Source organism: Prinia subflava, chromosome 20, assembly GCF_021018805.1.
Source record: "Prinia subflava isolate CZ2003 ecotype Zambia chromosome 20, Cam_Psub_1.2, whole genome shotgun sequence".
Taxonomy (NCBI): Eukaryota; Metazoa; Chordata; class Aves; order Passeriformes; family Cisticolidae; genus Prinia; species Prinia subflava.
Genome location: NC_086266.1, coordinates 6,634,658 through 6,699,651, shown reverse-complemented (window position 1 = coordinate 6,699,651; position 64,994 = coordinate 6,634,658). Strand labels below are relative to the sequence as shown.

At 46.2% G+C, this 64,994-nt stretch overlaps 2 protein-coding genes across 2 annotated transcripts; one reads left to right on the top strand and one right to left on the bottom strand.

Moving 5' to 3' along the window:
* The first annotated feature begins 4,538 nt into the window (after positions 1 to 4,538).
* On the top strand, positions 4,539 to 18,321 carry UPRT (uracil phosphoribosyltransferase homolog). The gene is made up of 7 exons (XM_063416508.1): positions 4,539 to 4,923; positions 10,464 to 10,506; positions 14,059 to 14,128; positions 15,532 to 15,594; positions 16,374 to 16,535; positions 17,137 to 17,235; positions 17,929 to 18,321. Exons 1-7 carry the CDS (start codon positions 4,637 to 4,639, stop codon positions 18,033 to 18,035), a joined length of 831 nt encoding a protein of 276 aa, XP_063272578.1. The 5' UTR covers positions 4,539 to 4,636; the 3' UTR covers positions 18,036 to 18,321.
* Positions 18,322 to 19,159: 838 nt separating this feature from the next.
* On the bottom strand, positions 19,160 to 39,798 carry ZDHHC15 (zinc finger DHHC-type palmitoyltransferase 15). Its single transcript, XM_063416507.1, has 12 exons — positions 39,621 to 39,798; positions 36,737 to 36,763; positions 34,509 to 34,603; positions 33,705 to 33,825; positions 32,070 to 32,139; positions 31,666 to 31,698; positions 30,477 to 30,597; positions 29,232 to 29,364; positions 27,948 to 28,074; positions 27,252 to 27,361; positions 26,032 to 26,114; positions 19,160 to 25,100 (listed from the first exon to the last, which is right to left on the bottom strand). Exons 1-11 carry the CDS (start codon positions 39,760 to 39,762, stop codon positions 26,071 to 26,073), a joined length of 1,023 nt encoding a protein of 340 aa, XP_063272577.1. The 5' UTR covers positions 39,763 to 39,798; the 3' UTR covers positions 19,160 to 25,100; positions 26,032 to 26,070.
* Between the last annotated feature and the right edge of the window lie 25,196 nt (positions 39,799 to 64,994).

The window sequence follows — 64,994 nt, the reverse complement described above, 5'->3', positions numbered from 1 at the left end:
CCTGCACATGGATAACAGAACCCTGTGCTGTGGATCTCACAGCTCCAATGCATCTAACAGAGACCTACAAATCACTTGGCAAACATTTATTGTCAAACCTCACAAGTCCTGCATCATCTCAGCCTTGTCATTGTTAGACAATGTACCATTTTATTTTTTCCACATGTAATATATTTGATAAGAGTATTCTCCTGCCAATTTTACTTTAGCTGCTCTTCCTTCTTTAACAACTCTCCCATGCTACTGGCTTTATTTCCTCCTGCTAATATTTCAGTCTTGTTTCCAGTTCTGATCTTCTCTTTCTCCTTTTGATACCACTTTACTTCTGTGACCCCAGATAATGATACCTGTACAAGGCACTGCACAAACCCTGAGAGACACCCGGGGTGAAAAGAGCCCACATTCCTGTAGTAGTTACAACCTCTATCCCAGAGTGACTGAACCAGGAGAACAGAGCTCATGATAGACACAGAAAGCCAACAGAGGAGTTTTATGAACTTACACTGTTTAAAGTAGCTCACCACAAAATAAATATCTATTTCTCTTCAGATTTAGCTGTGGAAGCAGAGGATCTCCTTGGAGACAGACAAATCAATGCCTGCTCCAGAGCTGGCACTCTGGAAAGATGACAGAAGAAACTCAGTTGAAGAAACAGAAGCTCTGGGAATGGAAATAACTCACCACATTTGTGAATAGAATCCTAAAAGATACCTAATCTGGCCTTTTTCCAGGACCTGTGTACACAACAAACCAGGGCTTGAGAACAAGGTCAGTGTACTGAATGAGAACATGTTAGTTTTTCAGGTAGAAAAGTTTACAGAAGCAGCTCAGCAACAGAAATACAATACTCATCTTGTGGAGGTGAAATAAAATTTTATTTAAGAGTTTCTTGAAGTTCTTAACTTCTTGCTCATTAAAGGTGCTTAATATGATTCTAGTGCTGTAATGAATTTCTCTTCTAGTGACAAGTACTTATTTCTTCCAGCTGTAAAAGCAGAGAACAATTTCATAAAGACTATTTATAGAAGTAAGATTTATAATGAATAACATTCTTATAAAATTGAAAGAATCAATACTGAATTCCACATAATCAGTATGCCAAAGGGAGAGTGAAACCTCTGTTCTGTATGAGAACATTGACAGTTCCAGCTGTGGCAGGCATCAGCCTAAAAGAAAGTCCCTCAGGGCTGTGGGAATCAAAATCAATCCAGGAGTCAAGTTAGAGGGGAAAAAAAGGTGTCAATATTCAAATATCATGTGGAATCAATGGTGCTGGAAGGGTATGAACACAAAGAGGGGAATGCTTCATGGAAGTATATGAAACAAGAGGGAAAATTAATGAGGAGAAAGTAATTCAAAGAAAATAAAAACAGAAAAACAGGACAAGGTTGGGGGCAGATAGAAGCCCTTGTTCAGAGGTGTAAAATACTTTTGGCAACTAGCATGTGTGCTGAAAGACACAGTGCTCTTTTGAAGGTAGCAACTCTTGCACTTATTCCTAGAAAAATATGAACTATTAATCCTCAGACCCTGCATTTAAGAACTGGGCACTGCACACACTTTGGAAATGCAGTGTGAAGTATATCTCACAGTCAATTAAATAAGTAGCATAAAAGAGTTGTATTTTAAATTGTGTTTAATTGTGTTACAAAAATGACACGTCCAGTTGTCTTCACTGAAGGGATCACCTGGACAGTGGTGGAGTTACCATCCCATGAAGTGTTCAAGAAACAGCTGAATGTGGCACATCAGCCCAGCACAGAGCAGAGGCATCCAGCCTTGCCCAGGTCACGGATTTACTGCCTGGGAGAAGATCAAACCTACAGGGAATCCTCAGCAGTTTGGGACTCTCTCATGTCCTGATCCCTTTGCCTTCTCCAGGTTTTGTTCCAGCCTCTGCTCTGGCTCACTGCAGATACACCAGGCCATGCTCGAGACTTTTTGGTTGTTACTGGTTGCTTTTCTTCTCCCTTTTCTTTCTCTTTCTCCCCTGCCAGTCCAGTCACCTCCCCTGAAGTGGCCCAGGTTGTTTTTCCTGCCAAGGGAACGAGGGCACACAGAGCCTTCTGTCCACAGAGCGCTCGCCTTGGCCCAGGCACAAGTGGGAGCTTTTCTTCCCTGCTGCTCAGGAGGCACCAATAATGAGGTGTTTGGCCATGGAAACCGGTAAGAGAAATGCACAATTTAAGGAAGATGTAGAAAATAAAATTGAAATGTTGGGAGGAAGGTGGAGGGAGAAACGAAGGAAGAGGCAGGGACAGATGTGGGGGCTTGGAGCCTGTTAGCAGCACAGCTGAATGGGGCCAGGAGAGCCTCCGAGGCTGTGACCCTGCTGGAACTGCCTGACTTGAACAAGGAGGTTTTTAGCCTTGTGGGGAAGGGTTGAGCGACTTTTGGGTGTTTGGTGGAGCAAGGAGCCTGTCAGGGAATGGAGAAGCCTGGAAACTGCTCTGGGACCTTCCCCATGTTCTGTTCTTCCACAGCTCTGTCAGGCCCGTTGGAAATCTCTTTCCTGACGAGGTCAGTGACAGCCTTGAGCATCTCCTGGGTGTGTCTGGAGCATCGGGGCAAAGAGAAGGTGTGGACTGAACACAGCTCTGCTCCTGCAGCTGCTCTGAGCCAGCTCCGGGAGGGGATGCAAACACCCAGGGCCGGGGGGAGTCTGTCTGCAGCCGGGGGCTCAGCCCGGGCTGCTGCTCTGGGTGGGTTGGGATGGTTTTGTGACAAAGCCGTGAGGCTTGTCGGGTGTGAGAGAGAGGAGAGGAGAAATTCAGTGTGTAATTCATGCTTCCAGCTTTGTTTCTTCTTTAGGAATTGCTTCAGCCTCAGTGAGAAGGACTCACTGTTTGCAGGCTCAGGGTCACATTTCCCACAGCACGCTGTTGCTTTTGAACTGCACACCAGGACCTGGGAAGGGAGGAGGAGGAGGAGAGAGGGCGAGTGCCTGTGTTTCTTTTCTCATTTAGTTTCTCTTTGTTAAAGGCACATTTTTGAAAAGAAAGGTTTTTTATCTATATTACTGCTACACATCTGTATGCCTCTCTCATTTTAGACAGTCTGTGCAGAAAGCTGCATGGAATAATTGAGCTTTACACCTTTTAGAATTGCTGCCACTACATTTCTTACATTCCTCCCTTTTTTTTTTTTAAAAAAAAGGAAGATATAAGAATTCAGAAACAACACAAACATTTCCCTACCTGAACCTTCCTGGTGATCAAAATTGGAGAGGATTTTCCAAACCTGACTTCTGACACAAACATCCACTGGGTTTTTGTACATCCTCTGGTTCCTTTCCGGAGCTGTCCTGTGCATGGAGAATTCTAACCCAGGCTGGGGTTAATTGGGCTGTGAGTGAACAAACAGGCAGGGTGAGGTGGCTCCTGATGTTTGCAAAGGAACGAGGCAGCACAGAACTCCCAGCTCTGATTGCCTTGGCAGACAAGAGCCAGGCAGCAGGAAGGAGCTCCCGCCTCTGTGCCCCATTTTTCTGTGGTCCCAGCCTTAAAAGAATTCCAGAAGTGTGAGCGGTGCCTCTCCTTGGCCCGCAGGAAGGGTTTGAGTGGAAGGCAGAGCCCTCAGTGCTGTTCCCTTTCGCCACTGCGGGGAGCTGCTCATCGGCAAACCCGGCTGTGTGATGGTGCAGGGGTTTCAAACAGCCCAGACTGGTCGTGCTCTTTGTGTTACAACCACTATGTGCTGCACAAATCCTGATTTCAACTTTGCTTTTGTCCTCCAGGGTGAATAACTGCATTGGATTTTCTAACTACAAATTCTTTCTACTGTTCTTAGCCTATTCTTTGTTGTATTGCTTGTATATTGCTGCAACAGTCTTCAAGTATTTCATTAAGTATTGGACAGTAAGTCATGAAATCCAGTTCCTTTTTCGTCTCCTCTCAGTCTCGTGGGCTTTAGTGACTCTCGGTGCTTTGTTGCTCTCAGGCAGTGCAGGGGCTGCATTTTCCTGGGCCCTTTGGGACTCCACCTCCTGTTAGATGTCCCAAATGCACAAAGCAAGCAGCAAGCAGACAGCAGGAATTTCAGACTGTAGATGACTTTCTGGCAGAGGTGCTCTCCTTTCCCTGCCCTTGTGTTTGCCTGGGTGTCCCCTGGAAAGTTTGGCACTGATGTGTAAGATCCTGGCATTGATTTGTACATTTACTGAAAAGAAAAAAGGGTTAAAAACCTTGTTAATTTTCTAATCCCCATCAGCCTCCTTTCTCAATTTAAAAACTGAATGAACCAAAGGAGGCTTTTATGCAGTTCGCGGGGGCTGTCCCGCAGCGCGCACTGCGGGCTGGGCCGGGGCTGGGCCGGGGCTGGGCCGGGGCTGGGCCGGGGCTGGGCCGGGGCTGGGCCGGGGCTGGGCCGGGGCTGGGCCGGGGCTGGGCCGGGGCTGGGCCGGGGCTGGGCCGGGGCTGGGCCGGGGCTGGGCCGGGGCTGGGCCGGGGCTGGGCCGGGGCTGGGCCGGGGCTGGGCCGGGGCTGGGCCGGGGCTGGAGGTGCCCGCCCGGTGCCGGTCCCGCCCCGCGCTGCGCTCCCGCCGCGGGCTGAGCGGCGGCGCCGGCCGCCAATGGAGCGCGGGCGGCGGGCGCGCTTCCCCCGCCCCGGCGGCGCGCACGGGGGCGCGGCCCCGGCGCATGGAGGCGATGCCCTGCCAGAACCAGCGCCTCGGCCCGCGGCCGCAGGATGAGCCGCCGGCGCCCGCCACGGCCGCGGCGAGCGGCGGCTCCCGGCTGATTCGCTTCGCCGAGCCCAGCGATGACAGCGGCTGCCCCAGCCCGGACAGCAGCAGCAGCAGCAACGGGGTGGTGGCGGAGGCGCCGGTCCCCGCGGAGGAGGGCGGCGCGCCGGCCATCGGGCCGCAGCTGAAGCTGCTGCCCATGAACGACCAGCTGCGGGAGCTGCAGACCATCATCAGGGACAAGTGAGCGCGCCGGGCCGGGCCGGGCAGCGTGCGCTGGGGAGGGACCGCGGCGGGCCTGGGAGACAGAGGGAGACCGTCGCCCGTCGCTCACTCCATCCCTGCCTCTTCCAGGGAGCCGCAGCCCCGCCGAGCCGCTCTCGGCCGGCCCCTGGTGCCGGCTGCCCGGCTCGGCGCTGCCCGCGGGGGGATGCCGGGGCCGAGGCCGCCGTGCCGCGTGTGCCGGCCGGGGCGGTTGGGCCGGCGGCGCGGCCATGTCTGGTGACGCGGGCCCGGGGCAGGGCACGGCGGGGCAGCGCTCCCGGGGCTCCGTGCCACCCCCGCCGCTGGGTGCCGGGGACCGGGACAGCGGCTCGGCGCGTCTTTAAACCCCTCACAGTCCTGGACGGCCCCTGACGGGGGGTTCTGCACACCTCCGCCCTGCGGGCGGCTCGGAGCTTGCGTGCCACATCATCAGCACAAGGAGCGTGCAGTACAATGGTGTGTAAAACCCTTGGGAAAGGAGGCTGCACCTTAGGGCTCCGCGGGCGGGCCTGGAGCAGCTGGGGCTCGTTACCCTCTCCGGAGATCGTACCCTGCAGGCAGGATGGGACGCGGAGCTGTTCCAGGCTCTGCAGGCAGCTGTGAGCACCACGCTCCACATCGCAGCTCAGGTGTTGAGCACGTCCCTCCCCCTGGTCACGTTTGTAGCTGTGCTCGTTCAGCACTGAGAAAGGTGATAGTGGAAGGTATTAAATATAGCATGCAACATAAGACAAACTTCAGTAGCATCCATCTGTATATTAAAAACTACTGGTGTGCAAGAACCACCAGCAAAGAGGTGTGAAATCAGGCCTATCTGTAGAGTGATCAGGTTCTGAATAAAACCTTCTCTTCCTGTGACACAGTGGCTTTCTGCCATCTGCAGTAAGGCATTGCAGAGACACTGTTCCTTGCTGTGTTTCACATCTGTCCATCTGCATAGTCCATGTTTTGCTATTTTCTGGCTCTTGAGGCTTATCTTTGTAGCTAACAGTGATTAATTTTTAAAGCAAAAATGGTCACCATTTCTCAAATACAATACCTCCATTAATTTTATTAACTTAGCTGAGCCTCCTTACCTGAAACTAGTTTGTGGAGGATTTTCCTTAATTTTCAAAGCATTGTGGGAAAACCAAAATCTGGCTGCACCAGAGGCAGTGCAGGGTTGATGTAGAGAGGGCACTTGTGGCAAGACCACCCAGAAGATCTCTGCAAATGAGAACAGCCCCCTGGCAGCTTCTCTGGGGAGCAGGAAAGGAAGCTGGGAGTGGGCTAAGCAGAGAGAAATCCAAATTAGGCCTGGTGATGGCCTGTGAAAGGTTTTGAGGTTAATGAAAACCATATAGTTTTGATGTCTAGACAAATACCAGTAATGTAATTACTTTACTCAGGGGTTTTATTGTTATTATTTTGTTGTACACAGGTTTTGACCTCTTTCAAATACATTTAAGAGATTTGTGGTTACAGTGAGCTTATCCAGAAAGCTGCAGCTGCGATTTTAACTTGAAGGATATTTTTTTAGAGTTACATCAGCTTCATTGCACAAGACTTTGGTAAGAGGAAGTCTAGAATAGGACGTGTAAACAGTGAATTACTCAGAGCAGCTGCAGCAATCACAGACTATACTTTATTCTGAGTGTAGTGTTGCCCTGGAAGTGGAGATGAAACTGTCACTTCCAAGCTCTCTTCCTAACCAGTGAGGAAAATCAGGCAGCAGCCTCCTCAGAAAGGTTGGCTTTGTAGGTGAGGATGGTAGGGCAACATTATTTTTGTATTCTGTCCCAGGAATTCAACTGCATCTCATTAAGAGAGCTCAGACTGGCCTATTTTAGTGCCTGTTCAGAAAGATGCAGAAGGGAGAGGAGGATTTTTTAGGCACTGTTCATTAACCTTTCCGTGGGCTGCTGCAGTCTGCAGTGGCAACTCTGTAGCTGCTGTGGCATTCAAACCAGGTGCTAAAAGAAACTCCTCCTCAGAACCTTGTTTGTGAACTGGCAGCAATGTGGCTCAGAGGAGCTACTGGTCAAAAAATCCAATTTAAGCTAATAGAGGAGTATGTTCACGTACAGTGCTTGGAAAGAGGGAGAAGCTGTCATCTACAGGCAATTAGAGCCCCGTCACTAAGACTTTCTGGATTAAAAAAGAACAGGTAACAACTTAACTCAAGGAGAATATTTAGATTCCTTAACACTGCAGAGGATGGATGTTCCAAGTACAGCAATACCTGAAAATGGCAGACATTAAAAGGCAAGCTCCTGGGGAGTGAGAAATGGAGCAAAAGTAGAAAAAAATCCAGTCAAATTGGGGTTATTGCTGTAAGTGAGGAAGGGGTAAATACTCAGATAGATAATCCCAGTGAACTGCAAGGTAGAACCAGGCATGCTTACATGGAGCAAAGAATGGTCAGGCCAGATGCAGAAGACTTTGGGGATTTTATTCTGTCCATAGCATGAGCTGCTCAGAGAAGTGTGCTATTTCCTTGTTCCTGAGAGGATTGAGAGAAAAAAATCACATCCTTTCAATTGGTATTACTGTGAAGAAAAACCCTCCTTCTTGTGGCTGGTCATGGTGTCCTATGGGATTCAGAGGTGGGTCAGACATGTCCTTCTGGCAGACTAAAATGGCACTTTTACTAAAATGGCACTTTTACTAAAATGGCACTTTTGCTTCCTTAAAATTAACAAGAACTTGGTCTGTATGCCAGAGTCGGGGAGATGGATAGATCACCTCAATTTAGCTGTGCCTGGGTTTCCTTGTTTTCCCTCAGGCTTGTCACTTTTCTACTCAGCAAATGCTTAATGGGGGCAGTGCCTTTTATACTGAGTGGGATATGAGCCTCAAGTGCTCTAATGGGATGTGAGCTGATGCACTGAAGTATTGAACATTCCAGAACATTTACAAGGAGGGAATGATCTCAAGGTAATTTCTAGCCTCACAGATATGAACCAAGGATCTGGAAGCTGAAATAAGTAGTGCAGTGATGGGTTTATATAGAAGCAAATTCATTAGCTGAGGTTGGCAGTGTCATTTTAACTCCTGATTTAACAAGAGATATGATTTAAATCCAGATACTTCAAGGTTCTTGTGTCTGTTGGGTGAGATCATTCTGTGTTATTGTGCTAAAACTTTTTATTCCCTACGGAACAGAGTGGTAACATAGAAATGCAGATGGCAGAGTGGTTGGGTGTGCAGTCCTGGCACGGAGCAGGGGGATTCAGGAGTGTGTAACTCACCTGTGCTGGCCAAGGACAACTGAAGGCAGGGAGGGTGGGATCCCTCTGCATCCCAGCCCTGGCATGGAGAAATTAAGAACTGCAGTCCCTTAAGTGCTGAAGGTAGAACATGGACCTGTTCCCAGCTACATCATCTCCCTGAATGCCAACAGCTCATCCAGTGCCTTCAGTTTTCTTAAAAAGCCTTGTACAGATCCTGTGTGGGGAAGTGGCTTTTTTCCAGGCTAGCCCTCACCCTGGGCACCTCTCAACAAGTTCTGTGAGGTAATGAGAGAAACAGGAATTACTGAAGCCCCAACACCTGCAGACCTGACAGTGTTTGTCACTAGTACCAAGTGCTAAAGGAGGAAAAAACCCCGCAGCTACCTTATATTACAGCACAGTCCCAAAAAACCCCTTTCTTTTCGCCTCCTAAGGCAGATACTGTGGCATCAGCCGCTGTCCCCTGCCTACAGAAACTAAGTGAAACTCATTTATATTGTGTAACACAATGTTCCTGCTACAAGTTAGTTTTAATGCCTCATATTTTTAGATGTGGTCTTGTTACTTGTTGAAGCAGTGAAACAGTTTCTAGTCTGACATGACTCGTTACTCTATGTATTTCTAGCTGGTATTTAAGGAGAACAGTTACAGTGTTTTCACATGAGCTCTTTTTTTCTGCCCCCTGCCAATTCTGACAGGATGTGGGGTTTGAGATGTGGTCACAGCTTTCCAGCTGCCCCTGTACACGAGATCTGACATTTTCTGTATTACTGTTACTTGTATGCACTGTGGTTTTCTGTTGCCCTCCCCTTCCCAAAAACCAGGTATGACCAGTAAAGGGTGTTCAGTGAACTGTGCAGAGGAATATCTGTGTCTTTGCAAAGACAGGAGTTGGTTCAAAGCTCATAATCTGCATTAATAACTCAGAGTATTCACTCTAAACACGTTATCACTTTGCAGTCTAAACTGTGATCTGGACATTGTTGGTTCTGTCTTACACCTGTTTGTGAAATTCAGCTAAATTTTCTGAAATGCCAGGCTGGAAGAACCTAGATGTGCCACTTAGCTACTTCTCTCTTCTAAAAATCCTTATCTACATCACAGATAGAAGTATGAGACTTTCCAAAAACCCCAATAAAATCAGATCATATAATTGCCCGGATTTGGGGCTGGGTTTTGTTTTGTTTTGTTTTTTGGCAGTTTTGGGGTCTTTTTGAGCATTGCCTGTCTAGTTAATGTCAAAACAGCAGAAAGTTAGGATTATCCTGTCATTACCAGAAAGAAAGAAAAAATAAAAGCAAACAGTATTTTAACACTGTGTTATTATTAGCACAGAGAAAGAAACTAGATTAAGTCAATGCTCTTTTTTAAAGTGGGGAATAAGTGACTGGTTCCCAGACAATGAGCAGGCAATCCTTTTGACTTTCATTCGTGTAAGCATGAGGTGTCTCAGAATCTTGGGGATTAAATACAAACTGGTATTTAAGGAGACAAGCAGAGTATCAGGGTTTGAAAACATGAGAGGGATGGATAGAACATTTCATTTAGAAGTACCTCTTACCATGTTGGTGCTGTCTGAGGGTTTTCAAGGCTCCTGCCCTGTGGGTGTTGGCTTCTTGACCAGAAATGTGTCCTGTTCTGGTGTGGTGAGAGTTGCTCTTGGCATGGGGAGCAAGGTGTTAAAGCTGCTTCTAAAGTTCAGGCTTTTAACCTTTCATTTTGCCTTCTGAAGGGGCCAAAAGCCACACAGGCACAGGAGCAAAAGGTTGAACCCAAACTAATAAGAGGCAGAGAGGTTTTCATGGCAATGCTCATTAATCCCTGCTCAATTTAACCTCACATTCACTGATCTAATCACATCAGTGAGTTCAGATAAGACAGGATGTGTCTCCTGCTTATCAGGAGTGTTGTCAGCCCTGGGTTAAGGACCTTGGTGATCAGTGTCCCACAGTTTCTGACTGACTGGAGGACAGGCAAGCAAAGCTCCCTTGCTCAGAGCTGCAGGGAATGCAGGAGGATCTGAGCTTAGGAGGGGTTTTGGGACTGAGCTGGAACAGCAGTACCATGGGAACCTGCAGAAATCATCCTCTTGTGTTTAATTGCTACTAGGACAGAGCAGCAGCAGGAGCCAAACCCCAGTGCTCTGCCACCAACCAGGAAACCCACGATGCAGAATCTCTGGGATAAATTTAGTATATGATAGGAGGCTTTTCTCTGAACTGCCTTGGACTATAGCATTTAATATTGTATTTAAGCAATGTTCTTACAGTTATTCCCCAAGTTAAAATGTAAATTATTCTTTTTCAGGAAATCCAGTAGAGGAGACTTCGTATTTTCTGCTGATCGTCTGGTAGGTGAAGAATTCCTTGATTTTGTACTTTGCAACTCTTCCATAAAATGGGTCTTTCAGAACAGAAGAATGGTGGTGTGACAGCAGCTTTTCTACCCAAAGGAAATTGGTGTGACAGCAACTTTCTGTACAGGGACTTCTGTTCACTGTTTCATCCCAACGGGTTCCAGAAACCATGGTGTTACCAGACACAGCTACTTGAGGACAGAGACCTGTAGTAATAAGAGAATTCTGTTCAAAAACAGATGCACAGAGGTTGCAGATAATTGAGTTTTATTTTGAAGCAGCACTTTTGATCTTGTGAACAGAGCAGTATAATTTCTCACAGCCTGGATGTTACCAATTGCTTGCATGCAGAAGTGCCTCCTGGCACTCGCTTTAAATTAGATTAGTAGCTCTGGGTGCATCCACATGGAGAATTTGTCTTTAGCCATATGGCAGGGACAAAGCAGTTTGAAGTTTTCACATGTTTTAGTAAGTCAGAACAAAGGCTGTAGGGAGTGCAGCCTTTATCTCATTTAAATTACAAGCTTAAAGAAAACCTCAGCACTTGCTACCACACACACACTTGCCTGTGTCCACAAGGATGTTTGCTTTTTGCAGATCCACTCTCATTAACAGAGGGAAGTGTTTTTCCCCTTCCAGCATAGTGCAGAGACCATTCACAGTTACAGGCACAGCAGGCAGGTTTCCTATGATGAGCCAAATCTTAATCCTGGCTCAGGTTTAGATATGACCACAACCTAAGGTTGTGACTGCAGTGCTTTCTATCTTCATGGCTTTCCACTTTCCCCCCTGCTTTCCCCCTCTTGAGGATGTTTCCTGCATTCCAGCACCTTATTGTCAGTAATTAGCATGAAGGACCTTTTTCCATGTACCTTCTCCCCTTTCTTGGGTGTTCTGCCCTGTGTTGAGGCAAACACTGATTTTTCCCCCCTCTTATTGCTGGAAACTGCAGATCCAGGCAGTGAGTTCAGGTCCTTGCACCTCTGTGGGCTGGCCAGCACAGCCAGAGAGCCTCTGTGTGCTGCAGCTCTTTGCCACAGAACCTGCTGCTCTGTTTTCCATTTTGTAGGAGCAGTTTTGCACAAAGGAATGTGTGATCTCTCATTTTCCGAATATTTTTCCTAGGTGTGACAAAGAGCAGTTATAATTTCGTGTGGGGTTTGGTCTCTGCTAAACTTGGCAAGGTGCAAACAGTTATGACATGCCATGTTTTCCACCAAGAGAGCAAGCAGAGTTTAATGGCAAGAGGCAATACATGAAGAAAAATGTGGGATTATAGGGAAAGAAAATACACCTTGTTGCAGTGAGAAAATGAGAATGAAGTTAAGCTTGCTGTTACCTTGGCAGGAGTTTGGGGCAGTGTCTCCTGAGGTCACCAGAGGGAGAGGTCTTAAGGAGGGACTCTAAAGGTGCTGGATTTCTGGTGGGGCAGTTTGTTTCACACATAAGGGGATGACAAAGGCAACGTTTGAAGATAGTTGTGAACAAAAGGAGTCAGTGAGCAGTGGAGGTGGCAGGGAGTGTGTGAAAGGCACTGCCAGGGCTGTGATCCTGAAGCTGCAAGAAGTGAGGTTGGAGTCATGAGGAGGAAGGACCAAGACAAAGGTGAGTGGTGTTTGTGAGGGAGGAGAAGCAGCCCTGGCACGGGACACAGTCACTCCTTGTGGCTGCTCCTGGTGGGGCTGGGGGCAGCTGGAGCTCAGGGTGGGTGCTGGAAGGGCACAGAGCTCCCCAGGGGCAGGAGGCTGCCCCTGACCCAGCACACACTGGAGGTGCTGAACTGGTGTCATATTCCTGGGGGTGACTGCAGGCCTGAGGTGGAGCCATGAATTCCTTTCTCAGCCCTCCCAGCAGCTCCTGTGTAACCCTGACCAGGTCACGTCACCTTTCTGCCTTCCTGCCTCCTTCAGAGGGTGAGCGTTCAAAAGGGGTTTGAAATGCTGAGCTGCAAAGAGCTGGACAGACACAGGGGATGTTCTGCCTCCTCCTGAGCTTCCAAGAAAAGCCACACATAATGGGTTAGGGGATTTTCTGGTCAGACTCTTCTACCTTGGGACCAAAGCTTTGCTTCCTGCCTCATGTGAGGCTGTAATAACAGCAGGTTTATCTTCTGAGCAAGGGCAGCCACCTCTCTGGGAGAGGAGCAGCTGCTTCTTGGGGCACGAGAGAAGAGAGGAGGAAATTAATCCTAAGTGTGGAGGTGGCAGAGAGCACAGCGCAAAAATGAGTGTTTTATCAACACTGACAGGTTTACAAAGAATCCTTCCAGCCTCTGTGTAAAACACTGATAAGTGTAGGGGAGATCACAGAGATTATTTGACCAGAAGACCTTCACTGGATTACTCTAAACTTTTGGCAGATTATGTGGAGCAATATCAGCACTACAGCAAGATGAAAAAAGCTTTTCTTCCAAACCTAGCAAATAGGTTGGCTTTTTTTTTTTTGGTGAGCTAAGTCCAAAAACATAAAATAAAATCAGGTACAAATGTCCCAGAAACTGACCACAGCCTCTGAGTATGGCTGCCACAAACACAGTCTAGGAAGAAAAAGTTGTACTAAAGTGGGTAAAAATACCTTGAAAGAGAGATTATAAATGTAAGGGAGCATTTGGAGCAGAGGCTGCTTGTATGCCAGGAACTAGGACAGAATGGAAGGACAGAAAAACCTTCCAGGCTGTTTCTGGAATAAGAACTGCCTGAGGTGAGCAGTACACCTGCTCCATCCCAGGAGCATTGCCTCACTTCTGCAGTCCCACAGTGAACTTTGAATAATCAGTGATTTTTTAGTTAAAGCTCTTGCTTGGCAGCAGCTTTCCTTGAGCAGTTCTGGCCTGTGAATCTTTGGCTCATGAACAGAGAGAATTCTCACGTCTTTAACACCCAGAGCATCCTTCAGGACAATCATTCTGGTGCAGATGGATGAGTTTTGTGTTTTTCAGGGCAGCACCAGGGGAGGGCTGGGGGGGTCAGGAGCTGCCTCCACCTGGACCATCCAAAAGTGCAGGGATTGGCAGAGCACCACAGGGAAACCAGAGCTGGCAGGAGCTGGGGATGGAGCTGATAAAGAGATTCCTAGACTTGTCTCTGGGCACTGCTGGTGTGTGTGCATTGCTGCAGCTTCTGGGGCTGCCCAGCTGCAGTTTAGTCCTAGAAACAGGGATGTGAAAGTAGAGCCTGGCTGAGGGGCAGCCTCCCCTTTCCCTCATCAGGATGTCCTGTCAGCAAATGAATGCATTGGTGCCTCACTCATCTGTTGAGAATAATTTGTCTGTGAAGCCTCTGCCTGCCAGATGTAAATAAAGTCAGTTTTATCGTTCTTATGAACCTGTCTCTTCTCCCAATTTTATTTTGCAGTGCCTTTGTATGATTTGTGGCCAAAACATAGGCCTCATCCCCAAAAGGTCTCTAAATTCAGTCCCTAATTGCTGTTAGAGACCCTTTTAGACTCTTTGAGCTCATCCAGTCCTTGTAGCTACTGCTGCCATGTAGTGCCTTATCTCCAGAGATAACAACCCCTCTAAGCTGAGCCTTCTCTTTGGTTCCACAGATCAGACTCGTGGTTGAAGAGGGACTGAATCAACTGCCCTACACAGAATGTACTGTGACCACTCCAACAGGTACATGGGAAATCACCCCTGGAAGTGGAACTGATATCAGAATACATGGAATTATTACAAGAGTTACAAAGTATCCTGAGGTGGATTATTGAGTCCAACTCCCTGCTCCTCAGAGAGCTGCTTAAAACTGAACTCTGCAACACCCAGATGGCCTTTGGACTCTGCCAGACTTGGTGCCACCAGCCCTTCCCTGGGGAGCCCAGAGTGTCCCTGCTGGTTTGAAAAGCTGCAAGGCACATAACAACACAGCTGAGCAAACCAGCCAACACTGTCATTGCACTCAGGATTGAATTGGTCTTGCAAAACCACGATGAAAATGTACCAGTGTATGTGCAGGATCATTCACCTGCCCACACCACAGCCTTGAGTTAAAACTGAAGACGTTTCACATTAAGGAAGAGGTGCTTGGCACAAGCAGCTCTGCCTTGCCAGCCTGAACCTGGCCCTGCAGCTGGGGCCAGCTGGGAGTGAGGATGAGCAGGAAATGAAAAGTGGCTGTGGTGGCACTAGAGAAAACCACTGCAGGAGCTGTGGCTCCTCCTGTCAGCTGTACAGATCTGTAAGGTTACAGATACTCAGGTGCTGAGGGCATCAGCAGGCTGGGGTAACAGCTCAGCCCCGTGCTGTGACCCACAGCACAGCTGAGTCCTGCCCCCTGAGAGCTGCACGTGCATTCCTGCAGGTGACACTCCCTCCTGCAGTAAAGCGTTGCTGTGGCTTTACCTGCACTTGGAGAAATGATGGACTGCAAACCCTCAGCTGTAAAACAGAGTTCAGACACCCACCCAGGAGGCACCACCCTTACCTGTGCTCCTTTTTACGTCAAACAGAAGCTGCTTCACATCTTGAGCATTGGGTTTGATGTCTTAAGTTTTAGCTTTTATATTTTCCAGACACTGTGCTGCATTAGTATATAACTCTGAACTTCTTATAAAGTGTTAGCAAGTTCTCCTCACAGCTTAGTTAGACAAAATCCTTTTCCAGCCTGAGAACCAAGGACACTGTTGCAGCTTCAGGCCCGTAAAGTTTAAACAACAGGGAGTTGAGGGGAGCAAACTGGGAGGGTGGGACTTCATTACCTGAAGCTGCAATTGGAAAATTAACCCCAATATGTAAATGGACCAAAATTTATAAAAGTGTGAAAACTCGTGAGCCCTGGTCCATATCTAGGGTGTAGCCATGGCCCTGGGCTCTTGTAGTGCCCAAGGTGTGTCCTTGGAAGGCCTTTAAATAAATTCCTACTTTACTCCTTTAACACTGGCCAGCCTCTGTTCCAGGTCAGTCTCTCAGGGCATCAGTGTCACATCTGTCACCATCAGTGGCAGATCCAGGACCCTCTCCTCTGTGCAGAGAGGGCAGAAGGAGCAGCCACTGCCACTGAGCCCTGGCTTCTCTCCTCACAGGACACAAGTACGAAGGAGTCCGGTTTGAAAAGGGAAACTGCGGGGTCAGCATCATGAGAAGTGGTAGGTGCTGCTGAAGGGGCACACATTAAATGCTTTGGAAACCTGTAAGCAACTTCCTTTCAAAGATGTGCAACAACAGGTTTATCCAAATTCTGTCTTGGGTATCCTTGATAACAGAATGTCCAGGAATCTCTCCATTAACCTTTAAGGAGACAAATGGCTGGAGCAGAGCTCCTGTGCCTCTTTCCTGGCAGCTGCTGCCTGTGAGGGGCCAGGTGCCCTCCCCTGTTTCCACCCGTGCCCAGAGCTGGGCCCAGCCCAGCCCCGCTCCGTGGGGCAGAGTCCCTGGTACTGCCCAGCTGGGCAAACCTTTGGAGCTGTGCTTTGGATCAGACCCAGCGGCCTCGCACTCTGCCCCACCCTCTGTCCCCGGGATGTCCCCAAACCCCGCCCGCCCCCTGGGACCTTTCCAGCTCCTCCTGGCACAGAGAGCACAGCTGGGGGAGCACCAAACCCAGGGCTCGGCAGCACCGAGGAGACGCGGTTTGCTGCAGACAGGGAAAAGGGGAAGAGCCTGGAGAGCTTGAATGCTGAAAACTGTTCACCAGCACAGGGGGGGACTGTCCACTGGGGAGTGTCCACTGGGGACTGTCCCTTTAGTACTGTCCATTGATGACTGTCCACTGGGGAGTGTCCACTGGGGACTGTCCTTTTGGGGACTGTCCCTCTGGGAGTGTCCCTTTGTGAATGTCCCTCTGGGCCTGTCCCTTTCCTGCAGCCCCTTGTCCCCAAGCCCTTTCTCAGTGTCCCCCTCTGCTGTGTTTTTGCTGCCCCTGCAGGGGAGGCCATGGAGCAGGGCCTGCGGGACTGCTGCCGCTCCATCCGCATCGGGAAGATCCTGATCCAGAGCGACGAGGAGACGCAGCGGGCCAAGGTGTACTACGCCAAGTTCCCCCCAGACATCTACAGGAGGAAAGTGCTGCTCATGTACCCGATCCTGAGTGAGTGTCTGCCCCGGCATGGGCAGCCAGGCTGCCCCGAGCGCCCCCCCAAAGAAAATTCCACAGTCCAGGGCTTTGGTTGGGTTTGCTGCTCCATTTGGTGACAGAGAACTGATCAGGCTGTGCCAGGACACAGGGGACAGAATTGATCAGGCTGTGCCAGGACACAGGGGACAGAGGAGGGGATTGATCAGGCTGTGCCAGGACACACCTTACTCAGCTGCACCAGTGGGAATGCAGAGCAAATCGTTTGGGCATGGCTGCTTTTGGGAGAATGGCTGAGATTAAGACTTGATATAGATTTAATTATATGGATTTTGCCATGGGAAAATACTCAAACAGTGTTATTCTTATTCTGTTATGAGACATTTCTTGATTAATATTATAAGGAGTTTGTTGGGATGAGGTTACTTGTCTGCTCCAAGTTCTGCCATGAGGAGACCATCGTGTACAAGGAGTGCATGCAGAGGTGATGCCTTTCCAGTGGGAAAGGACAGAATCACCATTCAGTCACACCAGCTGTACCACAGGTATTCCAGCTTAGGACAAGTTTATCAACCAGGGCAAAGCCCCTGAGCCCTCTCCCCCTTTGCCCTCTCAGGTACTGGGAACACGGTGATCGAGGCTGTCAAAGTGCTGGTGGAACACGGGGTCCAGCCCAGCGTCATCATCCTGCTCAGCCTCTTCTCCACGCCCCACGGTGAGTGGGGGCACAGAGAGCACAGCTGGGGACAGCTGGGGACAGCTGGGGACAGTGACCTCAGTGACACGGGACAGGCAGGGCATCCCTTTGCTCACAGCAGGTCTGGGGTTTCTTGGCTGGGCTGTAAAACTGAGCCAACAGGGCCGTGTTTGGTGTGGGCAGTGAGCAGGGACTGAAAGGCAGAGCTGCAGTGGGGAATGTTCTAGAAGCAGGGGCTTGCAGCACTGCCAGGCCCTGGCTCACAGAGCCCTGCCAGGCCAGCTGCTGCTCTGGACCACAACAGGACTGGCAGCTGAATGGAGCTACAGAGCTGGCCTGGCTGCAGGTTAAAGGTAAAAGGGGATCCAAATGAGGAACATTTGCTTCTGTGGGAGGAAAGAGGATCTTGTGTGTTGTATTAGAAATTGGCCTTGGCAGAAATTGCTATCAAAAAACTCAGCTGAACTGCAGAGCAGCCTGTAGCCACTTTAATTGGGAGTATGTGTGTATGGGAAAGGCACTTCCAAAGAAGAAAAGCCCAAAAAGCAATCCCCAAAAGTCAGGGAGTTTTCCTCACAGATGATTAGCTGAGGCAGGAACAGGAAGAGGAGACAGAAGCACAGAGCCTGATGTACTTTTGGAGTGCTGCTGATCACATTTGACATGGGCTGAAGCACTGTAGTCATTATTGCCTTTGCTGTCTCTCCCAAGGTGCCAAATCCATCATCCAGGAATTCCCAGAAATCACCATTTTAACTACAGAAGTGCATCCTGTTGCACCAACACACTTCGGACAGAAGTATTTTGGGACAGACTGACAGTCTTGGAACAACTGGATATGACTCTATGGCATTACAAGAGGTTTTTTTATATTTTATTACTGTTGAGTTGGTCGAGGGCATGTTTAAAAACCTTTTTGGCCAACTACCTTGGGTTAGTGCTGGCCTGAACAGGGATCAGGTGCAGTGGCAAAGCACTCCAGTTACACGGTCAAGCATCTCCACGTTGGGGTTCTGTAACTGCCACACTCTGCTTTAACCTATTTATTCTTCTCCAGCCTGTCCGTGGCCTCCTGCGAGAGCAAAATAAACCCAACTAAACCCCCAGGAGTGTCCTTCATTTCTGGGATCCCTTGGCATCATCCAGGACAGCCACTCCCAAGGCTTCCACACCTCAGTGTCCCCCTGAGCAGCCACAGGGATCTTGGGTCTTTGGCTGGTGGCCGAGGACCAAAGACACAACTCCTGCAATTCTGCTCTGCAAACGTTATTCTCAAATAGTGAAACTCTCCTGTCTTGCTCCTGAATCAGGAAGATTCCTTTTGCAGCACGGGTGGGAATTGGGGATGGGAGCAGCACTGCCTGTGGGAATTCCACACATACAGAACCTGGGACTTCTAGGAGACAGAACTTGTGGCTGGATCAGTCTCACCAACCCTTTATATGACAGGAAAACAGCAAAAAGCTGGAATTTGATTTCTGGTCCTCTTCACAGAGCACCAAAGACAAGTGTGGCCCCCGAGGGCTCAGCAGCCTTGCAAAGCCTCAGGGCCTCCTTGTTCGGGTCACACTGAGATCAATCTGCAGCCAAACCCCTTCTCTCTTTAAATCCCCTGGCAGCAAGTGCACCACACCCAGCTGGGCAGTGCCTCCCCTTACTGTAACTTTGGGAAATCCATAAATACAATAGAAACCATTATTATTTAAAAATATATCCATATTCTACAATTGCAGGAATAGGGACTGTTGTCTCAAGTAGTGTCCTTACCTCTCATCAGGTGAGTGCTGAGGTCTGGGCTGCCTCACCAATCCAACTTTCTGTCACAGATAAAGAACCTTCCCCGTTCCAAGCAGTAATTTCAATTAATTAAAGTTGTACAACAGTTTCAGAGAGGGGATGTTTAGCCCGAGCATAGGAAATAACCACGCACAAGTCCAATGAATTAGCCAAAACTGGTTTTAATGCAGTCCTTGCCTGCAGTGCAGTATAAACCATAATAAAAAACAACAAAGCAGAACATACAGGATATTCAGCTGTAGAAACTGTACAAACACTTGGAAAATGCCAGTGAAACTCCACAGAGCATCAGCATAGTCAGAACATTGGTCCGACAGTAAAAACGAGTACCCAAAGCTTTTGTAAAAACCCATTTGATATCAAAAGTCTCAATGCCAGCAGCAGCAGCAGCATTAAACACAAACCCCAAAGGTGGGCAGCAATCCCAGTGTGACATTCCTTGGAATATAATTACTTCCCATTGAACTAGTGGGGAGGGATGTGTATAAAGCCCCCAGTTCTGAGTAGAACTGCCCGCCCCAGGCCATGCTGGGTTCCTAAACAGCAGCTGGATGCAGTTACAGACCACTGCAGGGGATTGCTGTTCCTGATCCTGTGGCTCCATGGGGAATGGCAGTGCTGATCCCCCTGACCCACAGAGCCCCTGCACTGGGGGTTCTGCTCCAGCCCCATTTTCCAGTGCTTTCCTGGGAGGAAGTGAAACCCTCCTGATGCACAACACCACGGCTCTGCCACTCTGTGATCCTGAGATTTAGCTCGGTTCTATCTCTGAGGGACCCATGTGCACCACAAACAGCATTTTCAGATGAGCAGCAGCCATCTGAGCAGGCAGATTATAAATTTATACAATAACAAGACCTGTCCTACTTCCTGTGTTCCTAACCCAAAGTTCCCTGCTCCAGCAATGGGTTTGGAATCACTCTGGAGTATCTCTGTGAGTAGAGGACCAGCAGGTTCCACCTCCTGCCCCAGCTCAGTCCCTGCCCAGCGCTGCAGCTCCCGAGGGACTTCTGGGACACAGCCTGGAGGCTCCCGGATCCTCCAGAAAAAATGGGGGGGAAATAATTCCAACCAACATTTCCCTTTGGGCTTCTGTTCCTCTAACAGAGGGCGGTGCTGAGAAGGCTGCACACCTTCCCCAGGTTACAGAGGAGAGGGGGAGGCTGATTTTGTTGGGTTTCAGGCTTCCCTGGGGCTTGGTCCGAGGTTTAACTCAAGGAGGTGCTTCAGGAGGTTGTGGAGCAGCAGGGAGGCCTCAGGTCGGTGCCTGCGTGTTCCAGGGGCGCTCTGACACCAGCACTGCATGCACGCAGGCATTGCTGTATTGCACAGCTGCAAGAAGCAGCAGAGATGATCCCTTTGTCCTTTCTGTTGGATTTTTTGGGGGTTGTGGGGGTTTTTTCCCTCTCCTTAACATAATTTCCTTTTCTTTTTAACAATGGCTATTACGCCCTGAAGTTTTACAAATGCTGCTGTAAATCTTAAAACCTCATACAGAAAAAAATTAGTATTTTAAGGAGCATGCAGGCATGAGCAACTTACAGGCTTGTATTTGAAATGTAAACTCACATTTTATTTCACAAGGTTTACATCCCAAATGGAAGCTGGAGAATAAAGAAATGAGGCTTTTAGGAAAGAGAAAATGCAGGAGGTGGGATCCTGGTCTAAGCAAAACCAGCTGGGCCTGATGATGGGAAACACAAACCAATACCGGACAAACAGATTAATTACAAATAAAATACATGGCACAACTGCATAAAATGACACCAAAGTACTTCACAGTACCCAAAAAAACAGCACAAGCAGCTCAAAGCTGAAAATACCTTACTGTATGTTCAGGAGGAAGAGGGAAGACTCAAAGTGGGATGGAAAAAGGATTAAAGAGAGACTAAAACCCTGCAGCAGGGGTGTGAGCTCAGTGCCTGTGCCCAGGGAATGCAGCACGGGGCAGAGCCAGTGCAGGTCTGACAGAGCAGGCTGGGAACACAAACAGCCCCTCTGCCCTGCAAACACCTCCAGTGAGCTGCTCACAACGAGTTCAGGTTTGCAACTGTTCTCTATAAAGCAGAAGCTGACAGAATTGGAAAGATATCAATAAAATTGAGGTATTTTCAAGTACCATTTCAAGATCCATTTCAGAAATCTGTACCACACGAGTCACTGAAATGAAAACGTGACCCTTTTGAGTTAATTAATTCCGGCTTAATAAACAAGGTCAGCAGTGGCTCCTTCCCCTGCTAATTAAACCCTTCCATGAGTGCACCAGCTCTGCACAGAGTAACTGCTCAGCAGAGTAACTGCTCAGCAGAGTAACTCTGCCCAGAGTAACTGCTCAGCACATCCTTCTTCATAGCTAACTTCAGGGGACAAATAGTACTTTTTTTTTTTTTTTCTCCTTGACATTTTACATTCATATCATATTACAGACTTTGTGCATCACATTGTGCTTTCAGTCCAGACCAGCAGCTAGAACTCCAGAGCTGCAGCTGGTGTGGATTTTGCTGAATCCATCCCTGTTTGTCCCAAAAACAAATGCAAACATTCATTGCATAGTGAGATTTGGAAGCTTCCTGATCCTCACCAGTGACCGCACCCCACACACACCGGGTACAGCCTCCTCAAACATCCAGAACTGCTCCCTGCTTGAAGGAAAACAAGATTATCCTACTCCAAAACCTTCCAGCTCAGCAAGAGGAACCTGGCAGTGCAGTGATCCTGCACAAATCCTGCTTCCCTGGGCAGGATGTGCCGGCCCAGGACTGGATTTTGACAATTCCACACAGAGAAACATCAATACAAGGCTCTGTCTGGGTTTTGTACCTGAATGTAAAAGGGAGAGGAGGGGAGAGGTGAGGAGGTGGCTGTTAGTGGTCAGTTATTTTAGATAACAATGGAGGCATCAAAGTCCAACAAAGCATTCCCTCCTTTCCCATGGTGACATCACTTGGAAAAGCTGCTCACAGCTGAGGAAGCTGCAGTGTAGATCCAATGGTCAGCAGGGAAAACAGCCCTGGAGGGGCTGAGGCCGTTCCCTTGCTGCCTCCACACTGCTCCAGGCTGGTGTGGAACACCTCCAGTCACACAACTGACACCAGAACTGAGACTGAAACCGGAACAATTCCCAGCCCCTCTGAACAGAACTGCAGCACAGCACACCCAGAGAGGGACAGGGAGCAGCGGGGCTGCTCCTGGCACGGAGGGCTCAGGGCCCTGCAGTGCTGCCACACCAGCACAGGCAGTGTGGGATACACACAGGATCAGCTGCAATCACTGGGCAGCTCCCAGAGCTGCAGGATCCTTGGTGCTGATGGGACTCGGTGGGATGAATCCCTCCTGCAATGCTGGGATGGAGGGTGCGGGCAGGGCAGGCAGCAGAGGTTTGATGGTGCAGCCCTTGCAGGCAGTGATGATGGTGGAGCCTCTGGATGAAGATCAGGGCACAGAAAACAAAGGAGGTGCTGCAGTGGGTTTCCCCTCAAGAGCCATTTGCAGGTTAAAAGAACTACCACACACTGGGCTGCCTATTCTCTCTTTGGTCACCTGCAGCAGTGACCACAGCAGCCTGAGGAACTTCACTTTTCCAGTGCATCTACTCAGCATAAAAAGGACAAAGGCCTGGGGTAAAATAAGGGTGTCACCTTAAGTGAGCAGAAGGGAACAAAATGGAGCTGCTCACTCAGACAGGTGGGGTTTCCCACTTTGTTCTGCCTCATTTCACACAACTTCTGGGTTTGTTTCACATTTCATGAAGCCTGCCAGCATCTGATGTGTAGATATTGAGAAGTGGCTCTGAAGTGATAAACTTTCTATTTCTACCTGGATAAGAGTTTGTGACAACCAGGAGAGGCTGAGCTGCTTTGAAGGAAAGGGAAGAAATGACCATAATTAATTACAAGAACAGTGACTGAATAAAAGTTACTTGAAAACATTTAAAACCCTTTCTCAATCTGAGCTTGGTATCTGTGCCATCTTGAAGATACCTGGCTTAGTATTAGAAGACAAAACCTGATTTTCTGTACTCCCTAGTGAGCAGTGCAGCAGCAGGAGCAGGCAGGGGAGCTCCTGCACAGCTCTGCTGCTGCCTGGCACAGAAACAACTCAAATAATGGCAGGGCTGTACCCAGAACCAAATCCAGGAAGGGCACAAGAACCTGCTCAGAAACTCCTGTAAATCCTCACAAGCCCTGGAAAAATACCCTTCAGCTGACAGGATGAAACACAGTCACCCAATCATCTTCCAGTTTTATATACAAGGAATGTAAAGTTTTTAAAGGCACAAATAGCACCTCTGTAGGTGCTAAATTCTGGCTGTGTGTAGCTGCCATCATCCTCTCAAGCACATTTTGCCAGGAATGAGGGGATTAATTCAGCTGCCCCCTTGCACCACACACAGCACAAGGTCCAACACCAGATCTACATTAGAAATGCAGCTTTAGATGGACAGGAAAAACCCTCCCAGCACTCAGCAGCCATTTGGTGACAGCCACTCAGCAGATGGGGCTCTGGGGGCTGAAGCAGGAACATTCTCAGTGTTCAGAGCCACCCCAAGGAGAGCCTGGGCCAGCCCAACCAAACTCAGCAGAGACATCACAGAGAGGTCAGCACTGCCTGCCCCACACGAAATTCCAGCCCGGAGTTAAACATTTCTCTTAGGGAAGGAGCCTCTGCAAGGCTCTCCTGGCTCACAGCCAGTTCCCTGTGGCAGCAGCAGCACAGGAAAAAGGGGTTCAGTCTGCAGGCAAAGCCTCCATCACCAAACTCACTCATCAGCTCCTTCTCCTGACACCCACAGCTGCTCCTGCAGTCACTGCCACACCAGTGGGCTGATAAACAAACACAAAAATGGGATAGAAATGGTACCAAATGATCTTAGAGGCAGTACACCAATACTTTTAGCATGCACCTAATTCAAACAAGAATGATGGACTGGGCTGAATCATGCAGATTAAAAATAAAAGGACTCGGGTCTAGAAAAATGTCCATAATGTGGCCAGCCAAGTGTCAGTTCCACTCCCCAGAACAAAACCAGGGATAACCTCTTTGACTGTAAATGCAGCAAATGCAGAAACAACTCTGATACCTCTTAGTGCAGAAATCCCTGAAGCCAGTCAGTGCACTGAGCTGGGAAGAAGTCTGAAAAAATTCAGTATATCAACTGTGTCTTCAGCAATTTGGGATTCAAGCCACTCCTGTGGAGTGTAAACTCCAAACACAATTCTTGGAGCATTTTCAGTGCATGTTTCGAATTCACATCTCCCTTTCTGACTGCAAGAAGACACAAATCTCCATCAAACACTGATCCAGGAATGAGATGATATTTTAGCCCTAGGAATTAATGCAAACTGGACTGTCTGAAGTTCCCTTTTGCATTTTAGGAGCCTGCAGGTAGGATGCAAAAGCACTATAACCCAGACTCTAAGACAATAACACCCTCCTAAAAAAAGTTTAAAAAAAATCTATGGCCACAATATTCTTGAATCTTGATACTGGCAATGTGAATATTTTATTTTCATTCACAGCTGCACATGTACGTGTGCATGTTCAGCACTTCTGCTTTCAACACTTACATTCAGCTACCAATTTAGTGCCAGATTTAACTGGGTCTGTCTTGCATTGAGCTGAACTGACTCAGAATTTAAACACATTAGAAAATGCCACTTGTCAGAGAAGGTTGGAGAATCAGCCTCAAAATAAATAACCATCCCCAAGAATATTATGGCTTGGAAGAATTTCAAGAGCTCGAGTCCCTGATATTTGCAAAATAAAAAGGCCTTTGGAAATGCACTCGCATCAACATTTTTACCTATTTTGAATAAAAAATATATAGTATTTATAAAATAAAGAGAGCAGGCCAAAGAAGATTGGCCAGAATCACTCTGTAAAAGTGTTCTGTTAACTCTGTAACTTAAAACTTATAAAGCCTTGGGACATCTGGACAGCAGGATTCCTGGAGAAGCACTCTGGAATGCAGATTCCCATCAGACAATACTTCAGGATGTTTTCTTATCTTGAAGATCCACCTGTTTTCTGCCCCTCAAAACTGAAGTTCTTGCCAAGAGAAGGGATGTTGGCTCCTGAGAGGGAAGCTGAAATTTAAAGAAATATAAATGTGCAACCATAGCACTGCTGTTATGAGGGACTGAGGGCTGATCTGGGCTTTGGGAGTCGTTTCAAAGCCATGAAGAACAACAGGAAAATGCTAATTTTGCCTGCCCTGGCGGGATGGCAGGGTGCAGCCCTCACTGCTGGCAGAAAAACACTCTGGGGCTGCTCTTAGTGGAACAAAGTGAACTCCTGCAAGTCCCAAGAGGCCACTGATAGTGTGGAGGGGAGGCAGGCAGGGACTGCAGTGCTCTGCCACACCAAGGCAGTGACTCCACCGGGCAATTCCCCCTCCTGCCCGTGGGACAGCAGAGGACACCTCTGGAATCTCGGACAGCTCCTGTCCCCTGGGACAACAGGACCCCATGTCCCCCTCACTGCCTCAGCTCCTGGGGCAGGGTGTGTGCGGCATCTCCCCTGCTCGCCAAGTGAGAGCAGGAGGCAGAGCAGGGAATGTTCTGGAAGCAGCACCGGCCCCAGGTGGTGCCAGCTCTTGTGGGACCCACCTTTTCCATGGGGAGAGGAAGCCTGGAGGGGAGTGACAGCTGATGTGACACTGCAAGGCACCTCCTTGTGCTCCCAGCTGGAACTGGGCTGTGCTCAGCTCCAGTTTAACCCTGCACCTCCCCACACCTCCCACAGATCCCAGAATCCCCATCTGTCACTGCCCAGCTCAGTGCAAGGCTCATTCCTGCCACGTTCTCCAGAGGAGCTGCAGGGTTGGAGTCCTCCCTTCCCACAGTGCTGGTGGCTCTGGTGTCACCTGTGCCAGCCCAGGGCCACTGACAGCCTCTGCTGCCCTTCAGGGCTCCTTGAACAGGGGATTTTGGGCACGCTGGAGAAGCCCAAACCTATTGAACATCACCTCCCCACTCCCTGCAGAGCAGGTTTTGAGGGAAATAAAGAAACACTGACCTTTGTGGTGCAGCTTTACAGCACTGTGCTTTCACACTGCTATGTCTCCCTTTCTATGGCAAGGGATGAGGCTTCCCCAGAACCTGTGGGAACCAAAGCAGTCAGAGGTAAATAAATCTGCTTTTCTCACTCTGAACACATTTTTTACTAAGCATGGGATTGTGTTTTTCAGGATAATTACAAACAAAAATAGACAATCACTTGTCAGAGAGAACTGAGCAGCTGTTTTTAACTGAGATTACTCTATTATTGGCTTTATTTATTTCATAACCAAGTCACAAGCTTTAAAGCCACAAAGACAAATAAAGGTCTTGCAGTTTTAATGGAACATTTTAGGTCTTTCTGGTTAGACATTTTTACTGGTTTACCTCTGTTTGTAAGAGAGAATCTGAATATTTCAGCTGAAAGGACCCACAGGGATCACCCTGTTCAACTGCCTGGAAATGTCAGTTTATTTTATAAGCACTGTAAACTGGGAGACTTCACATAAGCTCCAGACCATAATCTGGGGTCTAATCCAGTCAAAAATCACCCCACTGTCACCATTTTCATATGGAAGAATTAATTATTTATTCATAGGATTTAAAGTTTGTAAAAATTGGAAGAAGCTCTGACTCATTCCTGAAGGATTTATTTAAAGCATCATTAAAAATTCACAAGAATGCCATAGTTTGCTATTTTAAAAGCCAATTTTGTTGGTTTTAAAAGGCATTTGTGTTACCTTGTGTAAGTACCAAAATGTACAGAACCAAACCAGGGACAGCAGGTAAATTTACTCTGGTAATAAAATGGACAAAAGATAAAGCAGCTTCCTAAATGTATCCCTGCACTCAGGTGTTTGCTTGTCTGTTTTCACACACTCTCAGAGGATAAATACACTTCAAAAAAACCTAAATATTCTCCTTCTTGCAGGCACCACTTTAAGTCCAAAATACCTGTGCTGCATGCAGCAACATCTACATGTAAATACTCTCAGTTTGTGGCAACTTCAGTTTCTCTACCCCTTGAAACACCCTCTAAGTTCATTCACTTTCAAGTAGAAAGTTGCTAAAAAAAGAAAGAATTGTTTCCAAAGCAGAGCTTATTTTTAGTCTGTGCTCATTACCCAAGTCAGAGCTGCCCAGGGACTTCACCAACACAGGTTTTTTATTTTATTAGCTCTTTTAATTCATCTATTTGCCACTGTAGGTCAGGACAGCCAGTTTCACTAATTTCCTTACCCTGAGGCTCTTCATCTATTCCATCCTCTTCCCACTGCTCCTCATTTGTCAGGAGAGGGTTCCGAGCTTCACTCAGGGCTCTCATTGGGAAAAAATGTCCATCCCCCTGGCTGCATGGAGAAAGCACAGAGGGACACTTTAGAGTCACTTAGGTCACTCTAAAAGAGCACAATTTCTCTACTTTTTTTCTGCCAAATTTTCTGCTGCCAGTATTTCCCAGGTTTACTTAAAATCATCTTTAAGCTTTGAAAAGTACCGTGTTTTATCTTCCTTCTTGGTTCTCAATTTTTTCAAGGTTTCCGGAGTACAAAAATTGAAACTTGTGGCCTGGAATCAAGTAATTTTTATCAGAAGGTAAATGTGCTAATTTGATCAAGTAATTTGAATACAAAAAAAAACCCCCAAAACCCCCCCCCAAAAAAACACCACTGGAAAAAATATTATGGGCAGTTAGAAGTGGCAGGGGAACTAAGGAAAACATTTATGAAGAAGAAGCAATTAATAGGTATAAATTTTATCAATTTATCCAATTAGATTCTTCAGGGCAGAAATCTCACTTGTGTTTGACTGACACCCAATAGAAAATGGCCCCACTCGTATTGAAAGATAAATAAAAACTCCACTTTCCTGTGACCTAAACCTGTACACAAAATGTGAAAACCTGTAATTATATCAGCTTTTAGTAGGGTTACTTACCTAGAGGCAATAGGCAGCAACCAGAGCTTTTTTTCTTCCCCAAACACTTGCTGGAGATTCTTCACAAAGCCAAGATTGAATCCATTTTTATCTGGGCCATTTTGAAACACTGGAGCTGAGAAAGCCTCTGCAAACAGAGGCAATTTCAGTGGGGAAAAAAATGAAAATCAATGCCAAACACCCTGAAACAGGGTTGTGTATCTTGCAGCCATCTAGAGACAATGTGATTAAACAGATTATAGACTTACAGCACTACAAAGTTTCAAAATAATGTTTTTTCCCATTTTGCAAAGCCTGTAAATACTTTGCAGCTGAAGGCAGAATTTGGTCGTGCAACTGGACCCGGAGAACAGTCAAACCAACCCCCAGTGAGTTATTTCATCAGGAAATGGAGTTCAAAGATCTTCCTGTGGGACTTGATGGAATTCAGAGGGTAAAAGTTTCTAGGTAAACTCTGTAGGTTGGTCTTCAAAACAAATTCCAGAAGTGGTACTGCAGATTTAAATCACCTCATTCATTAATGTTATAATGAACAAACACTAGGGACAAACAAATGCAAATAAACTCTGGGTTCTGGTGAGGCATAAAATTAAGAAAAGAGAGGAGAGAAGAACCTTGAGTGCCTTAGGAACAGTTTGATTTCCCTTCTCAGCTGCTGCACAGGTCTGATGTTTTGGGATAGATTCAGTGCCCCATGAAATGACTTTTAAGTAAATAACTTGATAAAATCAGAATATTTGCTCACTCTTGATATTGTCTGTTTTGTTACAAAACTTTATCCCCAAAGCCTTGAAAGTTGAACATTTATCTGAGAAAAGGCAAAGAAATCTTGGCAAAATTACACTATTTTAGATTATAATTTCTTTGGTTTTACAGTCACAGCTTCTTTGCTTTTAACAGTAAAGATGGACACTGCATTTCCCAAGCTCACCAAGCTGGTTGGGATGCAGCCCAGCACAGGAGTGTAACAAACCACTATTCCTGAAAAGCTGCACTCAGCTCACAGCAAATGCAGTTTTACATATGCAGAACACTTTTATAATTGGACTTCTACATTTTAAGGCTCTGGTTTCCCTAACAAAGCTTTTGTCACACCAGCTAATAAATGCAGCTCATTTGCAGTGACAAATTTCTGCAGCTTGTACCAAGATCTTAAATCGTCCTCTCCTCATAAACCAGCAGGAATGCACAGAAATAGAACAAATGCCTTTTTTCTTCTCTTTTTTTATTTCTTACAGCACCTTTGGTGTGTCTTACTAGAAGGAACAGACAGAAGAGCCTTACCTAGAGTGGATCTGTTCCTGCTGACGAGCCAGCAGTGGTAGCCAAACAGAAACATGAGGCTCACAAAGAACATGACTGCCACAAAGAGAAGGAAAAGGATGTGAAATTTGGAACGTCCATTGGTCAGCTCACCCTGGAAAGGAAAGCAACACAGAACAAGTGATAGGAACAAATTAAAGATGGAAATTATTTGCATTTAGAAATATAATACTAAAACTCCTATTGAGAGTTGTCAAACTTTTACAGACAAAAGTCAACCTTACTATAAAAAGCAAAAAGAGACAAAGAAATGAATGTGGTTCATTTCCCCTCCTGTAGCACAGCACAAAGGGTGGGGGTGTTGTTAACTCTTGGTGTGGCTCAGCTGCCCAGGTGGGCATGAGGAACACCCTGAGCCCGTGGGAAATGAGCAGCCAGGAGCTCTTCAAGCCCTGTTTAAGTTCTGCTGAGTTTCCTGTGCATACATTAAAATTCTGCACCTTGCTCCAGGTAAGCCCAGAGAACCCTGCCCTCCACACCTGCAGCTATTGGGGAGTGTTAGAGCTGAGCACAGATGGATGGGGAATGTTTAAAAGCCAAGTGGGACCTTCCAAGCAGAGGAAAGGCTCCTTTCCCTCTAGGGCAGAGGAGCCAGGGGCCACAGGTGCCCTGCAGTGACACAGGCAGCCAGGGCTCAGGGCTGGGCCTTGCTGAGTGTGGGGAACAATTAGTGCACAGCAAAGGTAATTAAACACAATCATACAGAGTTATTGAGAAAAAGGGACAGAAATACAGGCCAAGGGCCAGTGTCCTACTGCAGCTGTCAGCTGACCTTGCTTGCATAGAAACAATCAGCAGTAACTGCATAAAAGCCTCCTTTGGTTCATTCAGTTTTTAAATTGAGAAAGGAGGCTGATGGGGATTAGAAAATGAACAAGGTTTTTAACCCTTTTTTCTTCTCAGTAAATGTACAAATCAATGCCAGGATCTTACACATCAGTGCCAAACTTTCCAGGGGACACCCAGGCAAACACAAGGGCAGGGAAAGGAGAGCACCTCTCTGCCAGAAAGTCATCTACAGTCTGAAATTCCTGATGTCTGCTTGCTGCTTGCTTTGTGCATTTGGGACATCTAACAGGAGGTGGAGTCCCAAAGGGCCCAGGAAAATGCAGCCCCTGCACTGCCTGAGAGCAACAGAGCACCGAGAGTCACTAAAGCCCACGAGACTGAGAGGAGACGAAAAAGGAACTGGATTTCATGACTTACTGTCCAATACTTAATGAAATACTTGAAGACTGTTGCAGCAATATACAAGCAATACAACAAAGAATAGGCTAAGAACAGTAGAAAGAATTTGTAGTTAGAAAATCCAATGCAGTTATTCACCCTGGAGGACAAAAGCAAAGTTGAAATCAGGATTTGTGCAGCACACAGTGGTTGTAACACAAAGAGCACGACCAGTCTGGGCTGTTTGAAACCCCTGCACCATCACACAGCCGGGTTTGCCAATGAGCAGCTCCCCGCAGTGGCGAAAGGGAACAGCTCTGAGGGCTCTGCCTTCCACTCAAACCCTTCCTGCGGGCCGAGGAGAGGCACCGCTCACACTTCTGGAATTCTTTTAAGGCTGGGACCACAGAAAAATGGGGCACAGAGGCGGGAGCTCCTTCCTGCTGCCTGGCTCTTGTCTGCCAAGGCAATCAGAGCTGGGAGTTCTGTGCTGCCTCGTTCCTTTGCAAACATCAGGAGCCACCTCACCCTGCCTGTTTGTTCACTCACAGCCCAATTAACCCCAGCTTTGATTAGAATTCTCCATGCACAGGACAGCTCCGGAAAGGAACCAGAGGATGTACAAAAACCCCAGTGCATGTTTGTGTCAGAAGTCAGGTTTGGAAAATCCTCTCCAATTTTGATCACCGGGAAGGTTCAGGTAGGGAAATGTTTGTGTTGTTTCTGAATTCTTATATCTTCCTTTTTTTTTAAAAAAAAGGAGGAATTTAAGAAATGTAGTGGCAGCAATTCTGAAAGGTGTAAAGCTCAATTATTCCATGCAGCTTTCTGCACAGACTGTTTCTGACCAGCATCAGGTCAGAAACAACTCATGTGCAAATGTTATTAGAAGCACCCCCAGTACAGCTGAAATTCTGAGAGAGCCCAAAGGAAAGGCTAAGCTGTAGTTCCTTTCAAATTTGAATAATAGTTAATGAGTGAATTAGTAGTTGGGGTTTAAATTTTATCAATACAGTAGCATCTTTACACATGGGTTATGGAGCAAACATGAATGACTTGTTAAAATTTCATTTCAGGCAATTTCAAAGTGCAATTATTTTATAGGATTCCCAAACTAAAGAGATGGATGGCCTAAAATGTGAGTGGCATACAGACATGAGAGGTGTACAGAAATCTATCTAAATGGCCTTTCCTTTCAGAAAACCACCAACCAGTATCCAGGACATACCATGGACAGTGATGATCCATTTTTAGCACACACCTGCAAAAGGACAAAAAAGAAAAATGGAAGATTTTTAATTGGTACTTCATTACCAACTGCAGATCAACAGTAAAACTTTGATTTTTGTGAGCTTTCTAGACCATAGACACTCAAAATGATGCTGTCTCCAAGTTTTTAAGGTAGATATAATTTTAAGATGGAACATTTCTTAGTGTTCAAAGACCAACTAATGTCCTTGGTCCTTGTGTAGATAAAGAGACTTGAAAATGATTTCTGCCCTAGAGCACTGCTGGCTGCAGCTGGAACAGAGACCCTGGGGAGGTTTTTGTGTAGAAAGACACATAAAGGAGCAGCCCACTCACAGAACCTTGTGGTGACTGCACTTGGGTGAGGGACAACCCATGACTTACATGGCACAAACTGAGCAATGGTGACAACGATCAGGTTTGATCAGCTGGCATCTGTCACAGAACCGAATCCCTGGAATTACAGAGAAATTAACACAAAACCATGGAAAAGTGCTCGTTTTTTTCATGTGTTAGTTGATACTGTGCTTTTTCTTTCCTCTATCACTTCAGCAGGTGTCCTGGTGTTTGCTGCCAGGTCACCATCAGGCAAGAAACACTCATAATTCTGATGGAGACTTGCAGATGGGGCAACAATCAGTAAAAGCATAAAATCATAGAACCATGGAATGCGTTGGGTTGGCAGGGACTCTAAAGTTCATCTTGTTCCACCTCCTGCCATGGGCAGGGACACCTCCCACTGTCCCAGGCTGCTCCAAGCCCTGTCCAGCCTGGCTTGGGCACTGCCAGGGATCCAGGGACAGCCACATCTGCTCAGGGCACCTGTGCCACCCTCACAGGAAGGAATTCCTTCCTAACATCTATCCCAAACCTACTCTAACCCATACAGCCAGCTCAAAAGTGACAAACCAAAGCTGCACGCTTGCATCCACATTTACTCACACTACCTACACTTCATTTTGATAATTCTCTAGTTATTCCAGTTCTCTGCTTCAAAACTCTTTGGCTTGCCTAGCAGAAATGAGCAGGTCAGAGCCTCCAATATGAACACAGATTTCTTTAAGCTGTGAAGGGAGTGCAGCAGGCATTTAATCACTGAACACAGTCCAGAAAACCGGGCACAGATGTTCTGCATCTCTAAGCCAGACTCCATTTCAAGTAAAAATTATGCCAGATTTGGTGATTCTATTGCTATTTCTCAATACAGACAGCACATGTGGGCTTTTGGACTGTAAATGCAGAGGGTAACATCTTGCTTCTCAAAGGCAGCACCTGGCACTGCACTGAATAGAGGGTGCAAGGCTTTTTTGTTTCCCCTGAGAGGAAGGGAGAGCAGGAGTCAGTGTGTGCTGGGATGCTGCTGTCAGCAGGCCCCTGGGAGTGCAGCCTGTGCTGCTGGGTGTGTGTGGGGCTCTGTGCTAGGCTCACCTCTGTTCCCTGTGCTGGTGTACAGGAGTGCAGCCCGTGCTGCTGGGCTGTGTGTGGGGCTCTGTGCTGGTGTACAGGAGCACAGCCCGTGCTGCTGGGCTGTGTGTGGGGCTCTGTGCTGGTGTACAGGAGCGCAGCCCGTGCTGCTGGGTGTGTGTGGGGCTCTGTGCTGGTGTACAGGAGTGCAGCCCGTGCTGCTGGGTGTGTGTGGGGCTCTGTGCTGGTGTACAGGAGCACAGCCCGTGCTGCTGGGTGTGTGTGGGGCTCTGTGCTGGTGTACAGAGAGTGCAGCCCGTGCTGCTGGGTGTGTGTGGGGCTCTGTGCTGGTGTACAGGGAATGCAGCCTGTGCTGCTGGGTGTGTGTGGGGCTCTGTGCTGGTGTACAGGGAATGCAGCCTGTGCTGCTGGGTGTGTGTGGGGCTCTGTGCTGGTGTACAGGAGCACAGCCCGTGCTGCTGGGCTGTGTGTGGGGCTCTGTGCTGGTGTACAGGAGTGCAGCCCGTGCTGCTGGGTGTGTGTGGGGCTCTGTGCTGGTGTACAGGAGTGCAGCCCGTGCTGCTGGGTGTGTGTGGGGCTCTGTGCTGGGCTCACCTCCGTTCCCTGTCCTGGTGTACACCGGCAGCTTCCTGGCGATCTCGGCGAGGATCTGCCGCTGCACCTCGGGTCTCTCCTCATTCTCGTAGCGCTCCTGGTCAGCGTAGGACATGTGGAACTGCAAGAGAGGCACCGGAGGAGCAGAGAGCGTTTCAAACACAGCTCAGCTGGAGTTTTTACCTCCCGCTCCTGAGACCAATGCAGTGGGAAAATGTGGTTGTTAACAAGGCAAACAGAGGTGGTGGCTGCTGGAGAGCCAGAATCCTGAGAGACACATCGATAGGAAATGAAAAAGTGAAGTTAAGGCTCATAAAACAACTTACTAGAATTGCTCCTATTGCTGCCTTAGAGGAATACCATTACTCGCCTTTATAACACATTCAGCACCTCTCTAGTGAGCAAGAACCTTTATATTTTTAAATTTTTAAAAGTAGGATTAGTTGTTATTTATAAGTTTACATTCTTGTAATCAGGATCAGAGCAAGGCTGTCTATATTGGAGTGCCACACAAATATTGACCTCATTCTGTTGCCTCAAACTGAGTGTTTTATTAGTATTTCACAGAGGTAAAACAAAATGTGAAAAAAAAATTAAATCTGCTAATCTAAGCAACATGACAATGTTTGGTTGAAAAGAAATTATTCTTTGAAATATTTATTGAAAAGAAAACAAATATTTGGTTGAAAAGAATTAAAACATATTTGCCTCTGACTCTCCAGATCAACTAGACTGAAGGAATTTTGAGTTTTCTAACATTTCTGCTTTTGTTTTGTAAGGAATGAAAGGTGGTGACTCTCTTACCTTCTTGCCTGGTTGTATTGGGAGAGTGAAAACAGACTTCCAGTATGCCCACACAAAGAGCACAAAGAGAATATGGAATACTACAAGATAGGCCACTAAAAACAAAACAAGAAAAGAAAAAAACAGAAACAGAGCAATGACTTCTTACGCAGAGGTTTCATCCACGATGGGCATAATTCAAAATTTTCACAACAATGAAAAAAAACCAAAAACAAAACCAAAAAAACCCCAAAAAACCAAAAGAGAAAGGAAAAGACCAGATGTCCCTCCAGTACCACCCATTATTGCAGTCCAGCTGAACCTGAGGGCTCAGGGGTGACCAATGTCAGAGCCTCCCCTGTGCACCTGATCCCATTCTGTGGGTGAGGAAGATGCAGCTGTCAGAGAATTGTCCCACAGGGCAGGTGACAACCCCGTACCCCTGGGAATGACAGGATTCCTGTCTCTTCCCCACATCTCAGGCACAAGCCCAGCAGAACTGGCTGGTGCTGAGCAGTGTAAAGGTGAATTTTGCAATGCTCCAGCGCCTCCCAGTATTGAGGTTCAGTTGCTACTAAAAGCAGTGGGAAGCAGAGTGTGCACTGCCCACTCCTGCACCACTTTCTCCTTGTGAGAGCAGAGAGAAATAATACGAGCTTTACATCACCAGAAAAAGCCAAATTTCTTATTAAACATCCTTGACATTTGCCACAGCTGATGCAATAAATCAGGAAAACTTCCCTCAAATTCAGCAAAATAGGGCTTGTGATTACTGAGGAAGAATTGCAAACCAGCAGACACAACCTTATCACGTGAAACCAGCACATGTCAGAGCAGTGTCAGTTGAACATGCAAACCTGATTCCAGAGCCTTTGGCATTCGCAGGCATTCCCTGGACAGGGAGCCAAAGGAGCTGTCCTTCAGCTGCAGGACTGTTTGCCATTTCTTTAACACTCAACTCATTATGGCATTATCAAAGTTACAAGGCAGTTTTATCTAAACAAATCATTTTACTGCAATAACAATCTTGTTTCCGCGTTTCATTTAAGCTTCAAATTGCAGAAAGTCAAATTAAAATAACCACTTGGAAAGAGAAATCTAAAACTTAAACACTTCTTAACTATGTCAAAACACTTCTTTTCCTGTGTGAAAATTGGGTAAGAAAGGCCAAATGCATCAGTGAGACTTTAATGAGATGGCAAATGATGGGACACATCTCCTGAGGATGTGAGGGACTGTGGGAAGGAGCTGTGAATCACAGCTAAGTCATTCTCATGCTCCAAGCTGGTTTGAGATGTTATCCTTACACTACAGGTGGAGCTGAGCCATGTTTAATTAACATGGAAGGAGATAAATCTTGCAACAGTTTAATTTTGTTGATCAGCCCAGTAGCACACTAGAGCAAGCTGACCTGGAGATGCACGAACAGATTAGGCAACTATTAACTTTCTTCTGCTGAGCAGTCACTAACATCCCACTTTCTGCAGTTTCTTTGTAGCAATCTCAAACATTAGAACTGCTCTACAGAGGAAAGGGAATTTACTGGATGCAGCAATCTGGAGCATCTTTAAATGTCAGCTGGCACTGTTCTTCATGGAACAGTTACACTACACCTACTTCTGTCCTAACTCCTGAAGGAGAAAGTCACCAAGAGAACACCTGGATCAGCCAAAAGCATCCAAAGCACCTCCAGGAAAGAAGAGAGAGAATATTAAATTAGCCACTGACTCCTTATTCTTAGAACATGGCCATTACCTCCACCAACACACCGGTCTGAAGAGTGTCATTGAGCAATCCTACTGTGCTGTGACTCAGGATCTGTTAGTGGGCACCAGAACTGAGAGAAAAAGCTTCTCAAAAATAGCTTTCACTCAAAGATCAAATGGAACAGTGAAAAAAGCCAGGTGGGCTGCAGATGGGAACTTGTATTCTCTGTTTGGCTTGTGAAATCAGCTCTGGAAATGTGAAAGGGAAAGGAGAAGAGGCGTGTGGGTGTGCACAGACACACACAGCTTTTCCTGGAGGAGTCAGAGGGATCACAGCCTTTCCAAGTTCTGCCCATGCTGTGACCAAACAGAGCATTTCCCAATGCACCCAGAAGGTGCAGCATGCTGACTACCTCAGGAGAAAACACTGAAAAAGCATTTACTTTTTAAAAAAATGACAAATATTTCTGATATTTGAACCAAAAGATTTTTGAGTGCTTTTACACAAGAGCTGAATGGCAAATATTAAATTATCACACGTACCTTTCTCCACAGGGTTGCTCACAGTCACTGCAAAAGAAAAAAAAAAACATGTGTCCACAGAGGAAATTTGAATCCCAGAGAAGTTTGTGACAATTAACATTTCAGTGTGAAATAAAGCCATTTTAGGAAAAATGTTCAGATTCAAGAGGCAAAGAGAGAACCCACAGATCAGCATCAAACCAAAAGCATCCGTAACAACTCTTCCTCACTCACGCGCACACCCACAGCAAGATGTTCAGTCACTGTTACTTGTGCTGTGTTTTCCCTGCTTATAAAATATATTCTGTATATTTTGCATTAGAAATATGACAAAAGCAATCCTCTGGAGACAGTGAGAAGATCACCAGGGCTCCTGTAGCACCTGTCCAAGCTGCATCTCTGCATTTACCACACACTTGCAGCTGCTTTTTGTGGTCTTTTCCAGGTGTTCTTGACCCTCCACTGTAAGCACTGTCCCAAAGCATTTCTGCATCAGCAGGATTGAAAAGGTATCAATTTCTCAGCTTTGGCCAAGTCAGCAACTGCAATGATTTCATTGTTTTTACACTTCCTACCAGCAGAAATTGTACCACCTCTTCTGACTTCACCATAATGAGAGAAAAGCCTCTACTAACAGAAGCCCTTTGAACAACCAGCAAAAGGTGCATTGTTCAATGCCTTCTTGGAGAGACTATTTGAAAATCCATCCATTATTTTAAAAGCCAGCATCCAAGTTTAACAGAAGAGACAAACAGCTGTCTTGAACAGAAAATAGAGTTCTGTGATATTTTGATAGAGCATTGCCTGGAAGACAAAGCTCTGTGACACACAGCAATGCAGACAAAAAAAAGAAACAATCTGTGCTGTGTCTCTGCCCACTCAATTTCAGGTAAACAAGACTGTTAGGAAACCTTTAGTTTTTCCTTTGCTTTGCTGCCAGTCAAGCTATGATGAGATTATCACAAACACTGCCTGGCTCCCTCCTGACCACACCTGCAGCAGCGCCTTGCTAAGGGTTTTACCTGAGAAAAGAGCACAAACACAGATGGTGTAAAGGGCTCTGTGGCAGGATCGTTGTCAAACAAGAACTGAGCCCTGCTGTGACTCACTGGCCACCCCAGGCACGGAGAGCTCAACCCAGCATCAGAGATGCCTCCAGACATCACCCCCACAGCACCTCCAGTGCTCGGCACAGCTGAAAATGCAAACCAAGGTCCCAGACAAAGCATTCAGTATTTACAGGCTCACAGCAGCTGGGAGGAGGCAGCCAGCTCAGCAAGCCTTGCCGTGTGAGAATGTGGAGAGACAACGTCGTGGTAGGCAAGAAACAGCACAGGCCAACAGTTCATGCTCAAATCTTGAAATAATTCTGTCATTTCAACTTCTGCGTAGACAAACTCCTCCACACACAAATAAAAGAGATGAGAGAGAAATGGGGCAAAAAAACCCCCACCCCAAAACAGGTGGGTGTGGGCAAATGAATGATTTTAAGCTGTGATTCCAGGCAGTGAGCTGAGCTCCTGCCAGCTGAACCAGCACTTGCAGAGCCACACAGCCCCGATCCAAACCTCACTCAAACACCTGAGTCTCCTCTAGCAGCTGCTCTGAGACCCGGGATCAGCCGTGTTCAGTGTTACTGAATCTGCACAGCACCTTTCAAAAGAGCGAGCATACAGGAAAATACTGCACATTTTTTGTCACATGTTCTAATGACAGTTACATGCACCTCAGAGCTATCATCCTGTGTGAATTCTTGAAAGAAACAGCCCACAGTCTCAGAGATGAGATAAATGTGATGAAGTGTTTGGGGGCTTTGCCAAGCTGCCGATTAAAACAGACCAAAGAAGCTGCATTTCATTCTAGTTCCCATCGAGAAAAACCACCAGGTTGCACTGCCAGCCCTAACAAACACCTGATTTACGTTTGCTGTAAGCTCCTGCCCCACGAACATCTCAAACCATCCTTTCTGGGACCTCTGGTTTCGTTTATCTGCCTTACTCTGTCCTGAGGAGCCACATCTCCTCCGGACAATTTCAACAAATCCAAGCTTCCAGCTCTTCTCTCCCCCACACCCGGCAACTATTTTTTTTTAGTAGCACACTAAAACAGAAATAACAAACATAAAGTTTAAAACTTACTAAACAGTTAAATTGCTACATTAAATATACAATTATTAGCCAGCATAAAACTTCCTCTCCTAAAATGTAATGTTTTCCGCGCTACTGTAACAACTCCACACCGGAGTGTGATTTCATGTAACCTCTATGTTTTCAGAAGATAAACATAAAACGACTGTAAGGCAGGGCACAGACTGATGTTTGTTAGTGTTTAGCTCATAAATCACATCTGGACGTTATCAAATCACAACAACAGTGGCTTTCACTGTGGGATCGCTCTCCCAGCCCTCTCAGCCGCCACCTCCCCCCGACAGGGACACACAAACCAGGGCTCATGAATTAACAAACAGCACCCACAGCCCGCACCAGCCCGGCCGGGGCACAAACCTGTGCGAAACAGGGCAGCACGCCCTGAACCCCCTCAGCAATTCCCAACAGGACCTGAACTAAAGCGTTTTTCCCTGTGCAAGGATCACTGCCGGGATCGGAGCCCCGGCACACCGCGGGCACCTGGGCGGGCGCGGGGCCCCCTCACACCGCGGACACGGGAGGAGGAGGAGGAGGATGAAGAGAGGATGAGGAGAACGAGGAGGAAGGGGAGAAGGCAAGGAAGCGGAGGGAAAGAGGAAGAGGAGAAGGAGGAGGAAGAGGAGGAGGAAGAGGAGAAGGGGAATGCCCCGAAGCCCCCGGCCCACCGCGCCCCCCACCCGCAGCTCCGCTGGGGGCCCGGCGGCGCCGAGGCGCGGCCCGGGGCGGGCGGGCCCCGCCGGGCGCGGGCGGGCGCTCACCGAAGCAGAGCTCGCAGACGTATCCGTAGTAGGACCAGAGCAGGAGCAGCGCGATGAGCAGCACGGGCAGCCAGGCGAAGGCGCGGCGGCAGCAGCGCAGCCCCCGCCACAGCGCCATCCCGCCGCCCTCAGCGCGGCGCATCGGCGCGCGGCTGCGCGGGCTGGCCGGGGCCGGCGCGCTCGGCGCTCGGCTGAGCGGCCTGCGCGCAGCGGCGCCCCCTGGCGGGGCGGGCGGGCAGCGGCGCTCGGGGCGGGGCCCGCCTGAGGGAGCTTTACTGCAAACACGCGTTTCCCTCAGAACCCGCCCGATCCCGGCTTTGTGCTGCTGGCCGGGGCACGGAGGTGACGCTGCCCCTCTGCTCAGCCCTGTGGGGCACACCTGGGGCGTTCTGTGCCGTTCCGGGCTCCGCAGCACAGCACACGCGCGGCTGCCGAGGTGATGGCGGGGCTGGAGCGTCTCTGAGGGGGAAGGCTGAGGGAGCTGGGGCTCAGCAGCCTCGGGAGGAGACGGCTCGTTAATAAATAGCTAAGAGGAGGTGTCAGAGGATGCACCAGGCTCTGCTCCGGGGGCCCAGCACCAGAGGAACTGATGCTCAGAAGTTTCAGCTGGACATGAGGAGGAACTTCCCTGGGCAGTGCCCAGCCGTGAACAGAGACCAGAGGGGCCGGAGTCTCCTCGCTGGGGACATTCCGGAGCTGCCTGGACAATGCTGTGCCCTGTGCTCCGGGATGGCTCTGCTGGTGCTGGCACCACACGGACCCGCCGTGGTCCCATCCTGACCCATCCCGGACCTTGCGGCACTGTCCTGCCCTCTGCACAGGCAGAGCTTGGCATTGCTCTGCAATTCCCTCAGGACACACCTAGAGCGTGTAAATATATATAAATATGCAAACACACGCATATACTAGTGAATACATATGTAATATTCACTTACTACTACGGAGTATCCATGGGAGGATCAGATTCCAGACAACTCGTGGAACTAAAGGAGTGCCCTCTCCAACATGGCATTTAATGTACAAAAAAGAAAACAAAAAGAACCTCCCTGCCCCAGACTTCTCCACAACCCCCTCTGAATTCCGGTAGGAATCTCCTCATTCCCATTCTCTGTGATTTGGGTTGCAGCTCCGGGTAATTAACTCCACTCTATCATATCTGGTAAGGAAATTAATTTTCTCATCAAGAGAATGACCTATCTGACAGAATGTTCTTCTGACAAAGCCCTGGTGTAATTTGTGACACTTTCTGGTCACCTCTGTGTTCAGCAAGGCTTTTTTCCCCTCAGAATTTTTTCTAAAACTTCCCTTATTGGGATCACACTCAGAGCTGTGCTGCCTCTACCAACCCTTTTCTCTTTTTGGGTACAGGCACCACATTTGCCATTCTCCTGTCCAGATCAATGAATTAAGACCTCACCCACAAATCCTCAGACCACACCTTCAATTTCATATTTAGTTCTCTCAAAGTTTTACGATTGATATGATCTACAACCTCTGTTTTTTTTCAAAAAATCTGTTCTCTACTGAGGTGACAGCTGTTTAACATCTTCTCTACTCTGCTCAGGCTATACAATCAGTATTATCTTCTTCTCTAGGCCACTAAATTCTTTCTTTAATATAAAACCTGAACTTTTTGGCATTTAATTTTTTGTGTGTGGTTGAACTTAACCAAGATTTTGGGTAGCCCCTGCTTTGCAGATAGGATAACAGAGGTTGGCCTGAGGTGTGTGTAATCCTAAACTAGAAATTTATATTTATTTTTATATATACACATATGAAAAACCTCCCAGGAGGTTCAGGAAGGGGATTTAGAACTCATACACTCAAAGCTTTGAGGATTTAGGAGAAGAGGATGTGAGTGCACCCCTGCTGTCCCTCCTTCCCCCACTGTGTAAGTGCTGAGAAGGAATATTTTGCCAGCAATACATTTTACAATCAGTAAGATTTAAAAATCACTCTTGTGAGTTAAATCACTCCCCGACGCAGCTCACAGAATCTCCTCTCCTGAGACAGATGGGATGAACAGCACATCCATGGGACATTTTTCCTGAGAGTTCCAGTAAAGCAGGAAGGCACCTTCCCAACAGACAGCAAAGGAACATGCAAAGGTGAGCAGGCTGTGTCAGATACAGCCTCTGCAAATGAGGTTAAGACTTTTTCTTTTGTTCAGCAGTCAGTTTTTCTATGTGCTCTAAGGTCCACATGGATTATCCTCAAAATTCCTTTGTATCCTGGGCTTCCAGGGGAGACTTAGTTATATGAACATGAGCTCATCTGAGGTAAGATTCCCAAATAAAGCTCTTTAAAACAAAACAATCAGGTGACCTCAGATCTTGGGATTCTTAGGATGTGTTCCTGCACTTGTGGTTCTACTGGTAGCTCCCCATTTGAAAAAGCTGCAGTGAGATATAAGTGGGACAAGGCACCTTGTGCCCTTTCCAGAAATCAAAACTGCAGGTGTTATTCAAAATAAACATGAAATCTAAATTGACTTTCAGCCAATTGTCAAAGTAGAGAAAAACCTGTCTGGGTGTGCAGCCTCATTGGGCTCCACAGAAACTACAACAGTGGGATTATCTTTAATAACATCCTTATCTTTAAATTGAACCCTGACCACGAGCAGTTTCCTCAGACACATTTCACACAGGGACACTTCTGCAGTGTTCAGGAAGCTGTGACTGCATCCACGGTGTAACTACACTGTTCAAAATTACCAGCACAGACTGCAGAAAAACCCCGAGCCCAGCTGCTTTAGGGGAATTTAAATAGGGCTCATCATCGCTGGTTCTGCTCCACAAACAAATTGTTGGGTGTTTAAGGAGAGGAAGAGGTGGTGACTCACCAGTGGCAGAGACACTCCGGGGACCAGGGGACACGTCATCCCCAAGGGCTGACAGCAGCCAGGATGGCTCTGGCAACGGCCCAAAAGCAGCTAAAATAAATCAGGAATCAGTCGAAATCTGGAAAGAAATGTCAGTTTCTACAACAATTGCAGAAAACCCCTCATGTACCAATTTCATTGAGATGTCTTTCCTGTGAGAAAATGCTTTAAAACAATCACTCATGGTAGAAAATGCTCAATTGTCTCATCCCCCCAAAAAAAACCCAACTGAAAAATGCAGTTTGTCCTTGCAGTGCTGAATGTGAAACTGTGCCTAGATTACTGTCTGAATTTCGAAATTATATTCTGGTCCAGAAAACCAAAGTTGCACAAGTTACTTCCCCACTGTTCATTTCCAAATCTTGCTTGAGCTCCACCACTTGAGCCTTGGAGCTGTGGGGAAAGTCAGCTACAGCCCCTGCAAACTGCAGGGAGCCAAACCTGGGGCAGAGCCAACTCCTCTGAAGCCAGGGCATGTAAAATAAAGGTGTGACCCAATTGTCAGACATATTTATATCTGGGTAGTTACACGTGGTTTTGCTTATCAGTGACAGAGATCCAAGAAAGTTTGATAATCCATGAGCTAAAATGGGAACTAAACCCAACCCTGGCTGGCTCCTGAGCTGCTGCTGAGCTAAAAAAGCTGCTGAGCCCCAAGGCTGGCCCATTTTTGTCCTTTATGGTAGGAAAACACAGCACCCCTCCAATCTCAATCCCATCTTGGCCTATCACACGCTGTACTTGGAGGTAAGGAGATAAAGCTAATCTAAAATTCTAAACGTTATCATATCAGATTTGGGCTTTTTTATCAAAAATGCTGCACCCCAGCAGAGGAGCCTGGTGAAGTTTCCTAGAACGTGCAGTGAGGATTGGTACTGACCTACGAGCAAGCTGTATTTTTGTTATAAGCATTAAGAACTCTCCACTGTGTGGGATAAGCCGCCACATTAACACATTAACACCTTTCCAGAAAGCCCAGGAAAAGCTATTTTTTTGTTATTTCAGCAGGATTTTGCAGCTCTGTGCTGGGACTCCTGCATTTCACAGGAGTTTGTGCACACACACAGTGGTCCTACCACTCCTTTATCCACCAAACTCGTGGATGCTACCTTGCAGTGGAAAAGTAAATTCAGAAACTGCTAGAACATACTCATGTAAATCTGCAGAGCTCAAATGAAGCAGGTGGAGTTCAGTTTGAGCATTCAGTTTTAAGATTTCTCTTCATCTCTCAGACAAAAGTTAGATTTATACTAGATTTATTATATAATTATCCTCCCATTAATATTAAACCAAAGTGGATTGACTTTTCCCCTTCAGGTTTCTCAGGTTTTTTTATCCCACCCAGCAATACCAGCCCTGCCAAGCTGCACACGGGGTGTTGTTTGCTCTTAGTCATCACCTGCATCTGCTCACTTCGATTTCCATTTGTCCCATCCCCCACTGGAACATTTTATCCTAATTTAACGTGGAAATACGGGCAGGATATACGGAGTGTGCAACAGGGTCTGACAGCACAGATTGCAATTAAAGCTGCTTAAAATAGCACAAACCCGTTAATTGCCGCCGAGTGAAGAATTGGCCATTTGCAGCAGAATTGTTCTCATTATTACATTGTTTGAGAGGATTTGTGAGGATCTGGGGACGTTCAGGGAGTGCTGGCACCATTAGAGGGTGCTGGAGTCCGCACAATCCCAGTCCACATCCAGCTCCGTCCAGCTCCAGAGCTGCGCGTTCTCCACAGGGACAGGAGAGTCTCAGAAAGTCAAATCTGGGGATGAAAAACCATAATCTTGTTTTGTCACGTGTATAAGCCTTGCTCAAATATCGACTGAAATATTTCCCCGCAGCTCTTGTCTTTACAGACTCCACAAAGATTCACTGATCAAATGCACTTATAAGGTAGATTTAGGTAAAAAGTGCCATGAAATACCATAAACCTGACATTTCCTATTTTCTAAGTTCTTCATTTTGCACCCTAAATAAAGTCCTTCTAATAAGACAGCTGATTTATATTCTTTCATAGCTTTTAAAGACAAAAAATTAAATGTTCTACAGACCTACAATCAACCTGTCCTACTCACCCCATCTCTTCTCCTGGGATCACCAAGTGAATCCTGAATTTTCTCATGGATATTTGCTGTCTGACATTGGATTAACCACAGCAGTTGGCACTAACTGACTCTAGTGACCTGACAGAGGGGTCTTTTTCCTTTGACTCTGAAGAAAAAAGGCCTTCCTCACACAGTGCCCTTAGAGAAGGGGAGATGTGGAGAGGAACTCCATGCAGGGAGGTTCCTCTGTGATGTCCTAAATCTCTGTATTTTCAGCCAAAGGAGTCCTTGTCCCACTTGACTCCCTCAAGGGAAGGGATGGGATGAATGCTGGGTTGCTACAGTGGTTAAAAGAGTCTTGGAATCACAGATTTGAGGTTGGAAAAGACCTTTAAAGTTGTTGAGTCCCACCAGTCCCAGGTGAGTGTGTGCTGCTGCTCCTCCAGGGCTACACCACCCTCTGTCCCTGAAGTGTTTGTGCACAGCAAACCCCACGAGGGGAACACAAACAAGGCAGTGCTGCTTTCAATCAGTGCAGCTCTCTGAAAAAAGCAGGAGCATTTCCCAAATCCCAGGGCTCCACCAGCCCGGAGCCCTGCTGCAAACCCTGACTTTGCTCACACAGGAGTGGGACCAGTGTCTGATGGAATAAACATGGAATATTATAAATATGGCAGAAATGTGGTCTTTTTGACTCAGTTCCTGCATGGATCCCATCCTTCCACGTCTGTGGGCACTGCAGCAGCATACCCAGTGTCTGCTTCCTGAAACAGCTGCCTTCTATAATTAGTTTTTTTAAATCTGTGTCTTTTTCAAACACTCTCTTGTATCCTTTTTCCCTCACATTACTGACTTTTGAAAGCAGATAATCACACTCCCAGCCAATTAGTTATTTCCTTATCTTTTAAAATAACACACTGTGGAGCTTGTAGTCCTCTGGGTGTGGTGAAGCTTCAGCAAAACTTCTTTAAATTTAAGTCAATGCCATCTTTCAAGAATGAGATGTACACAGATTTCTTAGAGTTGTGTTTTAAGCCATAAGAATAAATATGTAGTCTCAGAGATGCAGAGAATAAAATTATATTTTTATAACCTCACCAGATTTTGTAAATTGAATTTTTATTGCAGATCTTGGTTTTCTTTGTACCTGGTAGCTGCGATTTCAGAGTTGAACAGCAGTGCTGAGTGCAGCCAGGCAGCATATGCCACGTGTAATTTTTTAATTTCCTGGTAGCAGCAATTCTTACAGGCACAATAGCAGGTTTGTTTATTTTTTGTTCTTCATCAGCCCTTTTATTAACATTGTTAGATCTCCTGACTGCACCTGGCTGGGCAGTGACTGAGCATAATGGCATCTTTGCCCTGGGCTCTTGGAGATGGTGCATATGGATGGGAAGGCAGCAGATAATATGGATGCAAATTTCAAATTACTGGTTTTATCCCCCAGGCACTGAAGGAGGAAAAATCTCAAGGAAATCCGGAGAACAACGTGGCTTTGAGTTTCTGCTCAAGGTATAGACTTGAAAATATTGCTTGTGGTCCTTGCAGGGTTGTCCTTTGCAAAATAATGAAGCGTAAATGTATTTCAGTGGGGAGAACCTGCACCCTGTGGCTGAGGGCTCAGGCCCGAGGCAGAGCACTGCAGGTCTGGGTTGACCAGGCAGAGCCTGAGCAGGAGCCTGCACACGGCCAGGACACCACAAATCCAAGCCCATGGTCCTGCTGATGAGCCCCTGCTGAGCATCCCTCCCTCATTTGGACTAATCAGGGCAGGAGGAGCCGTCCTTAATGAACCAAGGGAGGCATTTTCACATTTGACTCAAGTTCTCTTACCTATGGAACCACTCATATGGAAAAAGCAACTGTCTTCTTCTGTGTATGTAATTTTGCCTTATCTTACTGGAGTTTTCCTTTTTCTTTAAAGGGTTTCACACTGATAACTCCCTCCGTGCCCCACAGGACAGAGCTGGTGTGACTCCAGCAGTTCACTGCTCTTCAGCCTCTAAAGTAAAACACAAACTGAACCTTCTGAGCTGATTTCTCAGGTTTTGCACTTCCCAAGGCAGAGTCTCCCCTGGAGCAGCAGTGTCTATTCCTTCCATACAATGATAAGTGCTGCAGAAATCTCTCAAACATTCTGCTACTCCTCCACTAGCATGAAAGAGAAATAAGCTTTGGCTTTGGGCACTTTTTTTAAATCAATCCCATCATTAGTGACAATGGATTTTCTTTTTTCACTCCTTTTTTCACTCCTTTTTTCACTCCTTTTTTTCATGGATCCATGCCCATCTCCTGGAGGATGCTCCACTCTCATTCACATCTGAGGTTCCTTCCAAGCTTCAGAACCTGGGTCAGTCCGGTGATCAGTTTGAAGAGAGAATTAATTAAATTGGATTGCTAGAATGAATTCCACAATACCCTGGGAAGTCTGATATTTGTAATCAACTATGGAACTGTTGCTAGGACACTGGAATTGTTGATTTTTTTGAAAAAAGATCTATGCGAATATTTGCCTGTCTAAAGCTATGACTCCAAGATACACAAAAGTTTAGCTGGTCCTGTGAACAATTTTTTAGTGCTTTCATTTATAATATGATAAATCCTGGCTCAGAAAACATATGGAAAAGCCCACAAGAATCTCCTACTACATGTGTAAAATATATTCCTGAAGAGCAACAAATTATAGCTGATGAATTGTTAATTCCATGACCTTTTTCCCCTGCTGCCCTATCAGAGCAGCAAGGACACACAGAAGGTAATTAATAACTATTAAGAACGTTAGATTTAGATTGCACATCTGACAGTAACACATCATCCCCCACAGCATAAAAAGATTTATAATATTTAAATATAAAGGACTTGGTGATGGAGCTTGTACCACCTTAACAGAACAATTACACCAAAGTTCAGTGTTTACCCTCAGTTTTACCAAGTTCTTTTTCTCAGTTTCCTACCTGCGGTCCCATGAAAAACCCTGAACAGTTCCCTCTCCAGAGCTCAACTTCAATTACTTTCAGAGAGTTTTCTCATCCTTAATTGTCATTTATCCAAGTTATAATTGTTTAATCCTTTCATCTCTTGTCAGTCATGACAATCTTCCACTCCTTTTCTTTTCATGGTGTTCAAGCACCCCAGCAGTGACAGACAGACCCCAGCATGACTGTGGCACCCAGGGAAACATTTTCTAGTGGGAATCATCTCAGAATTGTCTTCTCAACTGTCCTTAGCAGGCTCTGCACTGCTCTCTCCATAGGATTCCAATGGATGAATTGTTCTTTTTCCCACATTTTAGAGGTAACATCCATTTTCTTCATTATTATTTTGTCTTCAGTTCCAAAACATTTCCTTTGCTTTCATTGTCTGATAGACTTTGGGGTAGAGAAATCCACAACTGATGAGGTGCAACTAAAACAATCAGAAGAAAAGACCACGTTATCCCCATGGCTTTATTTCTAAACTTATTTTTAGCTGTCAGAAAGCTGGTGAAAGTTGGTTGCACAAAAAGTGATTCCCAAAACCATTATTTAATTCTTCACCTCTGTTTCTCCATCACTTTTTTCCCTGTTCTAATTCCATTAATGAGATACCAAAGAAGATTTGGTGAGTGTTGTGTAATTTAAATTGTTCTCTATTCCTAGCACGTGATTTCTCTCTTCTGAGCTGCCATGGGATCTGTCTTAGCTTCAGCAAATTCTATTTACTGGGATACAACTCAGTCCATATGTGATGAATGTTTTGTTTTCATTGTTATGAACCTCCAATAAATCCATTTCACACAAAACCAGGACACTTTTAAATACCTGGCATTGCCACTTTTAGCCTTCAATGTACAAAAAGATACAATAATAGTGCAGTGACTGCTGTTGGTTAAACCCACCTTTGACAGCCCACATCCTTTTTCTCTTGCCTTACATGAGCTCCACTCCTCTAAACTGTGACTGCAAGGGATGTGATGGGTGTTGGGAATGATGGCTGATGACCCTGAGAAAAATGCAATTTATTGTCAATTGTCCATTCTAATCTGTGGGAAAAACAAAACGCTTTTCTTGAAATGCTGTGTGAAAAAACAAGTTTTGGCCCCAAACATTCGGAACATAATCTAAGCGCTCGCTTGGCTCCTCCCTCGCAGCGCCGATGAGCCCCCAGGGTGCTCATAAATATTGGCAGAGCAGAGGAGGCAGGGCTTTGCCAGCTCTTTTCCTGCTGAACTGGAGCTGGTGTTTTTAACACAGCGATACATAACAACGCCCTTAATGCTGTTCCTTGGAACTTCAGCCCGAAATTCTGTTTCAACTCACTGAGGTCCTAGGACGTGGAGATCAGCTGGAGATATTGCTGCCAAAAAATAGTTAATGCATATGCTGGTAGAGCCCGGGAAGGGGGCCCTCTGCATTTCAAACAGCTGCTCTTCAACTGCAGCACGAGGAGAGGGATGAAAAGAGCTTTTGCACTTTCCAGTTTTATTCACTTTTGTTCCACGTACATCAGTGGGATTTGTGTTTAAATGTAGAGTTCAAGGTACTAGAGTTCTAAAATTTCTATAAAACCAGTTTTTGTGTCTGTACCAAGCTCTGTTCAGACTGAGATTACGTGGAAGAAAGTAGCTGACACACACTGCAGACATCCTTAGATCCTCCTAAGTCATCACAGGAAGCTTTGCTTTCAATAATTAATTAATGGCCAGTTCATTATTACATTGAAATCTAAAATGTTGTTAAAGCTCCACTGATTTTTGCCTTTTTTGTCTGGACACTTTCCAGATTAACACTCAGCTTATTGGAAGAGAAGCCCTGTGAGTAAAGAAATGAGATGGGAGATACAGAACTGATTTTATCCCCATGGTTATACCAGTCACAACTTCTGATCTTCTCAACCCCTGATCTCCTTCACAGCCACCAGTTTTACTTGTCAAGTCTGTTCCTGACATTTGTAGCAGGGCACAGTTTGATCCTTACCCTTCCTGCTAGGACCCTGCATATTCTGGGATACCTGGAGAGCGCAGAGGCAGTGGCTGCGCTGCAGCACAGATGAGAGCTGAGCACACTGAGGGGAGGTTTGTGAGATGCTGACTGCCATGGAAACGGTGCAAATCCCAGCCCAGGCCTGGATCCTCAGCACATCAAATCACAGCTTGGATGTTTGAAGCATTGGACTTCTCAGCCTTGCTTGGTTTGTTCAGGACCACAGCCCACACATGGAATATTATCCTGTTTTTCACCCTTCTAGTTTGTTGAAGTCCTTTCTCCTAACAAAACCTTTTCATCCCAAATTGAAACCATGGCTGGTGCAGCCTTCTGAACCTCTAATGAGATGTGGCTGTGGGAATCCTCAAGACCAGTGAGTTTGAATCTTAAAACATATTTGTGTTTATGTAGAGGAAATATGAGAAAGCATATTTTGACTAATGGTATCACCCTAGAGAGAAACACACTTGTTATAAATATGTTCCATTGCAGTTGCTGGAAATCTAACAAAATCGCCATAAACAGGACTTACATCAATGTTTCTGCTTGATCTTTCTGGGAGAATAAAAGTACCTTCTGGGAATGCAAAACAAATGAATTTTTTGGAAACAAAATGAGTAACACAGCCCTTCCTCTTTATAAAATGGAGCCCTGATATAGCTGCTGCTTAGTAACAGCCCCTCCAAACGATCCATAAAACACCAGATGTAAAGGTGCGCACGTGTGCGGCTCCACTCCAGGCTCTGATGCAAAACTCAGAAACACTCACGCTGAAGGCACAAGAACTGGAGATTTTAGATGAATTGCAGTTTCCAAATGAGAACCATACCCTCCCAGCCACGGAGAAGCCGTGCAATCACCTCCCCTGCTGTGCTTTCTGCTGGGGGATGTGGTGGGGCTGTGATAGCTGCTGCATCCCATCTCCCAGCTAGTTAGCTCTCCTCTGCATTTTCCCCTTAGGGAAAATGTCCTGTCTGGCACTGAGAACCTGCTAGAAATAGTGTGATAAAAACCCACACATTTTGAGAATGTGGTTAACCTACAAAAACAACAATCAGCACCAGAAAAATTGAATATATTTAATAGGACCAGACGGGTACCGAGATACTTAATGCAAATAATAGTCAGTGTTTCTGCCAATAATTAAATATCACAGAGAAATGTAAATGCAGAACTGAACTAGCACTAAGAAAATCACACTTTTCCCCTTCAGGCATTATTCCAAATAACCTGTTAAATTGAATTAACTATCATGATCCATAGAATCCTGAGTTGGAAGGAGCTCACAGGGATCATTGCGTCCAGCCCCTGGGATCCAAATTAAAGTACTTTATAATATCTTATACAAATATCTAAAAAGACTCTTTAGTACTGCTACCAAATCCCATTTTTTATCCCCATTCCTAGCAGCAGATGCAGAATATTCACATAAGGAATGCCATTAGCCTACAAGTGTAACAAAGCACTTGGGGACTCCTCCCCTCTGTAGCCCATGGCCACTGAAGCAGTTTGGTCCCTTCCTCAGCTCCTCTCGTTGGCAAAATAAGAAACTTGAATCCTTTGCAAAATAAAGTCCCTCAGAGAGTTTTTTTCTAAAGAAAGGAAATAATTTAAACCCAGTTGGAATTTCTGATGCATCTGTTATCCAACAATCACAAAAAAAAAGATAATACTGAGGTCACATTTGTCTTGTAGAGCCTGACCAAGCAAAGTGAGCAACTCCCAGCCCTGCTCCCAGAGCATCCAGAGCAGATCCTGCTGTGGCAGGGCAGCTCTGCAGCCAGCCCAGAGCATCCTGAGCAGATCCTGCTGTGGCAGGGCAGGTCTGCAGCCAGCCCAGAGCATCCTGAGCAGATCCTGCTTTGGCAGAGGGGTCTGCAGCCAGCCCAGAGCATCCTGAGCAGATCCTGCTGTGGCAGGGCAGGTCTGCAGCCAGCCCAGAGCATCCTGAGCAGATCCTGCCTTGGCAGAGGGGTCTGCAGCCAGCCCAGAGCATCCTGAGCAGATCCTGCTGTGGCAGGGAGGTTTGCAGCTAGCCCAGAGCATCCTGAGCAGATCCTGCTGTGGCAGAGGGGTCTGCAGCCAGCCCAGAGCATCCTGAGCAGATCCTGCTGTGGCAGGGAGGTTTGCAGCCAGCCCAAAGCCTGGCAGCCACAGCACAGCCCCAGAGCAGCTCTACCATGGCTCTTCCTCAGTGCCTGCTGCCAACTTCAGCAGGCAGAGCCAAAGGCTGATTCTCACGCCCTCCAGAGCAAAATCCCACCCCTCACACAAGTCATGCACAGGTGAGGGGGGTTTACAGCAGTGCTTGTGCAGCCCCTGCCCAACACGCGCTGTTCAGATATTGCAAAGCCATCAGTGGATAGAGTCATTCCTGCTCACCCCATCCTACAGCTCCCCTCTCCTTCCTCTCTCTCTGCACATCCACATGTTAAAATTAAGTGGGTCTTAACAGGTCCACAAGTGCAATATACCCAAGTGTTTCCAATTTACCCTCAGTGAACTTGAATGGAAAACATTTGAAAATGAAATTCTGGGTGAAATCTCCCAGCATTGCTGCAGCATATGGAGCCAATTTCAAATAGCACTTTGATAATGTCATGATCTGTTAGAAAGTGTTCACCTTATACCAAAGATATTACAAACTCAGTTGCCTCACTCAGTGTATCTTCATCTTACGATCCATAAGAAAGCTATTTAGTGGATTGTGAAATATGAACTTTGGCCAGAGCTAATTTAAGAGAGATCGTTACACTTGTGATGGTGCAGCTTGTTTCTTCTGTGAGTTTTATATTATTCAACTGTTCACAGCTAGTAAATTCACATCTAATAAGCTGCAAAAGTTATCAGATGAAGCACAACCCATTGTAATCCCCACGTGAAGCAAATAACTGATAAAAAAATTAGTTCCAGCATGTGTTACAAATATTTTTGCAAACAACATCTGATAAAGGAATTGGCTTTATTACCAGCTAACTCCTTCACACAATGGAGAAAATGCAAAAATGTGTTCTATCTCTACAGGCCAGAGCATTTCTCAAGCACTGCTGAGGACAGAAAATAGATTTAACTGGAAACAAAAGCACAACTAGACCACATCTCCTGGAAGGCACAGACCTTGGCACTGGGAATGAATGGTGGGAATATACTGAAATAAAAGGGATTTGCAGGATGTAACAGGATGGCCAAAAGGCATTTGTGTAAAGACAACCTTGACAAAGAAAGTAGTAAATTTGCACCTCACTTTTGGAGGCAAAGTAAGAGCCAGGGATTCCCACCACGAGTCCAAGTAACTCCTGGTTCTGCCGAAGGGCTGGCCAGCAACCAGGGCAGATGTAAACACAAACCTGGGCTGGGGTTGGGCTGTCCCCTCTGCCCAGGGCAGGGAGGGGGGTGAGGAGCTGGACCTGCCTGTGCTCCTCAGGAGATCCTCCAGTGTGTAAACAGCTCTTCAGAGACCCCACAGGAGCAAAGAGCAACAACCAGGAGTTTACACAGAGGTCCTGGTACCAGGCACCAGGAAGGATGCTCAGGGATGGATCTGAGAAAGATTAAACTGTCAGAAGAGCAGGGTGTCCAGCAGTTGTCTGGGGCTAAAGGTGTCTCAGAAACATCCACATCTGCAGGGATTGCTCCAAGCACTGAGCAGATTCAAGGGAAGGCACCAGGTATGTGCAGAACCAGGTAAATGTGCTGAGAGTGAGCACTGAACTATCAGTGCTGAGGCCTGGGAACTTCACTCAGCTTTTCTCTTGCTTTCACAAACTTTCACTATTGTCAGAGGCAGCTGCAATAAGAACAAAGAGGGGTATTCCTACTTTTAACCCTCAGAAAATCAGTGTTAAATCTTGTACTAGGGGCAGCCTCATACACCAGAGATGGTAGAAATTGTGTTCATATTTCCTTTCCCCTTCTCTAAGTCAGCCCTCAGCCTGCAGCAAGGCCAGAGGTTTCTCAGGTATCAGCAGGGGCAGCCCCTTTCCTCTGCCTCGTAGCTCCTTCACTCCAGCAGCAATTCCTCTGCCTCTGAAGTCTGTCAGCTTTTCTTGCCAAAGAGAAAGGAATGACAAAAGCATTCAAAGAAAAAGAAAAACAGAGAGATCCCAAGCCTCATGTGTGACATAAAGCAAACAATTCACATGATCTTTATTTTTGTAACCCTCGTCCTCCTCTCACCCTCATGCCTGTTGTTATCACTCAGCATGTTATTGTTATTACTTCAAATTTGTTTTTAAAAGTGCCTATCCAGTGCTGGAGGTGCCTGAATACACACTGAAAATATACAAAACATATGTCCAGCTTGGACCCTGCGTTCCCCGAGGTAAGGCTGGTATCCCTGCAGTGCACTCAGCACACTTATGGCATGAACAAATTATGAACAATAATAATAAAGAATAACTTGTGCCTATTTATCTGTTTGGTCTATGAAACTGATCTGTCAATGACCCTGAAAACTCTCGGTGACACACTGCGGTGGAGTTAAAATCAAGTTGCTCTTTCCATTAATTTTTTTCCAAAAGCTTGAGTCAAAATCCCAGGGTAGGTGACACAGGGTGACCCTCCTGCTTTTGATGTGAATGGGAAAGGATTTGTCTTTTTATATCAAAGCTAGCTGGGAAGAGGAGGTGGGTGGCCATGAAAGGGAAAAGCCATGAAATTATCTCCATTGGTTTATAAGAAACAGCCATTCAATGGGATTTTGGGAGGGGGAAACCTTGTGAAAAATGTGCTGGTGTGATTCCTCTGGAGGCCGGCACATCTGAGCCAAGGCTGGGATGGAGCAGGGGGGGCAGGAGAAGTTCTTCCCTTAATTGAGAACACACTTGTTTGCAGAGTTCAATGTCGGGAACTCCAACATTGTTTTGAAAAGACAGAGCACTGTGTAGGTGTCGGAATTCAGAGGAGGCAGAACAAAACCGGGTGGAAAAAGGCAGCTGTGATGATTTAAGTCTCTGAACACCTTCAGCCGGTTCCCTTCCTGTGCCCCACCAGCCGGCCCTGGCTTCTGCCTGGGCTGGGAGAGGCAACCCTGGCTCCTCCTGACCTTCTCAGCACCTTCTTCCTCCTCCTGCACCCAGCCAGGTCCCCTGGGCTCCCACAGCCCTCCCCGGGCTGCTGCTGGAACAGAACAAACCTGGGACAGCCCTAAAAACCAAAAATCCCTTTACAAATCCTGGTAATTCTCATTACTAGGATAACATTGCCATACATTGGTGGGAGTCCTGTCAGAAGACAGAATCCATGGAGAGAGGCTGAAGGTAATTTTCATCCTCACACGTTTCAGAGTTCGGTTGCTGTGGCTCTGGTGCAATGACAGCTTTGTGTTCCTGCTTGTGAGATCAATGGGTGAAGACAAAGTAGTTCTGCAGAACCCAGAACAGATTAAATTTACCTAAATATCACCCTTATCTACTAGATGTCTTTTTAAATGCATTACAACACTTGAACAGAGTAAAACAGTGCATGAAATGAGACTTTTACACAAAGGTTATAATGTTCCTAGTCCTAATCAATAAACAATTGACCTAAGTTAAGGTATTGAGCTAGGATTAGTTGTAAATACATGATTGTTATTGAAAGCCAGTTATACTGCCCAGGTACGGCCAGTTCTAATACCAGCTGTGGCTGAACCAACTGAACTGGTGCTGCATATAATTCTGATTAAAATATTCTATAATAATTCTATCATTATAATTCTATAATTTTTCCCCTAAAATATGTAGCTTTGCCTGTTCAACAGTTATTTTCTCTTTACAGAAAGCAAACTCTCTTTTGTCATAGCTGACCTGGCAGCAGACCAACGATACAGAACTGACTTGGAGAGAGACAAGCAGGTACCACTGTGATAGAGGATAAAAGGCACAAGGCAGACAGCCAGCATCAGGCTGATGTGATCTATTCTTGTTCCTGAGACTCTTTTTATCTCATCTTTTATGTCTTGGCTACCCTCAGTAAGAAATGTGGTTCCTCCTTCCCATCATCGTACATCGTTTCACTTCTGTTTTATCAGAGGAATTCAGCCAGAAGAGAGAAAATAGGAAGGAGAACATTCTGACTGTGAAGAATATTAGCAGAACTTTACCTAATAAATTAAATTACTAAAGCTCCTAAAGGTCTCATCTGGGGTGAGCCAGCAGAATACCAAAGGCTCAGGGACAGATCATTTTCTGTACAACACTGAAGGTCAAAAATGCATCAATCTCTGTGCTTTAACCTCACCTTGGGGCCCCCAGCAGGTACCTGGGGCTGGGTCAGGAACCAGCACCTCTGGCACCAGCACATGCTCTCACCTCGTGCAGACACTTCTTGCCAACCCCAGACACCAAAGCCCACTTTCATTTCATCATTATAACAACACTAATGTGAATCTTAAAATTCACAGGGAGATTTTCTTTTTTGCTTTATCTCAAATGTTGCTATGCAGGAAGGAGAAATTCTGTGGTACCCAAAGACTTGTTACAACTTAATGTCATGGAGATATTAGAAATAAAAAGCACTATCACAAATTTCTGACATAAATATTCATTTATCTAAATAGTTGGGAGAAAAGGTTGGATTATTTAGTTGAATGCAGCTTCTGGTATTGTCTTGTGGGTTGGTTTGGCATGGAATCAAATGAGTATTTCAGATTTAAAAACCCTCTAACTTTTAGTCCAAGAGCTGACAAGTTTGCCCATCTCTTACAACCACTAATTTATGTTTGATCGGTTAAAGGGCCAGGGTGTAAACAAGCTCAATGATTTTTTTTTTTTAGTTTGAATTTAAAAGCAGAAAACATCTCACAATGTTTTTGTTAGGCAACTCAGTAATATCTAGCCTAAGTGCTTGTTTCAAACAATGCATTCATGTAAAAAATAGAAGAAATTACATTTATGCCTAATCTGATTGCAAAGGCTCTTGTTATGCTCAGATACAATAATCAGCTAGAGGTGTTGCTCTACGAACATTTATGAGGAGGTTATCAGTGTAACCAGGCTGCGGAGAGAGGGGTTGAAGTCAAGAAACTTCATCCAAACTTGTGGTATTTCAGCTCTGAATTTCTCATCCCCTCAGGGGTGAGGCTGAAGGATATGGAATCTGGATCTAGTTCTCAATTTTGTGGCTTGCTCTCTTTTCCAGTTCCCGCAGAAACATGTTCATCAAGATCTCCTGACATTTCTCTGCATTTTTTTTTCTTTCTTTCAATGATAATTTGAAGCAAGCCCTGCCCTTTCCCCCATAACATTGTGCTTTTTACATCCCTGCAGCATGTAAACACTAAAAAATGCAAGCATAGCAACTCAGCAAAATACATAGAAACAAATGTCAGCAGAACAGCGTTTTTCCACGATTTTATAGGAGCTGCACAGAGCCGGCACTGCACACGCAAACCAGAGCAGAGCCACGCATAAAGCAGGGAGTTCCTGTCCTGGGGAACAAAACCTCTGTGATTACTGAGATATTGGAGAGGAGATTTCAGTGCTGCCCCACTAATGAATCACTCTGCAACAGTGGGTCTGTGTGCACTGCTAATTATGGTGATTACAGGAGTCAATGCCTTGGGAATGTGGGTAAAAGCTTCATGGAAATGGGTAGTTTGACTCCTAAAAAATTACTGGTCCTTTAAAAATTGCTCCAATGAATGGAAAATGTGGATGAAAAAATAGGCTCCCTTCCAAGAGATGGAATCAAAGCTCTGATACCTTTTATCATTGTTTCATCATAGGTAATAAAACTTCCGTAATTATCTGAGGACACTGGAGCCTTTTATCTGTGATGAGTGACACAGCGCTGTGTGTCTGGAGTCAGAAAGGTAAATACAATACACGCCTGTGACAGCATCCCAGGAAACAAAAATAAACAGAGATCCACTTACAGATGAATACTGGCATAATCCTGAAATTGTAATTTCCCCTTCCCAACCACCAAAACCACCATTGACCCTTCTACTTAACTCCTACCCAAGCTCCTGCAGAAGCCACACTCCAAAATACCTTTGTGTGTGTGTTTGATCACTAAAGTAGCCTCATCATTTAATCAAAAGCCTCTGCTTTAATCAGTGATCACCTTCCACTCGGGGCTCACAAGAACAGAGAGCATTCCTCTGTAACGAGCCTCCCTCCTGAAAAATGAGGGATTGTGTAGACACTGAAGGCTGAAATTCTCCCCATTTGCCCCAAGGGATGCCAAGTGCAGCTCAGACAAGTACAAAGGGAACCTGTTCTTGCTGCTTTTCAACTGTGGCCCTACTTAAATTGCCCCGAGGGTTTCACGTTTCATTCTCCTAAGGTTTCTGTCTCAGGCTTTTCTGTAGAAAACATTAAGGACGTAGGCCTTGCTTTAAACCAATTTCCCTGGGAATAAGACTGGGCTCATAATCCTACAGTAACAACTCACATGTTTGGTATTGTCCCTTTTCCATGCATGAATCACACAGCCAGGTCTTCAGAAAGAGCTCCTAATTTAATTTACTGAGATATATATACACACATAAACACACACGTACCCATGGAATGGAAAGAAGGTAAAATCAAATAAAACCAGCACTTCATACTGCACAAAAACTTATAATCTTAAAATTTCATGTTATTCTTAGACTTTTCATTAAAATTCTTGCCACAATCTTCGAAGGCACAAGGCAGTAACAGATCTTATGCAGGAGGATCATTTGATCCACTGTTGAAAAGCTGCCACTCCGGAGTGGAACATCTGGTTTACACATTAGAATAGCTGGGGACATGAAATGAAGGTTCTTATAACCACCTGAAGCAGTAAAGGAAAATGCAGGTAAGAGGAATTTTAATTAGCTGAATCCCTACAGCAAGAGCCCTGGGAACTCTGATGGATAAAGCTCTGCTGCTGCTGTTTTGACTCTTCTGACAAGCCCCCAAATCATTTCACCTTGCCTCTAAAAGATGTTCTCACCCAGCTCAGCTGAAGACAAAGTCTCCTGAGGCTGTAGAACTGTTCCAGGTTTAAGGAGGGACAAGGGACAGCAGTGTTGGCCTTGGTGGCTGGCACAGGAGCTGAGCTGGATCCCGTGTGTGGCTCAGGGACACCACAGCCTTTCTTACTCTGAATCTCCTTAAAAGAAAAATTAAGCATTTGTGGGACAGAAAAAGAAAAAAATCTGATTTTCAAGGGTGGGCAGGGTGCAGGCTCTTGTTTCCCTCCCCTCCCTCCTCTGCTCTGACAGACCCAGTCTCTCTCCCCCTGAGCACAACGATCCCATAACAAATCCCATAACTCCAACTGGAAAGGGCTGCTGCTCCCAGCATGGGAGAAGATGAAGAAAAAATGACAGCCCAGCCTGCTCTGTCACCACACAGAGATGATAAATCCTGGCTGGGGTGATCTGAGACATTTCAGACACTCTCCAGCAAATTCAGCTGGATCCCTGGGCCCTCACTGGCACTTGCACTGTGTCCCAGCCAAATAAATTGAATTTTGCCAGCACGGCCTCTCCCCCAGCAGATGTGCAGCTCTCACTGCTGCTGCAGATACAATATAATCCATGTGCAGGGGATGACTACAATTTAATTTACACCAGTTGTAGCACAGAAATCTAAGCCACCACACAGAGCTGAAATCATGGGACGGTGCCATCTGTATGTAATTGTCAGGGTTACGTTTTCCATTACATTTTCTGCTGGAGGAAGGGGAGCATATACAACTGGGTAGCAATCATAACAGTCAGGGCTTGCAAAATATCAGTCAGAAATCACACTTTGGTTTGCTGAAGGGGTGATTTGCATTTCATTCTGACACGTCAGAATGGTCTATTTCTAAACAATGTCAGAGAAAATGAGATGAAATTCAATTTTTATTCCAAATATTGTAAAGCAATAGGCCAAACAGATGGACAGGTATGGCATTACTTCATCTGTGGCATGCTAAGCTTGGCCACGGGCCTGCAGAGAACAAATGTTTCAGCAGTCCTCAGGGGTTAACAGGCAGCAAGGCCCAGAAATTAAAAGATCCAGCAACTGTTGCTTTTTTACTTTAACCCTGCAAGAGGCTGCTAGGCTGGGAAAGCAGCTAGGTAGACCAACCAGCTTGGCATTTTAAAAGGAAAACTTCAGAAAATGTAATTGCAACAACTGAAAAACAACTCAAAATATGTTAAGCCTGAAATTATTTCTTCTGCTGCATGTGCTTTCTTGGAAAGTGAATACTTAAAACAACACTGATTACTCCTTATAGATAAATGATTATTATATCAACACTCTGCCAAGTCTTTATGCATGCCCCAAAGAATGCTCTAGAAATTACAACTAGAAACTGAGGCTGCAGTTCCATGAGTATTTTCTGTAGCATCAAAGGCACCTAAAAAGCTCCTGATGGACTCCACAGCATCCACCCCTCCACCCCTTGTCCTGCAGTTCACCTCTGAAGCCCCAAGTTCCCTGAACCTCTGCTAAAACCCAGCCTTGAGCAGAGTATTTTCCTTCCAGAACTCCTGATGCCATCAGCTCCTGCAAGGGAGTTCTACACGAGGATCTGCAGAGAAAAATAAGTTTTAAGTACTCTTCTGCTGTGTATATTTATCTAAGAGTCCTGAGTTATACTGATGAAGCCAATAATTTTCCAGGCCTCTCTAAAGTTTGCTCAGGTTTTGTGAGGACAATTTTTTTCCTGTGAGCACTTTTCTGTAAAACCTTGGATTTGCATCTGATCTTTGCACTTGTAGCCAGAAAAGGGAGAAAAGGAAAAACTACCCAAGCGCACAAACCATGTGCAACAACCTGTCTGTGCTGTTTGACATAAAGACTCTGGGATAGTCCAGAACAGGGATTAATTTCTTCAAAACTCTGACCTCTGACAATCCCCTCAGGTCTGGAAATATCAACACTCCAGGAGAGAAGAGTTCTGCAAAGCGTTCACAGCCCACAATCACAATATACCTGTCCTGTATGGCCTCTCTCCAACGTCTGTCAAGATAAGCATTGTGGCCAGTGTGCTCTTGGACTCAGAAAAGTCCACAATAAACACTTTTACAAACATTTGCCCATCCATCATTCTTCAGAACAAAATCCCTGGCAAAACTGCTGGCGACAAACCTTGATGGATAGGGACAGGATGCCTTTCCAGTGAAATCCAAGAATTTCAGCTTAATTCTTTTAACTGTTGAAGTGGCTTTTTAAGCAAGTGATGCTCATGAGATACTACAGAAAAATAAGTTTTGTTATATTTAGGTTAAAAAATTATTAAACACCCTCCTAGTTTCATATATACAGGTAGAAAACCCTGAAAAACTCAGGCCTCCAGCATGTAAGGGTTAAGCTGCTGTCCCCTTAATGTTTGGCTGTTAAATGCTTCCAGAGAGCCTGGAACTACAACTGGGCACTGCACACTCCAAGCCAACTGGCAGACAAGTGTTGCTTTAGGCTTCCAAACGCTGTCTTTTCACTCCTGGGACCTGGGTTTATTCCAGCTTAATCCAGCTACAAATTGTTGTCTTGCAAAGCCTGCAGCTTCTTTTAAATGCCTCCCTCCTCCTCGCAGCCTGTAATTACCAGCAATTAGTGTTGCTGTTTACCAGGGGCCGTTTCTGAGTGGTGTCAGTGCGTGTGTGTTTGTGGAAGAGATGGAGCCTTTGTGAAAAGCTGCACAAACTGACCCAAGGCTCTTGGGAAGGATAAGACAAATTGGCGTGGAAAACTGAGAGATCTGAATCATCCAACAGGGAGTTGAGTATTAAAACAAAGCACAAAAATAAAATATCTGCGTTTGCTTCATTTCTTTAGAAGACCTACCACAGAGTTGTTTCCCCCACCTGATGTAAATAATTGCTTCTGCAATCCTCAGCCATTCAGAGGCTGTTGTGCTGGAGCAGTTGCTGGATGATAAAGTATTTTGGAGATAAGTTTATATAAAGAGAAATTAGACCTATCCTGCCAGAACAGTGACTCAGCCTAATGTGTGAGTTTATAGGCTGCCCTGGTCTCGAAAACCATCCTTCAAGTCTTGGCAGCAAGCACCAGGTGAACATTGTGTTCTTCACATGGAGCATCAAGTGTCCGGGGCTTTGGCTGTCTGGAACACGTGCTTGGAGAGGTGCTGCTGCACGGGCAATTAAACCTGCTCTGCCTGCAGCAGCAAAGCCCTCTGAGCTTCTGGGCTCTTTGGTGCCTTCAGCAGCTGCAAAGATCCTTAGAAATAGCCCCAGACTCTGGGGAGATGCTGCCTTTCCCAGGAGCGTGGTGCTGTGCTCTGAGAGAGGAGCTGGGAGTGCTGCCAGATGAGGGGCAGGACAGGAGGGTGTCTCTGACACAGCGAGCAAGACTCAGCAGTGAGCTGGCTGCAGGGGCCACAGCTCCAGGGAGAGCAGGGATGAGGGGATGAGGAGCTGCTGTGAGCCCAGAGGAGCTGCTGGGGACCCCTGGCCATCACCTCTTGCTGTGACACCAGCAGAGCATTAGAGCAGGAGGGAGCAGAGCAGATGCTGCAGGGCCAGAGCAGCCCTGTCAGTGCTTGTGACACACTCCCAGCCCTGTTTCCTCAGGGGGAGTGCTGCCTCACAGATTTTCTCTTGTCTAAGACAGTAAAATGTGCTCTCTGCTCATGGCTCAGCATCTCCTGCAGGCCAACAGGGCGACTTCTGTGTCAGGAAGGAAAACAGGCAGTGACAGAGGGGAATTCTCAAATCAAGGAGTGGAAGAAGGTGAAGAAATTTTCTGCTTTGTGAATTTGTATCTGTCCTGTATTTAAACTCCTGTTTGTCTTGCAAGTAACAAACCAGAGGCTGAAAAAAACATTTTAGGAGGGTGGCAATAAATTGTTTTCTGTGAGTCTCTATATTGAGGTTTTTTTCCTTTCTGTAAAATCTCAGTACCCGAGACCCCAAAACTGATGGCTGAAAAAAGAGGGAATAAATCCAGCCCCATGTGACTGGGGACAATGCACAAGTACATTAAATTAGTGCCCCAACAGCTCCCCATGGTCCCCAATGGCAGCACTGGGATGCTCAGACCCATCCACACCCATTGGCACCTCCCTGGCATCAGTCCTCTGCTTTTTTTTAAAATTCCCTTTTCCCTAAAGGCTCAGGAACCCCTCTTCAGTGCTCTTCTGTCCCTACTGCTTCTGGAAAAGAAAATAATAAATCAGATTTTGGTGAACAACAGAAATACTTTACTTACAAACTCAAGGAGAAGCTTTTAATTTCTCCTACATATCCATTCATGCTATTGTTCTATTTTCCTTCCTTTTCTCATCACCTGTGAGCTACACATGACCCTGGCAGTGCCAGCTCTTTACCCTCATCTGAGCAAGATTCCCCGAGCTGCAGAAAGGCAGAAATGCAGCAGCTGCTCCACTGGAAGATCACAGGTCAAAGCAGCAGGGGCTGAACCCCCTCTGACACTGATAAATGCCCACACTGAGAACAAGTGAGCTCATTTACAGTCTTAGTGCATATTATCAATAATAATGTTTGTTTTTAATTTACAGTAGTCCAGAAAAAAACACTCACATCCCTTTAATGTGCATGACAAGACAAAAACATCCAAAATAAGACAGAGAAAAGCAGCAATTTGGATCAGTAGTATTTCAGAGCCTGCTTCAACACCCTTTGCTCACATGCCATGAGACTCATTTGCAAGAACACTTGACATGATTGAGCAGTCAGGTTGTGAAGCCCTTTAAAAAGTTTGACTCTGCAAAATTAGGAAAAAATTTTGGGGTTCTGCTACAAATTTTGAATGAATCCATGCATTGTGTCCATACCAAAGGCTCACCATGGATTTACAAGTCCATGAGAATTCCTTTGTCCTTTATTTTTTCTTGTCTTGAAGTACAATCAAAGGTCAGTTGGAGATGAACTGTTTTTCTACAGCTTGGTTTGGGGTTTGAGCCACGGGAGTGTTCTCAGACATGGAGGTATAAAGAAAGCCCTGATGAAAATACTTCATTCCAGTCATGAGGGGAGATAATGTAACAGGTTTAAAAATGTTGCACTGCAATTTAAAGATTAGAAAAACGTAGCTGTGAGGCATTCACTGAAATAACAACAGGAACGCTAATAATAACAAAAAATAATAAGAAGAAGGACACGAATGGGAATGCCAGTGTGCATGTAGGAAAACATTACCAAGCTGTGGAGTAGCAACCCAAAAATTTAAAACAGAAGAAGAAAAAAAGCTCTAGATCTGTAGCAATATTTGGCAAGCAGAATTTGGCACTTTGGACTCAACATGCTTTTCTAGTTAAGAGTGCAAACTCCACTGTTTGTACCAGAGGGGGATGACTCTTTGGGATGCAGCTGGAGGGAGACTGAGACTCTCCTGAACAGCCAGATGGGTTCTCAAGTCTGCCTTGAGAAAAAAGCATTTTCCTGTGGCTTAAATCATCTCATGCCCCCTCTCTCCTGCCACTGCCCCTTCCCTGAATCCTCCCTACTCTAATTCTCCTCTTGGCTAAAGGGAGAACACTGGGGCGAGTCTGAGATAACATTTTAGCCCAGTTGCTGTCACTCAGAGAGTGGCAGTGCCTTCCAGACACTCCTGTTCCAAAAGCACAGGTTGCTGTTGCCTCACAAAGAGTTATTGCAGCACAGCACCCTGCTCACCCAGAGTTCACTGACTCCCATACATCTCCACCAGTCAGAGAACCATGAAAACATCCCACGTTCCAATTACTAATGCCCCAGAACTGTGGTTTTGTCTTTTGAGCTTGAGAACATTACAGGTTGTAAAGAGCTTTTTCAGCTGTTGCTGGAAGATGCAAGAGAAGGTGAAGTAATTCTATTTTTCAAGTGTGGGGTGTAGGTGAATCCAATTACAAAGCAGAAATTCAGCTGTGATTTAGTCATTACAAAACCCTGGTGCAAATGCAGACGAGGGGACTCATCAGCGTTGCGGCAAAAGCACGAAACACCCCAAGAAACAACCCAGGGAACTGCTCCAACCATAAAAAGGAGAAACCTAATGGGAATTCAATAAAATAACATAATCTCAGCAGCAAAACGACAGAGGTGTTTCATAGGCGAGTGTAATGCTGAAACCACCCCTCCCCAGGCTCAAGAAGAGCCGTGTGCTGCAGCAGCGCTGAGAACTCGCTGCAGTGGATTTTCCAGAGTGCAGAGAGCCAAGAATAATATAACATCACCAGGCAGACTTCAAAGCCCTGCTCCTCCACTCACTCGCTGCTCCTGTGCATCCCCCCGGTGCCAAAGCACACAGGGAGCGCGGGGCTCTGCTCAGCAGCTGCTCGGGATGTTTGACACATTTCCCAAACTCTTACAGCACTTGTAAAAGAAGTTTCCAATAGAGGCAGTGCCTCGACCGTAGCGTTTACAAGAATCAAAGATAAAAACAAGAGGGAGTTTTGTTTGTTGATTGACCGACACGATTTGCAGATATTTCCTGGAAAAAGGCATCGCTGTAATTGTGCAGAATATTTTCCTGTAGGACTGCAGATGTTCACAGAAGTACAGGGGAAGACTTATTGCTCTAGTAGGGAGTAAAGTCATTTTGGGAACCATCTACAGATAATGACA

Excerpts from the sequence above, each read along its gene's own strand:
- UPRT (XM_063416508.1), top strand. The coding sequence starts at position 4,637 with ATGGAGGCGATGCCCTGCCAGAACCAGCGCCTCGGCCCGCGGCCGCAG. Across the intron at positions 10,507-14,058 it reads TATTTTCTGCTGATCGTCTG|ATCAGACTCGTGGTTGAAGA; the intron begins GTAGGTGAAGAA and ends TTGGTTCCACAG. Across the intron at positions 15,595-16,373 it reads GGTCAGCATCATGAGAAGTG|GGGAGGCCATGGAGCAGGGC; the intron begins GTAGGTGCTGCT and ends CTGCCCCTGCAG.
- ZDHHC15 (XM_063416507.1), bottom strand. The coding sequence starts at position 39,762 with ATGCGCCGCGCTGAGGGCGGCGGGATGGCGCTGTGGCGGGGGCTGCGC. Across the intron at positions 29,365-30,476 it reads ATTTCATTAAGTATTGGACA|GGTGAGCTGACCAATGGACG; the intron begins GTAAGTCATGAA and ends TTTCCTTTCCAG. Across the intron at positions 26,115-27,251 it reads AATAGATGAAGAGCCTCAGG|GTTCTGGGGAAGCCTCATCC; the intron begins GTAAGGAAATTA and ends TGGTTCCCACAG.